This window comes from Ruditapes philippinarum, unplaced genomic scaffold, assembly GCF_026571515.1.
Source record: "Ruditapes philippinarum isolate M1 unplaced genomic scaffold, ASM2657151v2 ctg1352_1_1_1_1, whole genome shotgun sequence".
Classification (NCBI taxonomy): domain Eukaryota; kingdom Metazoa; phylum Mollusca; class Bivalvia; order Venerida; family Veneridae; genus Ruditapes; species Ruditapes philippinarum.
Window position 1 is genome coordinate 3,886 of NW_026865714.1, and position 72,089 is coordinate 75,974.

General features: G+C 33.4%; 6 protein-coding genes across 6 annotated transcripts; all 6 read left to right on the forward strand.

The window, feature by feature from the left end:
* Positions 1-2,911: 2,911 nt before the first annotated feature.
* On the forward strand, positions 2,912-3,934 carry LOC132730062 (zinc finger protein 2-like; the record flags this gene model as incomplete). The annotated part of the gene is given in 1 exon segment (XM_060715913.1): positions 2,912-3,934. A coding segment is annotated over 1 exon segment (602 nt), but the record flags the coding sequence as incomplete, so codon positions are not given.
* A 2,678-nt stretch (positions 3,935-6,612) lies between these two features.
* LOC132730057 (zinc finger protein 675-like) lies at positions 6,613-8,930 on the forward strand. The gene is made up of 3 exons (XM_060715906.1): positions 6,613-6,625; positions 7,330-7,519; positions 8,636-8,930. Exons 1-3 carry the CDS (start codon positions 6,613-6,615, stop codon positions 8,919-8,921), a joined length of 489 nt encoding a protein of 162 aa, XP_060571889.1. The 3' UTR covers positions 8,922-8,930.
* Positions 8,931-12,368: 3,438 nt separating this feature from the next.
* LOC132730058 (zinc finger protein 721-like) lies at positions 12,369-41,517 on the forward strand. Its single transcript, XM_060715907.1, has 8 exons — positions 12,369-12,823; positions 17,547-17,609; positions 18,266-18,437; positions 20,987-21,208; positions 23,843-24,034; positions 30,694-30,825; positions 35,662-35,955; positions 41,279-41,517. The coding sequence occupies exons 1-8, from the start codon at positions 12,521-12,523 to the stop codon at positions 41,515-41,517; spliced, it is 1,617 nt and encodes a 538-aa protein (XP_060571890.1). The 5' UTR covers positions 12,369-12,520.
* Positions 41,518-50,347: 8,830 nt separating this feature from the next.
* Positions 50,348-57,600, forward strand: LOC132730059 (gastrula zinc finger protein XlCGF57.1-like). The gene is made up of 3 exons (XM_060715909.1): positions 50,348-50,366; positions 50,975-51,166; positions 57,308-57,600. Exons 1-3 carry the CDS (start codon positions 50,348-50,350, stop codon positions 57,598-57,600), a joined length of 504 nt encoding a protein of 167 aa, XP_060571892.1.
* A 5,447-nt stretch (positions 57,601-63,047) lies between these two features.
* LOC132730060 (zinc finger protein 12-like) lies at positions 63,048-67,578 on the forward strand. Its single transcript, XM_060715910.1, has 2 exons — positions 63,048-63,180; positions 67,313-67,578. Exons 1-2 carry the CDS (start codon positions 63,048-63,050, stop codon positions 67,576-67,578), a joined length of 399 nt encoding a protein of 132 aa, XP_060571893.1.
* Positions 67,579-68,018: 440 nt separating this feature from the next.
* On the forward strand, positions 68,019-69,891 carry LOC132730063 (uncharacterized). The gene has a single exon (XM_060715914.1). It carries the CDS (start codon positions 68,122-68,124, stop codon positions 69,532-69,534), a length of 1,413 nt encoding a protein of 470 aa, XP_060571897.1. The 5' UTR covers positions 68,019-68,121; the 3' UTR covers positions 69,535-69,891.
* Positions 69,892-72,089: the final 2,198 nt, after the last annotated feature.

Sequence of the window (72,089 nt, forward strand, 5' to 3'; positions counted from 1 at the left end):
TAACTACTTTTTTCGCGATGTGAAAGTATCACGTACAGTCTGACCTGAATTTCTATTTATATCAACGTATCTGGGTCACAGTAATATGAAAAGAGCATGTTGTTCAAGCGGTAAATTTGAAAATGTTGACGACAAAAGTATCGGTGTAGTGGTTAAAAGAACAGTACACTCTAAATGAAACAGCAGTGTAAAGGGGTTGTTATTCCAGGACAACCAGCTGAACAAAGAATTAAAGGGAAATGGTACCTCACAGTTATTGTTGCAAGTAAGTGTAGACCTTCTATGTTTTATTGACTATGACATTCTCAGTAGGTAATTAGTAACTAGGTAGCTTACAGAATGTTGGTGGTTCTACTCAGGAGCCAGTTCGAGCCGAAAATAATGCACGGAGGAGCACCTGTGGTCTTCCTCCACCAGAAAAGCTGGAAAGTCGCAATACAACATTTATATTGCTGGTGCGAGGTGAAAACTCAACCAAAAGAATAAAACAAACAAAATAATTTAAAAGTTAGTTTGTCTTTTGCATTTGCAGCCAAAAATCCAAAACAGAAAAGCACATAGTTAACATGTATTTAATGTATCACAGTATGAGCTCAACAGTGCTGTCATAACACTCATGATTAATTTTTTTAAACAAAAGAATTATGTTTTTTGTGCCCATTCTTACAATAGAAATATTTACCTGTTTTTGTTTTTTTCTCCGACAGGGACAAGAAAATATGAAACGCCATGCAGCAGTAAAGAGATGCCCAACTTAATGAAGAGGAGTGTTGATACATGGTCTGTTATCTGATTGAAAAAAAGAGATATTTGTTAAAACTATCAATTGTCTGATATTTAACTGAACTATGTTGTCATTCAATTAAATGCTGATTTTATTCTGAAATTTAATAATAAATGAGTTATTAAGAAGTTAAAATAAATGAAAATATTTGCAAAATTATACAACAATCAACATGATCAAGACATATTATTTTTGTCATATAATAAGACAAGTACATTTTACACAATCTAACTGAACCGCCTCCATGGTCGAGGGGTTAGAGTAGATGACTTCTAATCCAGTCACCTCTCTGGCGTGGGTCCGATCCCCGGGAGATGCTTTGGTAGTTTAGCGGGCAGGAAGGTAGTCTAGTACTGGTGTAACTCTCCAGGAACGATGGTTAGGAAACTACCCGCCTATATGACTGAAATACTGTTGGAAAAAGGCGTAAAATGAAACAAACGCAAACTGAAATAAATTCCCTATAAACTAATACATTATCATATACAACATAAACATGTTACAAAACCTTATCATAAGTTACACATCAATTAATAATAAATAAACATATTATTCACTTGTTTAATACTTTTATTATTCCCTGTGTATATCCAGTAACACCGGAATGTGAAAAAAAACGCAGGATTCGTGCAAAAAGTAACGCAGAATTGTGCGATAAATGGCGGACAACTTGCAGAATTTACAATGCGTTGAGTAAACTGGTCAATATATTTTTTATTTAACCAAACTGAAAAAGTGGAATAGCCGCATATGGTTGTGAAGGCATTTTACTTTATCCCTCATTAGGATTATTTCCATGAAATTGCTTACTTTCCAAGATAATTTGTGAAAATGATGGCTTTGCCACTGTTTTAAGTGCGATTTTGACTTTTTGTCAACTCAGCTTATAAGTACAACAATGCATATTATACCATAGTAATTTCGGTTTTCGGTAGGCAGTTGACATTTGCTAAACTTCTTGTGACATAAAATATTGAAAAAGCTGATAAAATGTGATTGGGTAACGCCGATGTATGTGAATTCTCGGTAACGACGGAAAATGGGATGTGTTTTCATATATAGTACTGAATTATTACACAGGTTTCACGCCATAAATCGGTGATTATAAGCACTTTTCAATTTTATTTTTGTGGGGAAACTTTAATTCAATTTATACAGAATTTATTTTAGATTGATTGGGTGGAAAATATAGACACTCTCGAACCATAACAGTGAGTAAGAAGCATCATGAATGAAAATTTCTTGCTCAGTGAACAGGGTTTGAACAATTGACTTTAAGTTGATCATTAAAGAACATATGGAGACTTAAATTTGAAGCTTTACTGGTGCATTATTGAGGCATGAATTAATGGGCACCTGAGTAAAACTACAAACATTCTGTAAGCTAGTTAGATAGCTTCCTCAAATGTGCTCACCAATATATTTCTCAGTAAACTTTGAGACTCTATGTACAGAACATGGTTGACCTTTGCTTCATGATTAAATGAATGACAGACTATTCTGCTTCTTACCAGTCCTCAACCGGCTTCTTACCAGTCCCCGACCCCCATCCCACTCTGACAGTTCTCACTGTTGTTCCCTTGTATAAAAATCCCTCGTGGGGATGTAGACATGACTATAGACTAGTCACTTCAGATAAAGCTATGAGATACAAGGGAATCCAGGAACCAGTCCCTAACTCATATTGAATAGACCCCTTGGTTCTTTTACATGCCCAGTATATAGCACTGGTACATGTGAGGTTTACCTGGATTTCTTACCAGTACACATCTACTTAGGTGGGAAACACTGAAAGTGTCTCTGAAATATCCCAAGGGTGATACCCGGGATCGAACCGGGGACCTCAGGAGTGACAGCCAGTGGTCTAACCAACTGAGCTATCGCGCCAACTATCTCAATAGAGGACCAAATATCCCAGAGGTCCTCCTTATTTTTAATTTATTATGATTTTATTTGTAATCTTGAAACAGTACTCATTAGAGAAGTGTTACTTATAAATTCATCTACCTACTTTGTGAACAGAATTTTTGTTATTCTTAAAATATTCATTAATGCAGTTAATATTTTGTTAAACAGATTCTGTAATTATTGTCATTTAACTTACATTCTGTTGTTTTTGTGTTTCAGCTGAAAACCCCTCTAAATACCCATGCAGAGTTTGTGATAAAAAATTCAAAACTGCACCCTCTAGACGACAGCATGAAGTGCGGCATGGTCCCAAAACAGAGTATTGCGTCGAGTGTGGCAAACAATTCTTCAGGAAGAGCGAATTATTGCGCCATAAGCAGTGCCATAGTATTGAAACCAAGTATGTTTGTGACATATGTGGAAATTCCTTCAATCAGAGAGACACCTTACAGAAACATATACATTCCATTCATGATGGTATCACATTTACCTGCAATATTTGCCATAAAGTGTACTCATCTAAATCAAGCTTAAACAAGCATACACTGTCACATATGGAAAACGAAGAGTGTGATTTGTGTCATAAATTGTTCAAAAGGTCTTATATACAAGAACACAAAAAACTGTGCAGCAATCCAGTACGAGAAAAGATACATAGATGTAATTTGTGTAATAAATCTTTCTTTGAGCAGAGATATTTGAAAGAACATATGAACTATACTCATGGATCACAAAGATATTCATGCCCAATGTGTGGGGCTCCTTTTCAACATAGAAAATCTTTGCTTGAACATAAAAGGAAATGTTTAAAGACAGACTGACTGATATGCCAAGCTACAATATGATGGCCACAAACAAAACCACCAGTTCTGTTTCTTGTTAATATTTTTTTGTACATTGTATTTAAAAGAAAGAAAAAAGTGTATTGAAATTTAGTTAAAATGCTTGTAAATGTGACATAAAAATATGTGACATAATCTTCATATAATAACTGGAATTTGATGTTTCAACCTGTTTGGAATACTTTATCTTGATGTTTCAAGTCTCTTCCAGACGACTGATGAATTCTGCTTGTTTACTCATTATTGTAGGATATTTACATTTTTTTTTATTCCATTGGATGCGACAACAAATGGCGTATCTCTTACTAAGGGAGGTAACTTCAATACATAAGTTCTAATCTGGAACAGACTATATTACTTGTTAATAAATGAGTGTAGAGATATTTATAGATCTGCATGTTCAACAAATAAAATAAATGTAAATAAAAAAACTGTGGATATTGAATGTTTTTTTCAGTATATTAATTTTTATGATTAAATTATGATTTTAACAACAAAGAACTGGTACATTTTTAACTTTTATCTATAAGGCCCACAAATAAATTGACTACAATATATGTAGGTCACAAAAATTGCTTGTATTTGCTGGTAAAAGGCGTTAAACCTGTGAAATACTTCAGTACCATATATGAAAAAAAATCTCATTTTCCGGCGTTTAACAGCAGAGCACTTAATTCACGTACATGGGCGATACCTCATAAAAATGCCTGAATGACATTTTATCAGCTTATTTTCAATATTCTCACAAGAAGTTTAGCAAACGTCACTTGCCTACCGAAAACCAAATTATATGGTATAATATTCATTCTTGTACTTATATAAGCTGACAAAAATTCAAAATCACACTAAAAATAGTGGCGAAGCCATCATTTTCGTGAATGATCTTAAAAAGTAAGCAATTTCGTGGAAATAATCCTAATAAGGGATTAAGTATAATGTCTTCTCAGCCGTTTGGGGCTATTCCACTTTTTCAGTTTGGTTGAAGACCAGTTTACTTAATGCGTTGTAAATTCTGCAAGGTGCCTGTTATGTATTGCACAATTCAACATTACTTTTTGCAGAAATCCTGCGTTATTTTCACATTCCGGCGTTACTGGATATGCACGGAAATATAAGAAAAGTAAATGGATATATTTTATATAAGTGATGACAAAAAATTGTCAGAAAAATAATGCAAGGGACATTTATAAACAGGACACAACGTATTTTTATGAACAGAACAAGTATTTTACTTTAATCATATTAACAGGTTTTAAAGTGAATTAAATACAAGAAATATGAAGTAATTATCAATTATCAGTGTTTCACCAATATTTGTGTATTGTGTCAGTATGCTTTGGATTGAATCAATGATAGCTTAATAGTGTTAGGATTGTTTAGTGTGTTCTTTAATTAGAATAGAATTTTAAAAAAATGTTCAAACATAAAGGGACGTAATTGATTTTACTTTTAAATGTATGGCAGTGGGTTCATTCCCTTTAGTTATGTTTAGCCTGATGACCTTAATGGAAATATGTGCCGCATCACAAGAGATTCACGACAAAACCAACATAGTGTCTTTGAGACCAGCCTGGATCCAGACCGGCCTGCGCTCTGCGCAGTCTGTTTAGGATTCATGCTGTTCGCTAATACCAATGTTATTACAAGTAAAGAAACTGATAGCGAACAGCATGGATCCATTCGCCCAGGCTGGTCTGGTTCCATGCTGGTCGCAAACACACTATGTTGGTTTTGTTGTGACGCGGCTCATATGTTAAGTTAATGTTGTGACAGAAAATATAACACATACGGATTAAGATTGGAAGAAAGATAATTCAGTGTTGATTGATGTGAAGTGGTTTATTCTGGTGCTTAATGAAGTAAAACTGTGATAAAAAATATATGTGATAATTATGTCACCAGTTTAGTGCATAAGTGTCGCAGTCAGTATGCTGTCTGACTAGGATTGCACTGAAATCTGTATTTTGATATTGAATTTCCTAAAATGAACAATGGACAAGTCCAAATTCAAAGCTGGACAGTTCCATTCTTCAAATTTATTGGGGGTGTGGGGGTGGATTTAAGTCTTACTAATGCAAATTCAACATGATTATAATCCAACATAATATTACTTCTAATTAAAGAGTTATGTTCCTTTAAGAGAAAAAGGACAAGATTAAATCTTCTTGATGGTATTGATTAGACAGTTTTCTTTGCAAATCAAGTTTTCTGAGATCCAAGTAAAATACTAAATCTCTGATAATTGACAGTTATAGAATATTACATCAAATGAGAGAACAAAATTAGGTACTCACCTAGTTTATATTTATGACATTACTTTTATGATACCCAGAAAAAATTTATTAAGGTATTACAGGTTGCAAAAATTTGAATTGATAAGCTTATTCTAACGGTCCTTTTGAAGAAATATATCCCTAATTAATTGGTAAATATCTACATATTTTGGATAATAAATTGTAATTATGCCAAATCCAATCTCCACTGCTTTTCGTTTTAAGTTTTTCGTAATACCTGTTTTTGGTACATTTGTGACATGTGACTGAGTATTTTTCCACTGTGACGTCTTTTGAGGATTTACCAATATGTATACTCACATATTATATTCTTTAGGGTCAGTAATTTAAATTAATTGAGGGTTAATGATTGTAATTGGTATATTTGTTCTAGGTAGGTATTATTTAATTAAATATATACAATGTTTATCAAAAATTCGTATTCCTTAGTATAATAATGTTGGCAAAAAGCTCACCCTATCACCAGAGGTCATTATATAAGGTCTCATTCCAAAATTACCTCTCCCCCTTGTTTCCCCCCCCCCCCCCCCGCACCCAATTAAAAAAGGAAGTCCATACAGCAATCCTAAAATCAAACTGTTTCAGCTTCAAAGACATGACTCACAGAGTATAGGATAAAAAAGTAGTTTGTTAACTTCAAAAAATTAATTTCTTTAAATGCCAAAGATTTTTTTTCCAATTTATGCATGGCAAGGGCCTTTTTAAAAGGTCCTGGGCCTATACAAATACTATTGGTTTTAGAATAAGAGTGATAATCTACCTTTAAACTAATTTGATGAGAACAATGTTAGAGTTTGGTTTGCTAACTTTGTAAAAAGCGTATACTTTTGATATCAGCAATTCGAATTTCATGTCCTTCGTTGTATATTTTGAGCAGATAATTTGATGTTGTGATTCATATAACTCGATGAAAATTTTCAGGTAATTTGACAGACTTTCTTTATTTTAATTTTTATTACCCTTATAATTTCCTCAATAAATTGGATATATTTAACTAAATACATGTAATCTCATTCTGTAGTATTTTCAAGTACGTCAACATGCAGAGCTGCTTGTACACTTTTAAATAAAGTTATCAGGTTTGTTTATAATTTAGTGCTGAATAGATGTCCAATTTGTAATCGAAGAAGATAGTAATTCTAAAATGTTTAACCTTTAGTCTGCTGGTGGCAGCTTAAATTTACCCATGCGACTGGTGCAGACCAGTGCAGTCTGGTGCAGACCAAGATCAGGTGTACACCCATGCTGTCTGATCATGGTTTGCCATTAGAACATAATTCAGAACATGGTAGTACCAGTGTTGGCCCTGCTTGCTCATATTAGGTTGGTACTCCTACCATTCTTCTTGCTGGTGTCTGAAGTAATACATGTGAATCTACAATCTGTCTTTCACAAGAACAACTGGAATGTTCCTATTTGACTTTCATAAGTTCATAAGTTAACCTTTACCATTTGACCTTTCATACATTAATTTTCAGTGTGACGGATATTTAAAACACAGCAAAACAAAACAACAAATATTGTATTTCAGATACGGACAATAAGAAGGAGTGTGTTTGTGAAAGGTGCGGAAGAACATTCCAGTCCAGGTCCGGTTTACACGACCATATAAGAGGCGTCCACCTTGACACAGCACCATACAAATGCTGCGGAAAGTCATTTTTCAGCAGAACGAATTTGAAACGACACAGGTATTAAAAAAATTAAATAAACCAATAGACAAATAGAGTAATAGAAATGACTTAAATTGAAAAATTGCTAAAATACTATTTCATTCATTATTTGATTAATATGAGGACAAATGTGGTGGTCAGTATTGATCAATGATGTGTGGCCTATAATTCAATAATACCAAAATGACCTTTTTCAAACATGATGAAAAATATGAGTCAAGATAGAAAAACAGCATTGTTATTAGATTATCCCTTATTAAGATTATTCAAACATTACTTGTATAGGATAATAATAGCAAAAATCATCAAATACTAAAATGCTTTACAGCTATTTTCCTTGTAGCATTCCTAGTGGACTTCTGTAAATCATGCTGTTGGGGTCAAAAATGATATATCCCAGACCCCTACCTCCAAGGTTTAAAAGTCATACTTGTAGAACCCATGTCAACATTGTTTGATGGAGGGTATGTTTTTTGTTGGTCCATAACTTTTTTGATCAAGCCATTTTGAAATAACTTGGCACAAAGAAAAGTGTGTCTTGTAAACACAGACCCCTTCCTCCAAGATCAAAGTCACACTTAGAAATTATCTGATGAGAGGGTAGATTTTGTTTCTGGTACATTATAACTTATTCAGCCATAGAGGTATTTTGTTAAAAACTTGGCAACATTTTGATAATATTTGAAAGAAATGTGTTGCACAAACACCCCAACCTCCAAGGTCAAGGTCAAATTTTGAGACCAGATGTCAACTGATGGAGTGTATATTTTGTGTCTGGTCCATTACTTTGCGATCTATCAAGGGATTTCAAAATAATTTGGTATAGATGCTCACCACATTAATGGTGGTCAAAACTATCTCCCTTTATGTACTTAAGTTAAGTGAATAAAGCTGCACAAATCTATTTCTGTTGACACAGTTATTTCATTATATTTCTAAAATGAGTCTATTATTGTGTGTGCAGAACTAGCTTTATCAAGATTTTCCACTGGAAGTCTAGTTTTGAAAAAATACTGCTGTTTGCTTCATGTAAAACTTTCCTGGCGGTGTACGTTGATAACTCTGTTACAAATTCTTGTTGTTTTCTGTATTTTACATTTTTTAGATGCTTTAGACACTTCATTTACATTACAGATGTTCCGTTCACAAAGAGGAAAAATCTGAAAAATGCGAGCTCTGTGATTACACATCTGCAACAAAAGGTGACTTGAAAAAACATCATCGGGTTCACGAGCCACCAAAGTACAAATGCAATGAATGCAAAAGACTATACAAAAGCATTGAAGACCTAAAAGACCATATGGATACTCATCAGGGTGTGAAAACACATCGGTGTGGCTGTGGAAAATTGTTCAGATACAGGTCTGGTTTATCCAGGCACAAGTACAAATGTGAAGAAAAAGTGTTGTGTTTTGTTTGATTAAAATATCTTTTGTAAAATATCTTTTGCCTCATTTTCATAGGTTAAGAATTTGAGAACTAGTCTGGTCTATCCAGACACAAGTACAAATATTAAGAAAATGTGTTGTGTTTTAATTGATTGAATATCTTTTGTCTTATTTTCATAGGTTAAGAACTTGAGAACTAGTCTGGTCTATCCAGGCATCGAACAAATGTGAAGAAAAGTGTTATGTTTTGTTTGATTGAATTATGTTGGTGTCATTTTCATATGTTAGGAATTTTAGAACTAGTCTGCCCTGTAGGCATAGGCCTTACTGGCACAAATGTGTAGAAAATTGTATTGTAATTATTTTAAATTTCTGTGGTATCAATTATTAGTTAGTTTATACTTTATAAATAAAGAACTGGTTAATCCAGATATAAGTGTGTGTATGAGTTTTTATGCCCCCGCCATGTAATGGCCGGGGCATATAGTGTTACCCTGTTCCGTCCTTCCGTCATTCTGTCATTCCGTCATCATCAGTTTCCGTTCATTATCTTAGTAACGGTTGCACACATTCAACTCAAATTTGACATATGGATATGTCATGAGAAAATACAGGTCAAGTTCGAATTTGGTCATGGTCCAATGATTTTTGGCAGAGTTATGCCCCTTTTACTTTGAAAATAATATGAAATTTTCAGTTTCCGCTCATTATCTCCCCAACGGTACAATACATTCAACTCAAACTTGACATATGGATATGTCATGATAAAATACAGGCCAAGTTTGAATTTGGTCATGGTTCGATGATTTTTGGCAGAGTTATGCCCCTTTTACTTTGAAAATAATATGAAATTTTCAGTTTCTGTTCATTATCTCCCCAACGGTACAACACATTCAACTCAAATTTGACATATGGATACGTCATGATAAAATACAGGTCAAGTTAGAATTTGGTCATGGTTCGATGATTTTTGGCAGAGTTATGCCCCTTTTACTTTGAAAATAATATGAAATTTTCAGTTTCTGTTCATTATCTCCCCAACGGTACAACACATTCAACTCAAACTTGACATATGGATACGTCATGATAAAATACAGGTCAAGTTCGAATTTTGTCATGGTTCAATGATTTTTGGCAGAGTTATGTCCCATTCACTTTGAAAATAATATAGATACATCTGAGGAATAAGCAGTTTAAGTTTGAATTTGGTTGTGGTTCAATGATTTTGGACAAACTTATCTTTCTTGAATGTTGGAAAAATTTTGAACTTTCAGTTTCAGCACTCATACTTTTGTGGAAATGTATGTAGCCATTATTTTGGCTATAAATATGAAATATGATATTTTCAAAAGGTTAAGACTGAATAATTTCAGTGCCTTGAACATTGTATGGAAATGGTTTGTGTTAACATTGAAAAGTTTTAAGGGCTTTGAACTTAAAATGAAAAAAATAATTTGTGCAAACAAATTTGGAACTAAATATTATAACATCTGAAATTTTGGCTGCATGCGGGGGCATCCGTGGCATGATGACACATTTCTAGTTATTTTTATAGGTTAAACACTTAGACCTGGACTGTCAGGGCATATTATAAGTACAAAATTAGTGTTAAAGTAACAATTGGCGAGCGTAAAATGTAGAAATCTTAATAAAACTGTCAAATAAGTGGTGATTTTGTTTTACTTCTAGGCCATTTAACAACTTGATGCAATAAGTTCTGCAAAGCTGTTTAAAAAGGATTAATAATTATTAATTTGATTGATGCCTTCATGGCTGTGTGAGAATCATTAAAGCACATAAATTGCCTTTTAAAAAAACTACTATATATTTGAATAACAATCAAATGTGGATTCCTTCAAGAATGAAAGCCATTGATCTAGCTGACTATATATATAAGGAAATCTGCGGATATGTAAAGTCTGTTGTTAAGTAGGGTCTGTTATTAATGGAACGTCTGTTGTTAATGGAAAATCTCTTGTTGAAGGCTTGTTGTTAAGGTCTTTTGTTAGCGAAAGGTCTGTTGTTAACAGAAGGTCTGATGTTATGAAAGTTCTGTTGTTATGGAATGGAAGGTCTGTTTTTAACAAAAGTTCTGTTGTGAACAGAAGGTCTGTTGTTAAAAGGTCTGTTGTTCTTTAATACTCTTAAGCTTCTAGTGCCTGAAATATTGTATGAATAATTGAGCTGGCTTGACATATATAACCCATCATGTAGGAAACAGAAGATTTCAAAAAGTGTAATGCATTTCCCAGAAGTGATTAACTTTCATGATTCTTAAAGCACTGGGGTTGTAAATTATGTTCATCGGCCATTACATTTCTGTTAACTTATAATATAATAAAACTTCAAAGTCTTTTAATTCAAGGGTTAAAGTTATTTGAATGCTTCTTTAGCTTTTTACAAACTTAATGTTACCTTATTTTTTATTCATAATTGTTCAAATTGTTGCATGTCTAGAATAAAAATTTAAAAATTTGAAGAATTTTCTTTTAAGAAAAAGGTACCACTTTAAGTTTAGTTTCCTATTTAGTTTTTGCGAGAAGAAATTTGTTTTTGACTTAAATGCAATTGATAGTTTTTTGTAATTGATTTTTTTTCTGGTTCTATGATGAAGTTGCATTTTAGCCTTTTGTTTTGAAGACTGAATGAAGAAAAGTAGCTGAAAAAAGGTGAGTTTATTGATCACGTAAATACTTGAAAATAATATGGAAAATAATAGAATCAGAAAAATTTGTGTTGTCCCGAGTACTAATTGTCATAACTAGTAAACAATATAGGGGGAAGTATGTCTCCTTGCCTACCTGCTGGACTAGGTTGTAAAAGACATTTGTTATATAATAAGATAAAACTGAAGGTGTTTATGAAATAGATATAAATGGAAAAAGATTAATAAAAAAGATTAAGGATCTCCCTGTTAAAACTATAATAGACACAGTTATTTGTTTGGGGGCTGAAATTCAACCCAACTTTCCAACAAGTTTTTGAAATGATAATGATACTACGCATATTACAGTGTTACATAAACTAGCAAAATTTTCTCTGTTCAATGTAAACTTTTTCCTATTTTCCCGTTGCGAAACGATTTGAGATGTTGCAGACATCAGCAAATTTTTTTTACTTTTTCATGATCTCTTCATGAGCAATTACTTGATAAAAACAAATCCATAGCTTTTGTAAGATGAAGTCATAGTATGTGATTGTTCAGTTTAAAAAACATTTTGAAGGTCTGCAAATATTAATATGTCATTATACTCATTGTCGCTGTTGACGGCACTGAATGAAGTGAGTTCAACGGCGACATTCATCATCATCTTCATTCAATTTTTTTCACTTGTATGGCGAGGGTTATAAACAGTTTGTATACAGATAGGTATGTAATCATATTATTCTAAACATAGTGTTAACTGGATTTGAAGTGCGTATGAACTTATAATACTAACCGTAGTATAAGATAATCCGTATATACGTTAGACGGTAGATAATTTGTAATGGCATTTTTCTTTAAATTTCAGATTATACAATCGGTCAGCACAGGTTAGACGAGGAATTTTCAAACAACAACAACAAGATCATACAACGTACGTTGACACCGATTTTCAAGCGCCCAGCGTCGTCAGATGCTTCTGGCACAATGAAGGACCTCAGACGCGCACCTAAAGCTGACTTTCCTCAATTTGCAGAACTTGCTAAAATATCTAATAGACCAAACTATGATAACACGGACAGTTGGTTGCAACATGGATACAAGACTGACGATTCTTTCCGTCCGTTTGGTTGTAAATATTGTTTGAAAAAGTTTACGTATAAGGGTGATTTAAAGAGGCATGTGCGTATTCATACAGGGGAGAGGCCATTCCAATGTCAGTATTGTGAAAAATCGTTCACACAGAGTACTCATTTAAAGTTACATGTAGTGAGACATATGGACCCTGCTGTATAGATAGTTGATGATATTTTGTCCACATTGTTAGCTTAGTGTATGAAGCTATGTATAGATAATTTAAGATAATTGGTACACCGATAGCTTTGACTTAAAAATATGTAAGTGTTCGTTTAACTTTTAACGTAGTTTAATAAAGAGTATATTTATTAAGGTTTTAAGAAGAAATTCAAGTTTTCTGTGAAGAAAGAATATAATTATTATTATCCGGAACCGGCAAATGTGGGTTTTTCCAAGCTAATCTCCTGGTACAAACAAACAATACAATTTACAGTCATAGCTAGGTTCAGGATGCACAATTCACTAAAGATTAGTCAACATGCTGTGGGGGTTGTAGCTGTAAAAGTAATTTCCCGAATTTGCTAGGGAAAACCCAAGATGTTCTTAATTCTGGAGTTATTAATAAGTCTACTGAGCTGGTTATTATATTACCGGTATTTAGTTAAAATGGTCAAGCTTAGTGAAAATTGATGGATCAAATACCTTGTTACTTATGTCTTTCACCTAAAGTATTCAAATTGAAATTGTCTTTCACGATGTTAATGTATTTGTCTTGTATGCATGTATGTTATAGATGAAAAGAGGATCAAGTGCTTCCAGGTGAAAGTGACTGTATTTTGTTGAAAAATTGTCATTTATATGTTACATTGTTACAATGTTTATATGTTTATACATGACATGGTACAGGTGTTAGAAATCTGTGAGCTTTGTGTATTCAGTTATCTAACTTGTTTATAATCTTTAATCTACAGTGCTGTATCTAAGGAGTCTTCAGCTTGTTTATTTTCCTTAACTTTCAATGCTGTAACTTCAGAGCTGTCAGTGTCTATCTGTATAAATTTTAACCGACTGGCCAACCAACCTTGCACATCAGATTCTATGCTATCTGACCGAAACTCTACACTGTTCACTTGACATCGCTTCTTATCAATTTATTATAACCATTGTGTGTTTTTGTTTCACAATTTTCCCTTGTCCATCTGCCTGTCTGTGTCTGTCTCATCCTGTCTGTCTATTGGCTGTCAAAACAGTGGAATGTTAGGGCATCTGGCCCTATGGATACATTCCCAATTATCATTTACTATACAATGTCATGTAAGTGATGAATTTTAATGAAAACACTGTCAATTTCAACTGGTAATATACCTATGTTCCAATTGATTCAAACTATTATACTGTCGGCATTATTTGTATTATTTGAATTAAATTCATACTTTAATGTCATGGCATATCAATAACCTAGTGTGTAACCCGGTATTCATAGGAAAAGGAATTCTGTCAGTTTTGTTAAGATTTTTACAGAAGGTGTAATTAAAATCACAGGAAAATTACTCGAGTGTGCTTTTTTAGCTCACCTGTCACTTTGTGACAGGGTGAGCTTTTGTGATCACTTTTCGTCCGGCGTCCGTCCGTCCGGCGTCCGTAAACTTTTACTTTAAATGACATCTCCTCATAAACCACCAAGCCAATTTCATCCAAACTTCACAGGAATGTTCCTTTGGTGGTCACCTTTGAAAATTGTTCAAAGAATTTAATTCCATGCAGAACTCTGGTTGCCATGGCAACCAAAAGAAAAACTTTAAATGTCTTCTTCTAAAAAACCCAAAGAGCTAGAGCTAAGATATTTGGCATGAAACATCTTCTAGTGAGTGTCTACCAAGTTTGTTCAAATAAAAGCCCTGGGGTCAAAATTGGCCCCGCCCCAGGGGGTCATTAATTTTCCCTATATGTATGTAGCAAAAACTTAAAAATCTTCATGGAAAAAACCCGAATAGCTAGAGTTTAGATATTTAGCATGAAACATATTCTAGCGAGTGTCAACAAATATTGTTCAAATAAAAGCCCTGGGGTCAAAACTGGCCCTGCCCCAGGGGTGTCATTGTTTTTAGATATATGTGTAAAGAAAAAACTTTAAAAATCTTCTTTTAAAAAACCCAACGAGCTAGACCTTAGATGTTTAGCATGAAACATCTTCTAATAAGTGTCTACCAAGTTTGTTCAAATAAAAGCCCTGGGGTTTAAACTGGCCCTGCTCCGGGGGGGCCAATATACAGGTGAGCGACTTCAGGGCCATCATGGCCCTCTTGTTGTGATAAATTGTTTTGTTCTTGTTGATTGTTTAGTGTTTTTATTCCATACATTTGATATATTTATAAATAATGTGTGAAATTTAACACATTGCTTCAATTTAATTCAAATACTGCAGTCATAAACAGCATTAACAGTTTAACTGTCATAACGGCAGCAGTGACTTTGTTGTCCTCTGTACATACATGATTTAGTATTACTTCCTATTTGAAGAGTATTCAGTTCCTTTTATTGTCTCCCTTGTTGGAGGCAAACACACAGTTCACTCCCTTACATTAAGTTGACATAAAGAATGTTTTCATAATATTGTTGTTAAACTTAAAATTTCTTGCTGAAAGCAAATTGTTGTTGCATATTTATGCAAGTATTTTAAAAAATAAAAAAATGATTATCTTGAGTCAGAGTAAAGGTTTTGGCATAAAATACATTGAAAACTCCATGCTAAATATAAGATTTATGATATGAATATTGCTATTTTCTGTTTTGATGCTATATGATTAGTATTCGTTTTTGGTGTTTATGTTTACTTGTGGCTATTATTTAAAATAATAAAAATATTTTTTAACAAAATATATGAATAACGCACTGGGTGTCGCCGATGTTTGTGTGCAAACTTTGTGACTTTCATGCCCTTGTCTGGTGCTAAGTGAAAATGTTAATTAACATGGCATTACAAAAGACTCTTAAGTGCCCGTTGCATACTTTCAATTTTACTAAATATGTTTTGCATTATTTTTGAAGATCATTGTTTTTCCTTGTGTTTCCTTGTGGGTAAATTTTTTTTTTGTAGTCATGTTTTGGTATTAGATTGACCTTGTAAAACTGTGTAAATTTGTATGTTACTGATTGTTGGTGACTTAACCCATGTAGAACCACTGCTATAATGTTAAAACCTTACAAATTACCATTTGTCCATCATGACTGTACTTGAAATGGCCTTTTTTTCATGAGAAAAGGCTATACCATGTGAGTTAAAGAAATTGTTTCACTCATGGCTGAAATAATTCTGAGAGGAAGTTCTGACGTTTTCTCCACCAGTAAAGCTTGAAAGTAACCCGTAAGACCTTAACTGTACCTGTTGGTATTGCGGCTGAGTTGCTTAGTCAGGTTAATACATCACACTAGATTGTTGGCTGTGTGGGTTTAATCCCTGTATGGGACAAGCCGTTGAACTTGTTTCCTTTAGGGAAAAAAAATTATATTCACAAAGTTTTTATTTCCGCGTTCACGTCACATTCTGTTTAGCGTATAGTTAAACGGACATTGCATCATTTGTTATTTTAAACATCAATTTCTTTTTAAGAAGACTTAACGTCGAAATCAAACTGGAAAAAAATCTGTATAAACTAGCAGTGTTTGTTTGACATATTATTATCAAAGTATTTTTTACCTGTGGTGCATTTTGATTTAGATGTTCATATTTTAGCAAGATTAAAGTGCTAAATTTTTTGAAACTTGTATACTGCTGAATATGTAACATTGTTAAACTGCTTAATTTGTGTACAAATTCTTGCCTGCTTTGAATTTGGAACAGTCCATTCAAAGTTTATGGGATTTCAAGACTTGAGCTGCCAACAGTATAGAGTCTCAGGTCAGACTTTGGGGGTTTGTAAGCTGGCCTGGCTCTATACTGGTGGTCAAGGCTGATAACATTTCAGCAATTTCTAGCAGGTTAAGGATTGAATTATTGTTCAGTATTGTTGACAGTCATTCACACAATGGCTAAATTAACTATATAAAAAGTCAAATGTGATATATATAATGTTAAATTTTTGGTGAAAATAAAATTATACATGGAACAAGTAAGGTTTTGTTTTTCACTCATGTTAGTCATTAAAAACATTAAAGATTGTTTAATTTGTTTTTGCTATCTGGGGTTGTCTACATGTTGTCTTTAACTGCCAACCTGCTAAAAAATTCCAATAGAATTTCCCTGCTTAGTTTTTGGAACATTCTATTCAATGTTTTAAGGAATTTCGTTGACAATATCAAAAAGCTACTTTGCATTTGGAACAGTCTATGCAAAGTTTCAGGGATTTCAACGTCAAAATTAAAAAAATAAGCCATTGACAGTATTACGAAAGCGGGGTCTGCCTGCACAGAATCGGATGTACAGGCTGACTTGGCTCTACTCTGGTGGCAAAGGCTATGGGGCAATCACCTTCAATTCCAGAAGGTTATGCAATATCTCTTGTTTTCTTACATAAAATTCCTATTTCAATTTTAAAATAAAGATGATTTATATACGCTCACATTAACCGAAATGTGATGTTAGAGATATTAACTTTGGTAAAGTTCATGAAAAGTAATCTGGAAAAAAAAATAAGGAAATTCGAGCTGTCATGACATTTAAAAAATGAATATAGCGAAATTTTCTCCTAAAATGTACTATGACATCATCATCATTATCATAATGGAATTTCTGTGATAAATATTCTTAGGAGAGGAGATGCTTTAAGATGTCGGAAATTTCATGTGATTAGAGATTAAAACATATTAACAAGACATGTTTTTCTAACAGATTAATTATTGTCATTAAAGTTAACCTTCTGAAAAATAATATATTTGATATAACACAGAATATCCATCTCATACTGATTTATAATATCCATATAATATATATATATAGGATAACTTAAGCATAGACCAGTTAAGAGAGCCAAACACACCTGCTTGGAGTGTTGTAAACAGGGTAATTTAAGCCTTCCATTATAAGGCACAACAGCCTTTGCAAACAACTTTATTCCAGTTCTAAAAGCTAAGTAACGACAAAAATTGACAGTCTGCCCCCAATTATCTATTTTAATTGGGAAGATCGAGTTAAAATTAGGAAGAATACATCTTTTTTTGCAGCCGACACATTCCATCATTTTAGAAATAAATAGTAGGACATGGCAGGAAGATTTTCCAAATACAGAGAGACTTTTTGCAATATACAGATTGTAAACACAGAGTTTTAAGGATCTTGTTTTGATAATTAACGGTATGAGATTATCATATCTGATTTTAAAATTGTATCTTGATCTTTGAATTTGATTTTAAAGTAATCAACACTTCATTAGGTGATGTTCTCTCAATAATCAATCGGAAACACAGTAATATAACCGGAAACATTAGATCTCTTTAGTTTTAAGTTATCTATACTGATCACCTGCATTTTCTTTGAGGGTCTAACTTTTGATAATTTTGTGTGTTTCAGAAGGAAACGGAGCAGAGAATCGTTACGCTGATGGCAATAAAAAAGGCAGTGTACTCATTTCGCACTGGACACATGTATCTTCCAATTTGACTGGTTTTCATACAGAAAAATTGACTGGTCTTCCATCTTTTGGTCATTTAAACCCACAGACTAGTTCTTCAACAGGATTTTGGGCTGGTTCCACAGCATCAAATTTATCAATTAAATCTGAGAAATCGCATAGTACCAGTCTAGGATATGACTTAGGTGCTCTGAGACATTTTGTTGAGACAAATAGTGGGAAAAAAGTGCCTCCTGGTGAATATACTTGTGAGATATGTGGTAAAGTGTATTCAATACGCCAACATTTGAGCCGGCATTACTCGGTTCATACAGGAGAAAGAATGTTCTTCTGTACGTTGTGCCGGAAAGATTTTAGATTGAAGCATCATTTAAAAGAACATCTAATTCTTGTACACAAAAAGACACCGCAAGATACTGAACCGTTTATACAAAAGAAACATCGAGAGTGATATATACAATGTAGTTATTTTTAGAAATTTTATTAAAGGAACTCCACTGAGGTCTAAAAGCCTAAAATCGTAAAATTTGGATTTCATACATAGAGTGAGAGACAAACTAGCGGCATGAGGCACTTAAAACAGAATGATATGCAATAATAATAATAATAATAAAGACTTTATTTAAAGAGGCAACATAGTTTAGCCTTTAGGCAAGCCCAGTCTTCCCTATGAGCCTCTATAATAGAAATTTAAGAAAATTAAAATACTCTGAATGAATCGAAAACCATATTTTTCGTGAAATTTTGCACACAAGTTATTGGTTAGATATATTTAAACATGTTCAAACGGAACATTAATCTTGAAATATTGTTTTCAGTCCCATTATGTTTAAGAATGTCAGTGGAGTCCCTTTAAATGTATACCTGTTATTCCAAAAGCAGGATAAAGAAAATGACCAGGAAGCGTCTTTAAAATATTATGAGATTATCATAGATTATCAATATACATGTATATAGTATATATATTTTATTCTAGTCAGTTATAAATATTACATATAATTAGATCATAGATCAAAATTTTATATATAAAAACTTCTATGAATTGTTTATTCTTGATATATGAATTTAATTCACTGATTTAAAAAATTGTCTCACAAAAATTCTTTTATTTTTTTTATTATTTTTTGCCTCAGAATTATAAATTTAATTTAGTATAATGGTATATGTAGAGTGCAATACTTTGATTTTGCAATGATATATGTACTTATTTACCTTATTTTAGCAAATTTAATTATACATGAATCTTCCATATAACCTAGTTTTAACCTACCAAGTTTGCTTGTATGCTGTATTGAGGTAAAATAAATTTATCATGTTGCACAATCTCCTTAACGGCAGAAAACCTTATAACAACCAGAATCTTACACCACAAAAAGTAGTTCTTTCACTCGTTTCACTCCTAATCAGCACTCGAATGTGTATAATATATTTAAATATTTTCTGATTAATTGTGGATTTTAACCCACTTAGAATACCCAAAGTATTAAGTAGCCTTTGCCACTAGTATAGGGCCAGGCCAGTCTGTACTTCCATGAAGCCGCACTAGGCTCTTACGACGTGAAGGGACATAATTGTATGAAATAGAAGTTAACAACTTGAAGAGACATAAGTATATGGAATTTGTCGTTGTCAATAATGGTTTATGACTTGAAGAGACATAAATGTATGGTATAATATTGACAATAGAAGTTTATGACTTAAAGAGACATAAATGTATGGTATACCGTATAAGTACTTTTTTCTGGGGGAACTTTATTTCTGCTATTTCTGCAGTTCATTATAAACGACACCGCAGATTTAAAAACAACAGAAAATTAAGCCTTTCCCTATATCTATGTCGGAATATGTCAACTACCAGTATTTTATAATTACATTACTATGTACAGTTATCGGTTAATTTTGTAAGAATATCTAAATTAAAAAGCAGAAATAAAAAACATCAATGCAAGAATGATGACACTGCAGAAATAAGATACGCAGAAATTTAAAAACCCCTATTTTAACAAAAATCGCAGAATATTAAGCCCGCAGAAATAATATACGGTATTATGTTGCCAATAGAGGTTACATTGAAAAGACATAAATGAAAGGCTGATTATAGTTTCAACACTCATGAGGGATTGCCACTTGAGGTGGCATATATATAATATATTATGTTGTTCATGAGGGTTTTCTGCCTGAAAAGACATAAATGAAATGGTCCTCCTGTTGCTCTTGAGAATTAACAACTTGAGTAGACATAAATAGAGTGACTTGACAATGTTTCCAGTTTATTTTGAGTTTACAACTTGAAAAGACATTAAAAGAGTAACAGTATGTTTTCAGTTGATAAGGAATAAACTGAAAGCACTCCTAAACTATGAATCTGTTTATGTCTCTTCAAGTTGTAAATTATTAACAAAATATTCAAAAAGTTGTTGAGTTTCTTTTCTTAGTTTATCAGATTGACAGTGACTTAAAGAAACATCCTGTTCTTTTTCCGTCTATATGTAACTTGAATAGACATAACTGTATAATTGTTTACTTTGTTTTGATGCCCTTCCCTTCTCTATGATGTTAACTCAAATAGACATTAAGTGGTGAAAGATTCCTCATTTAGAAGCTTGAGGGTCCTCTCCGATATTATGTTTATGCATTTGAATATTATTTGAAATATATTGACTATTTTCCTAATTAGTGTAAATCTGAATGGTGCATTATAATGTTTGTGTGACAAGGAAAATAATTGTGATCTAATTTATGTTTTTCTAGGATACTAATATTATAGTCTCTTGGTCAGAAGGACTAATTCTTTTCTTTTAAATTACAGATCCTGCTCTTGATAGACTTCTGATAGACCAGAATGCAACACAAACAATGATGTCGGGTGGCACGCATGCAGCCAGTCCTCGGTTAAATCCAACCTCGGCCCAAGAACTTGCCAGTCTCAGAAACAGTGCCCATCCTTGCCCATTCTGCACCAAGATATTTGGAGCAAAAGCCGATCTTGGCCGACATTTGTTAATTCACACTGGAGATAAACCACATAAATGTAACATTTGCGGGAAGAACTTCCGTCTGCCACACCACCTGAAGAAACATAAATTTATCGTGCACAAAACTGTAGATTAAGATTATTGATTGCATGACCAAGACATTGTGGAAATTTGATTTTTTCTTTCTTACCATAATAGTTTATTTTGCTTATAATGTAGTCTCAACATTTCAACTGCAAGACCGACTGATTTTACAACTGATTTCAATTAGTAAATAAGTTTAAATAGATATTTGTAGAGATTTTGATTGCCGGCCCATGCATAGAAGATAAACTTTCCTCATAGTTTATATCATTAGTGAGTTTTGTGTGAGAGGGCCACTGTCAATTATCGTAGATGTTGGTAGCGCAGTTTTTGTATTTCAAATTTGAAAGGGACAGTGTGTTAAAGGAGGGCTAATAAATGGTGAGCAGACTATTTCAGCACCTGCTCTACTAGTCTAGAGTAATATTTATGTTTATTTAAGCGGTTGGGTTAGCTCAATAGGAAGAACATTTAATTATGAATCTGGTGACCCAGGTTTGATTCCCAAACAGTGCGAGATACTTTTGTTGATATTGATCATGACAGACTGTTACCTCTGCTTTGGCATGTACAGGAGTTGTCAGTGAAAACTACCAACACTACACCATATTCATCAATTCCGGGTTAGTGAATTTTGAACCGAGGTTATCACTATTGTTGTGCATATTTTGAATGTAATGTTTTAGCAAAGTCTGTTCAGCTTACGTTGTTTAAAAGGAATATTAAAGACTGCTACAAGAGCAGCAAAATTCCATGGCAAATTAATATAAAAGAAATAGTAATAAAAACTTGTAAAGAATCGCTGACAGAATTTCCCGCTTTATTATGGATAAAAATGTGGTGTTTTCTTTTTTCTTCTTATACATGTATTGTTTGTTGATTACTTCCCATGGCTTTTTGATTCACAATACCAAATATCACTTAACAGATTCTGTAGCTGAATGGTTTAGGTTGTTGACTTAATTTTTTTATAACAATGGCTTACCACTCATCACTGTGGTTTGAATCTCAACACACTTTCCATGTGATGAAGCTTACTGAAGCTAGCTGGTTCTACTCCGATGCCTGCATGTGCCCCAAGGATCACCTGATCCCTTCTTCCAGTTTTGAGCTGAAAGTTTGCCATAAGACAATATTAGTGTGAGTCTTAGCATTTGATTAAAACCCATAAAAAGAGGTAAATAAAATGATTAAAATTGAAGCAAAAAGTACCTTTAATGTCAGGAGTAAAGTTCGTGTGAAAATGAAATTAAAGAAAAAAAAATTTAAACAATATTGAAAAAAAAAGAAAAAAAGTTGCTTATGAATGCTCTATGTGGTAATTAATTGCTTTGACATGAGTCTTGTTGAAATGTTATAACAGATTAAGAAAATACACCAGGTGTTATTTAGAAATGCAATTATTGTGAATTTGTCTGTAGATCCATAAAATTTAATGTGTTAGATAATTGGTTGACCTAAACTGTTGATAACCTTGAGTTTTTGTTGTTGTGTTTTTAGTTGTTTGGTTTATCGATGTTAATTTCCTTGATATACATAATATTTTATTTGAAGAAAATAATTTTATTTCCTTAGAGCTGCCAAATGGCAAGAGAGTATTTTGTTTATCAGAATTTATATACTTTAAGGAAATGGCATTTTAGTTTATACATGATTTATTTTAGTTCAATTGCGTAGGAAGCAACAGTCTCTCAAATATATTCCTGGAACCCGGCCAGTACTAAAAGGAATAAATGTTTTGACCTGTTAGTTTAAATAATTGAGAAGTTATATGATCATAATTTATATATTACTCATAAATCAAACTTTAAAGTTAAGTTATATAGTATTTTACTTTTTGAAATTTCTCATGTGCAAAGTTCCTGAAATAGAGAGGCATTTTTTTTCCACAAAATAGCTGGAAAAAGCCATTAGAATGTGCAATAAAATGATGTTTGCTAGAATGATTTCACCCAATTGTAAATGACATAGAGAGGACAGTTTCACCTTCCTAAATCACGCTGTGAATCAATTTGTATGGCTTTAAGTCTAAATCATTTAATGGCATGAATTGTTTGACATATTTTTTAGACTGACTTAAATTTCTAGACTGACTTAAATTTTTACTTTTGACAAACTTAAACTTGGGAAAAAAACAAATTCTTGTCAAACGTTTTTTCTTGTCAAATGTCTCTTTGTTTTTATTCAGATCAGTAAATTGTTCTTTTAATTATCTGTATTGTTTTAATTTTGATATTTGGACTCAATTATATTTCTGATTTTTTATGTTTTGTATGTATGCTATCTATAGAAGAAGTTGAAATCAAGTTTTCTGGAAGGTATATTACTTTTCCACAGAAAGTTGTCCCAACTGAAAGAATTTTACTGACAGAAGTCCCAAAAGAAAGTAGTCCCAGTTGGAAAGATACCCTGCTGAAAATAGTTCTAACTAAAAGTAACCCCAACAATTATGTTGTTGTTTTTTTTTTTTTTAATTGATTCTCTGATTAAATGAAACAAATTGACAGTCATGTTAATGATTTACTAATCCAATAATTGATATCTTTCAGATGTTTGTGATTTTACTTAATGAATAATACTGATTCAATATCTCATATGATTTTCAGATATTGTACACGGTATGTGCATGGACGCAACATCACGAGGTACGGTTTCTGTACATCGTAGAGCTCGGGTTCCGATGACCTGTCAGATTTGTGGGAGCCAGCTGAAATCCAAGCAGAATCTTCAGATACACATGTTGCAACATACGGGAGAAAAACCGTGGTCTTGCCCGTACTGCGACAAGAAGTTCCGTCGTAAACACCATCTGGACGGCCATATATTCTGTCAGCATGCTCATCTTGCCAAGGAAACGAAGCGAGCCAAGAGATAATTGATAATGGTTGATAATCTGGGAAATGAGCGAATCAACCAATAATAATGATAATTAATTGTTGATAATTGCTCGCGTAGTTTTTTAGTGGAAGTGTTTAAACTCATGTTGAATTCGGAACAGAACATTCAAAGTTAAATGGATTAAAATATCAAAATAAAAGAATTGAGCAAATCAGTGTAGAGCCGCCTGGGAAGACTGCAGAGATGTCTTGATTGGACAGACTGGGTCTGTACTAGTAGCAATGGCTAATCATTTTGGATTTCAGTCGGGAAAGGGTTAAACTTGATAAGACATTGCTTATTTAAGATCCTCTTTCAACGGGGAGGAAATAATTGGGGAAAAGGGGTTTTTGTGCCTGAATAATGCGCGGAAGGGCACCTTGAAGTCTTTGATGCAAAGTTGCCACATATCATGTAACAATGTGACTCTGAACTCAATGAAATTTGCTTGGTTTCTGAGTGTTACAACATGTGTTATTATTAAGAGCCAATTTCATTAATGAACTTTTCAACTCACTAAAAATTTTGTACTATTAAATATATTATGCTTCTTGAATGAAAATTTATATCTTGTTTTAATTATAGCAATTGCTAAGGTTACAAAATGATGTTGTTTACAAATTTCAAGGTTAAATAGAGAGCATACAGGACTACGAGGGTTGTCCCAATATTCTGTGACAGGATTGATTAAAAGCTAAATAAAACAGGTACGAATTTGATATTTCAATATGTTATAAACCCATATAATTTAAACATTTTCACAAATTTCATAGATAAATATCAACAAACAACAAAATTATGCCATAAACACCATGGCATCTAACTGAATCGCGGCGCACGTCCAACGTCAAAGACGGCGTTAAATCTATATAAGGCGCCTTTCTCAAATACTCTCAATTGCTTTCAACGCAATAATGGTACCCATAAATCGTCAATTTTTGACTTAAATCATGTGATTGTTAATGTCTGTTGAATGTTTGGATGGCATACATTAATTTTTTCTATACGCGAACTTCCGGTCTCGTTACTCCTTTTTGAGGTCGGTCTTCCTATCCGTGTTTTACTTTATTTTCGCTTTTTGTAGCGCAAAACTCTGGTTCCGTTCATGCCGTTTGTACACAAATGCTCAGAACATGCTGCTAAACTGTTATATTTGGTATATTTGTTGAAAATCGTTACATGTGTCATCTCGAAATAGTCATGAAACCTGAGTGACATATTCACTACGCCGCAAATTCTTCGAACGTCGCCATTTTAACTTTCCTATTTTATATGAGATATTTTCATTTATTCGTATCTTTTTCGTTTTTTAAGTTATTTAACTAAAATTTTCACAGATGATTTAAACATAGCAGCAGAGGAAGTCAACGTGACATTGTGCAGACACACATCAGATATTTGAAATATACGTAATTAATTTCAACCTATTCATAACAACATGTAAATTATTTGACGTGCGCCGGCAACTCAAACCAATGTCGTTAATACTGAAAATTTCTAAGTAACTAGGGTAATTTTTTTGTAAATGATTTGTTGTAATGTTAAATAATAAACTTTACGGTTATATGTGTGAATTATTTTCTATTGGCGTTAAAAATGAACCGGCTATAAAATTTGTCACGGACTTTTGGGACAACCCTCGTATTTACATGGTGTGACTATTTCTAATTTCAAGTCTAAATGGGGAATATATAAAAACACCTGCTATTATAATATGTTTATAACTTTAAAGCTTAAAGCAGCACACCCACAGATTAAGGGTATTTTTTTATGAAAATTTGAGTGTTCATAATAGAAAACTGTACCAATAAAGCAATTTGGGTGACACTAAAGTACAGCATTGTCTATTTCAAGACATAATATAGCCTGTAATATGTGGCAATCTGCATGTAATATCCCTTTATCCATTAGTTTTTGCCTGGGAACTATTCCCAGCTTATAGGGGGGTGTAATTTTGGTGACAAAAGTAGTAAACAAAAAATGTTTTATTTTAAATAGCACAAGCAATTTCTCAGTCGGAGGCTGTCTGATATTTGGTTCACTTCCTGTGATAAACACAGGGATGAACTGAATAAAAGAAAAGCATTTCATTGGTCATCTTAATCCTTTTCTTGCCAGGTAGTGATCTAGAATGATTGTGATAAAAGTTTTACATTTAATAAGATGCAAGAAATTATTTTTTTTACTTTGAATGAAAATGTAATAGCAATTGAATTTGTAAATTAAAAGCCTGTTTAAACAATTTCTTACATTATGTCCAAAAATCCAACAATTCTGAAGGGCTTTCAAACAAACCCTCGCATAATGGTTGTCATCTAATTGTATTGACAGAATTCTGTGATTTTATTAATTTGAAAAAAGTAAATTACCCAATTTGTTGTTAATTTTTTTTTTCTGTATAAAATTGTGTTTTGTGACGATCACATGTTACTTCTTTTCTTCTTTGTTTGAATTTGTACATGAATGAGTTGCTTAATTGTAATTTGCTTCTTATTTTGTACATTTCTGTTTCTTTTAAATCTGAGTTTGAGACTTTACAGGGACATTAAAGTGGATTGGTCTACCATGGGCACATTTTCTTAAAGTATTTCAAATATTGATAAAAACAGTAGAAATATATCATTTGAATATTCACATAAAATATTTCTTGAAAAAATAAAGTTTGATAAAGTTCTATTTGATTTAATATTAACATTTATACGATGAATAATAATGATATTTTTTTCTAGAACAATTTATTTTGTGCAATATAATATGTAATATTGGATCATGTATCAGCTACTTACCAACAAATATATCCATATATAATTATTCTGTGTTTTTTTTTGTCATGTATGGTAATAAATACTATCAATATAATTATTATTACAGACCTCCCATTATTGACCAATTCACTTTAATAAATGATAACGAGTATATTCTAAGGTGGTTAGGTTTAGTCTGACAAATGTGAGGCTTTGTGCAATATTATACTGTAGGCCAAGTAGCATAATTAGTATAATATCAGCTTGATAATGGTTAAATATAAAAATCATGCTTTTTGATGGTTTGACCTCTTTGATAGGTGTAGCTTTTTTTATAAAAGCTTTTGTTTCAATTAAAGAGAATAAAAAGTGTTGTATGAAAAGCATTTTGTTTTAAATTCTCACCCCTTTCCCTTTTTTAAAGACTGTATGATAGTGTACTGGCTTTGATATTTTTAAGGTTTCACCAGAAAGTAATGTTTTTTTCTGATCATATTACATGATGTATTTATAGAGGCAGAAAAATGTTTGACAAGAAATTTAAACAAAATTATTGTTTGTTTAAAGGGACTCCACTGAGGTTTGTTTTTTGACATGACGAAACTGGAAATAATTTTTCTAGATTTATGTTCCATTTGTTGTATGTTAAGACCAATAACTTGTGATCAAAATTTCAGATCATTCTCTAACTCAGTTATTTTACAAGAATAATTATTCTAAATTGTGAAAATGACCCAAAATTGAAAGCGTTATACCAATAATGCTTTTCACCCAAATCTGTCTAAGAATAGCAAAAAATATGATTTATTACTGAATTAATTATATTTCTTAATCATATTTTGCATAACTTTCTGTATGAAATACCTTCGTTCACTGTTGATCTATGTACTTATTTTTTGTAGGTTTTGGACCTCAGTGGAGTTCCTTTAATTTAAGCATTTTGAAAAGATATTTAAGCTCTCTAAGCTGACAAAGTATGAAGTTCTAAATTCTAAGCAGTTGGCATTTAGTCCAAGTCCATTCACACAAATTCAGGGGTGTATAGGTTAACCCATACCACCCTAAATATCTTAAATGGACTTTCAGTCTTGACTTAATTTTTTTATCATTTTGAAGGAGAATTTCAAGAATACAAGGGTTTCCCAATATTCTGTGACAATGTTGTTTAAAAGCTAAATAAACTTGTTACGAATTAGATATTTTGATGTCATAAACACCCATATTATGGAAACATTTTCACAAATTTACATAGAAAAATATCAACAAACAACCAAAATAGGTTATATGTGTGAATTAATATCTATTGGCATTAAAAATTAACCGTCTGTAAGATTTGTCACGGACTTTTGGGACAACCCTCGTATCTGTACGATGTACTGACTGAATATGGAACAGGGCAGACCATATGATCACAAACTTGGACTGCAATGTTAACATGGGTAAAATCTATTGCCCAGTGCAGGCTCAAGTTGAGATTGCAGTAATTGCACTATATTGCCAGTATGCACTAACATGTAATAAATGCAAATAAACTAATGATTTATAATATTAATTCATATATCTTTTTGCAATATATCAGGGAGCCCTTGATTATCAGACTTATTGACATAAGATATAAATAGTTTTACACATTTTGAAGAAAAAAAATTAAAAAATGTACAGACTGAATAGTGAACAGGGTATAGACTGTGATCAGCCAGCATATTATACAGATGTTCTGGCTGATCTTGGTCTGTTTTTTTCCTATTTGTGCTCGAATTAGTAACCACCAGCAGACCATTAGGGTTATAGTTATGTATTGACTCTGCATTGCTAGCATGCACAATAGCATTTAAAAATTCAATGACTTGTTTATTAATTAATTAATGTTTTTGCTATATTTCAGTAAGCCCTTATCAGAAGTACCGACAGTTAAAGATGATAAATTGCGAAGAATGTGGAAAGACGTTCGGAAATAAGAACGATTTCCGTCGGCATAGCATGATTCATCTTGGCATCAAACCGTTCAACTGCAGATTCTGCGAGAAATCCTTCCGCCGAAAGCATCATCTTCAAAGCCATATACTGTCGAAACATTCCGACCAAATGCATCTAGAATTACCGTCTAATTTAGAACTTGTACAAGATTGAATTTGACCTTGAAGGTCAAATTATTGAATTTTGCTATAATTGGCTATAACTATTATTTTTTATGAATGGATTGCCTTCGTACATTGCCACAACATTATTGTATGGACAAGACCTTCAAGAAGCCCAATTTGATTGTGACCTTCACTCATCAATGACCTTGACCATTAAGGTCAAATTATTGAATTTTACTTGATTTTTGCTACAATTGGCTATAATTTCATCATTAATAAATGGGTTTTTCTTACTTTAGCACAACTTCCTTAATGTCATTAATGTTTTGAAAAAAGGTCAAACTCAGTTTGACCTTGACTTATAGGTGGCCATGACCTTGAATGTCAAATTCTTGAAATTTTGCAGTTTTTGCTGTAATTTGCTATAGCATGGTAAGTTATGATGGATTTTTTTCATTCTGTGGCACAACAATTATACTTAAGACAAGATTTATTTCTTAAAAGTTATACTTTGCTCAAATTTGATATTTGAAAATATTGATAATTGCTGCACATGCAGTCACTTTGTAAATACATTGCGAGTACATTCTTTTATTCAGATATTATTCAGTAAGAATTTCATAGATTTCAATAAAAGTATTATTGTCATTAAGAGCTTTATATAATAATTAGTATATAGATTTCTCTCAAGGGGCTAAGGATTGGCAAAAAAAAAAATATTCAATTTAATTTTGAGTACCGAGTACATGTATATTTTGTCACCATCCATTGCAGATTTTTCCATTTTGGGTATTTTATTTGACTTAATTATGTAAGAATTTCAGATTATATATTTTTGGCCATTTTGACCTCAGCCTAGTTCCTTACATAAACTTTGTGCTACAAGTCCATTTGTTTCATACAATATTTATTTAATATACAATTGTATTATAATTATGATAGTTTAGTCTGTACGCATGGTTTACTTACTTTACATTCTGCTTGTATTATTATCATTTGGCTTAATGTACTACTAAAATTTCTACAAATATAAATTATCTTGTTAAAATTTATATTGTCAGCATTGTATAATATATTGAAAGCTTGTATTCTTTTAAATGTTATATCTATGTAAATGTAAATTTTGTAAATTGAGTTACTTAGAATATTATTGTTTGATTTATTTTTGCTGACTTATACTTGGGTCTCAGTCAGGTGGCATGGATTAGGTTGCATAATTCAAAACATTGTGGCTACATTGTGACTTGATCTATGTTGTTAATTTGATTTGCAATGAGGTTTTTATAGATTAATGACCTACTAATAATGTCCGTCTGTCTGCTGTCATGCTGTACGTCCATTGACTGATAAAACCGTTAAATTTGGCGGCATGTTAGGAAACAATGTCTAGGTTTCTATGATCAGCTAGTCTGGAAATTCCTGAACGTTATTTGACACAGCATTGCTTAATTAATAGATTTGCCACTTATTCAGAATTGTTTTCCAATACAGTATGTGCGACTCAGTAAATGTTATTTGTTGTTGAAATAAAGATTTGAAAATATGACATGTTATTGTTGTAATTTGCTTGCCATGCTATTTAAGATGGTCATGTGACATATTTATATCTTTGATGAAGATCCTACATAGATGCTTCTCCTTTCAATATTTTATGCACAAGTTGGCATCTGACTAGAACCATTGACGTACCCTTCAGTAAGTTCCACTATATAACAAACCAGTGTACAAATTTCATCTTTAAATTATAATTTTCAGGTTCACAGAACTTTGGAGAAGATGTTTCTATGAACATTCCAGCAGATTTTCACCAAATTTACAGTCAGATGCCTGCAGGTCACCAAGCAGGCTCCGCTGGTCAGCAAGCAGGATCTCCCGGCAGGTTTATTTGTAAAATCTGTGGAAGACATTTCTCATTAAAGGGAAATTTAAGGCGGCATGAAGATATTGTGCATAAAGGAAAAGGAAGTTCAAACTGTAGTGAATGTGGAAAATATTTTAGTCGGCCGGATTCGTTGAAGCGCCATCTCTTTGCTGTGCATAGTATAATTTGAGAGAGATTTAAAACCCTTGTTTGCTTGGGGTTATGAAAGTCTCTCATAACAGTAAATGATATGATAACAACTAGTGGATACAATTTTCATACTTAAATTTATATCAAAAGCCCCCATTTTGACCAAGACTTTTAAGGTCTGTAAATTTTTCTAGTGCAAACACTACATTAAATGTTCACGGTGCAAACTTTAACTATCATGTGCCACTGTAAATGTTCCTATTGAAATTGTAAATGTTCCAAATGCAAATACTATATACTATTTTAAATGTTCCCAGTGCAAACACCTGTACACAACAGTGGAAACATCTGTACACCACAGTGCAAACACCTGTACACCACAGTGCAAACATCTGTACACCACAGTGCAAACATTTGTACACCATGGCGCAAACATCTGTACACCACAGTGCAAACACCTGTACACCACAGTGCAAACACCTGTACACCACAGTGCAAACACATGTACACCACAGTGCAAACACCTGTACACCACAGTGCAAACATCTGTACACCACAGTGCAAACACCTGTACACCACAGTGCAAACACCTGTACACCACAGTGCAAACACCTGTACACCACAGTGCAAACACATGTACACCACAGTGCAAACACCTGTACACCACAGTGCAAACATCTGTACACCTGTACATCACAGTGCAAAACACCTGTACACCACAGTGCAAACACCTGTACACCACAGTGCAAACACCTGTACACCACAGTGCAAACACCTGTACACCACAGTGCAAACACCTGTACACCACAGTGCAAACACCTGTACACCACAGTGCAAAACACCTGTACACCACAGTGCAAACACCTGTACACCACAGTGCAAACACCTGTACATCACAGTGAAAACACCTGTACACCACAGTGCAAACACCTGTACACCACAGTGCAAACACCTGTACATCACAGTGCAAAACACCTGTACATCACAGTGCAAACACCTGTACACCACAGTGCAAACACCTGTACACCACAGTGCAAACACCTGTACACCACAGTGCAAACACCTGTACATCACAGTGCAAAACACCTGTACACCACAGTGCAAACACCTGTACATCACAGTGCAAACACCTGAACACCACAGTGCAAACACCTGAACACCACAGTGCAAACACCTGTACACCACAGTGCAAACACTTGTACCCCACAGTGCAAACACCTGTACACCACAGTGCAAACACCTGTACACCACAGTGCAAACACTATATGCCAAGTGTTCCTTTAAGTGCAACACTATAATTTTATGTCACTGTAAATGTTCCTGTGCATATTCTACATGTATATGTTACTGTAAAATTTATGTTCCTGTGCAAACACTATATACCTGACTTTAAACGTTCCCAGTGCAAACACCATATCCCAGTGTTATAATTGTAATTAAGAAAGGAAAAGTTCTGAATTTAAAGTAGATTTTTACAACATTGGTTATTGTACAAGTTACTTTCAGTGAAGGTTTAGGTCAGATTTGAATCTGAATATTGTGTACTGCATGGTAATCTGAACCAAGCAATTTTTGCGGATGCTCAGTTCTGGAGTTAGATTTTGAAGAAAAAAACTGTTTGATTTAACATTTAGTATTGACACATTTTTGTGTACATTAGATAATGATAATTAAACATTTGATGTGCTAATAAAGAACTATTAAGCAACATTTTTTATGTTATAGTTACAAGTGTCTGTTCATCATTTTGAAAAGCACCAAGTATGGTTTTTACTAGTAATTTGGTGTATTCTTAATAACTTAGAGTGGCACAGTTTCTGATTAGCAAAAAAAAAAAACTTAACAAAATATTAATTTATTTCTTTTCCATTTGAACATATCATTTTAATCTGATGAAACTTTGACTGTACATGTATTATGCAAATTATATTCTCATTATCAAGATTCCACATAGTTACAGCTGGAGTGAGATTAAAATTTCTTTACACATCGTATTTTGAAGTGTCATGTGTTACTAAATTTCAGTGGATATAAAGCACTTAGGGCTAGGTTAAGTCTTTAAATTCTCCTTGTGGCTGAGGAGTTGCATTAAAGGAGTGAAATATCAGAATTGCAGTCTGATGGTTTTTCCCTGCTTGATTATATTTTAGAGGCAACTATTTAATTTAGGTGTGAATTACTGTGGTCTATGGATATCTTAGCTCCAGCAGGTGAGGTGGTTTTGACCCCTGGTGTTGCTTTAAGTTTATAACACCCGAGGTTAACCATAATCATCTTTTCTGTTTTGGTGCCATATATGACCCTGGATTGTGCTGGTGCGCCGTAAAAACAAATAAAACAAACAACTAAGTTTTTAATAAAGTATGATAGACAGCTTTACTCATTTAAATATCAATTTAAAAGTTTTCTTGAATATAAAACAAATTCTTCATGAATGTTCCAAATTGTCAGAGTCTGAAGATGTACATGATTTTCTATGGAATCGATTTTTAGCTCGACTTTTCTATGAAAAGGGGAGCTATCCTACTCGCCCCGGCGTCGGCGTCGGCGTTGGCGTCACACCTTGGTTAAGTTTTTCGTACCACCCCACTTTATTTCAGAAGTATTACAAGTATGGCTTTGAAACTTACCATACTTGTTCACCATCATAACCTCCATCTACAGACAAGAGTACATAACTCTGTCAAGGTTTTTGACAGAATTATGGCCCTTTTTTGACTTAGAAAGTGTATTGAGCTTGGTTAAGTTTTTTGTACCACCTCACTTTATTTCAAAACCATTGGAGGTATTGCTTTGAAACTGACCATACTTGTTTACCATCACGACCTTCATCAACAGACAAGAGGACATAACTCTGTCAAGGTTTTTGACAGAATTATGCCCCTTTTTGACTTAGAAAATACATTGAATATGGGTAAAATCCACTTATTGCCTTAACCTTTGAGATATTGCTTTGAAACTTTTAATGCTATTTCACATCATTACCCCCATCTGTACGCAAGAGAAGGTAACTCTGTCAAGGATTTGTTTTAAAAATTAAGGCCTTTTATCGACTTAGAATCTTGGTTAAGTTTTTAGTACCAGTCCACTTTTTGACTGAACTGTTTGAGATATTAATTTGAAAGTTGGAATACTTGTTTACAATCATGATTCCCAAACATGTCCAGGAGAAAGTAATTCTGTCAAAGATTTTATTTGAATTATGGCCCTTAACTGTCAATGTTTTGTATTATAGGCAAGCACTAAAAAACTTAAAAAATCTAAAAAAATTCATTCCTATCCACTTGTTCACTTTACCATAAATTATGTCATATAAACATTGCTGTAATATTCAAGGGTATCAAACAACTAGTTTTTTTTTCTTTCTTACCAGCCCTCTTTTGACTTAAACATTTCAAACTTTGCTGCAGTGTTCAAGGGTATCACACAATTCAGTAAAATAATTCTTCACTAAATATCTTAATGCTCATGGCCATTGTTCACTTTAAAAATACAGAGATTCTTGTATTGCCTTTTACTGCAAAAACTTTTTTTATTGGCAAGCAATAAAAAAGTCGAGCGCGCTGTCTTACGGACAGCTCTTGTTGACTTAGAAAATACATTGAATATGGGTAAAATCCACTTATTGCCTTAACCCTTTGAGATATTGCTTTGAAACTTTTAATGCTATTTCACATCATTACCCCCATCTGTACGCAAGAGAAGGTAACTCTGTCAAGGATTTGTTTTAAAAATTAAGGCCTTTTATCGACTTAGAATCTTGGTTAAGTTTTTAGTACCAGTCCACTTTTTGACTGAACTGTTTGAGATATTAATTTGAAAGTTGGAATACTTGTTTACAATCATGATTCCCAAACATGTCCAGGAGAAGGTAATTCTGTCAAAGATTTTATTTGAATTATGGCCCTTAACTGTCAATGTTTTGTATTATAGGCAAGCACTAAAAAACTTAAAAAATCTAAAAAAATTCATTCCTATCCACTTGTTCACTTTACCATAAATTATGTCATAATAAAATAATTCTTCACTAAATATCTTAATGCTCATGGCCATTGTTCACTTTAAAAATACAGAGATTCTTGTATTGCCTTTTACTGCAAAAACTTTTTTTATTGGCAAGCAATAAAAAAGTCGAGCGCGCTGTCTTACGGACAGCTCTTGTTTATTCTACATCTTGCATTTATAATCTAAAGCTATTTGAACAGATTTCTTCTGCTTTCCACATTTCTTCTGTTGTCTTTTTAGAGGCTGATTTAATCAAATTTATGTAAATTATAATGGGAAGTTTCCTTTTAACTTAATTTATCCGTATGACAGTATAATTATGATGCATTCATCAGGCAGGGACCTTGCAGAAAAAAAAATCACTGCAATTATTAGCTTGTCTATTTCCAATAGAATGTTGTGCTTCTATGATTGCTGCAGCATCATTGTTGTTGTTGTCATGCAAAAACTTAAATGTAGGCCATTACTCAGATATCAATATGGAACTTGGAATACTTGTTTATCATGCCTAGAGGCAGTTATAAGACAAAGGACATAATTTTGAAGCTATAGTTGAGTTTTTCCCCTTTCTAATGTAGAATTTTTGTCAAAATTGGTTATTTTAAGAGACAAGCGTTAACGTGAAATGCCGTGCTCTTGTTACAAAATTATTTGTTGAAAATGCACTTTAAAGCAGCAGAAAACATTAATATGGTTCTCAAAAAAAGTTTTCTGTTTTCTTTCAGATTTAACATTACCATCCTGGCAGCATACTAGTATTTTATCCGACGAGATGTTAAAGTCAACACCCACGTCAGGATTTGACTGCGATATTTGTGGTCGGAGATTTTCACAGAAGGGTAACATGAAGAAGCATTACCTTATACACACTGGAGAGAAGCCGTACAAATGCGACCATTGTCCAATGAGATTTAGACGGACGGACCACCTGCAGAGTCACATGACCACACGGCATATGGAAAAGCTTGAAGAAAAATTCAGGCAGCGTTCAAAAAATGTATGTCAGTTTTGTTCTTAGACAAACATTAATGTTTAATTTCATTTCTTTCATTTTTTTTAACCCTTTTAGATATTGGTTTAAGATTCCTTAACTTCTTAAAATTTAGCTAAAATTTATGAGAAAGTACGCAAGATTGTCATAATAATCCCCATTCTTTGACTTTCGAGTTTTAATGAATAGTTCTCGGAATTCCACCAGAAAGAGGAGTGTTGTGCAATTTCTTTCAAATGGAGGAATTAAAGGATGCGCTCATTCTGTCAAAAAGCTACATGTTACCTTAGTGCAATAACTGATTAACTCCTATAAAATTTAAAGAGACTTAACCCATTACTGCACTAGGATGACATACATATCCATATCAATCCTCGTAACCATTTAATCCGAGCTTTTTCAGCTCTTTTATGGGGTCTCTCGTGTAGTAAGCGTCCAACAGGTGATCACAGCTGTTGTGACAGAGTCGGTGCTTTGAAGAGAAAAGAGGCATGCCTCTAAAATTCATTTGACAGACTCGAATTAAAAAGAAGGTAGGCAACAATATCTTATAGCCGCTCAATGAAAATTATATCCAGAATATTGTCATAATACGTACTTCCGTCTGCAATCTTTCTCGTAAATAGCGAACCATTGCAGACCATGATCGAATGGCATCGATGTATCTTCTGACCTTAGTCCGCTCTGATTGCACAAGTAGATTCATTGTCACTAGCAGCATATGAGAAGAGTTTTCTAGTGGCACATCCTCTGTACAGCAATTACCTCTTTACTACAGCCGGGTATTTCCAAATTAAGACTTCACTAAAGCTTTTCCTCTATAGAACAAATACCTCTTGGCAACAACCAACCAGAGTTTTGCACTGCTGAGGTTAAATTTGCATGGGTATATCCTTTTGCTGTAAGCAAACTTAGGGTAAATGGATTTAAATGTTAACATTTGCTCTTTTTCAGAGATTTTTTTTTATATTTTCAGCTATAATCAAGGACCTGAATTTGTTATGACAACATCTATAAGGGCGATCATTAGAGACCGGGAAATGATCTTAAAATTGAGACACCTAGCTTGCCAGTGATAATGAAGTTCAAGATTAAAACAGCCAAACACTTATGAAAAATGTGAAATACATATTGAATGGACAATGCAAAGGAAATTTTAAAAAATGAATTCAGCCTCAGAAATGAATAACTATTTACTTCCTGTAGAAAGGGGAACACATGTTTTATAATGTTTTTAATCAAACCAAGCCTGAAACTTTCATATAACATTGTTGTTGTCATTGCATCCAAGGGATCAGCCCTTTTCCAGATTTTTATAATGTTGTAATAATGGATTATAACAGAATATAACCAGGCATCGTAAAATATTTTCAGAGACACTCCTGCAGGATGAGTAGCCTCTACATCCAATGTGCAGGCAACATTTTTGTACTGGTCCTGCATTGAGTTCTCTTAAATTTTACTGAGCAGACAAGTGGAATTTGCGATCTCTGATAATTGTGTTATTTACCTCTAGTAAAAAAAGAGTTCTGAATTAGTTCAAATGTAAAAGAAGCAAAATGTATACACAGTGGCCTTTTTTACTTTTATACAAGATACTTAATCACTATAACAGTACTAAATTGCTAAAATAACCTGATAAAGGGGTATAATATCTTATAACCAAACTGATATTTTAGATAAACATATAAACCTACCTGGTGTTTTGAAAGAAAAAGATTCTATCCCAAGCAAATAATAACGTGACAATTCTCTGTCATAGATGTTGTGTGAGTATAAATGACACTCCTGGTGACAGCTCCAGTTATTTCTGTTTTCTGTTTTAAGATTCTAAAAATCATAAAACTTTCAAACATGTAACTATTTGGTACACTGTACCATATAATTGAAGCGTCGTTAAAATTAATGTTTTGCAAAGTCCAAAAGCTGTGTATTATAATTATATTATTAGGATAATAATAGATAATATTGTACTTTGTTACTGTATTGTCATACATAAACATATAATTTTGCCTATACTAAAATATGTATTTGAGCATGATAATTATAATTACTAGTAGTTTAACAGTCATTTTCCAGGTGATATTATGTAGTTGCAGCTATATTAAAGTCTTAAGGTATATTATTATACAATTATACATTTATATTTTGTACATTAAAACTGCATTACATGCAGGAATCAAAGTCATTACATATAATTAAATATCTATTTTGTATGTCTATTTTCTGTAAACATATGTTTTGTACCATATTACATGCTTTTGAGTATATTAGTGAGACACCATGGCAAATTATATTGTGATAATTTCACATTGAATATGAAATTATCGTGATATGATGTATCTGTAAACAATTTTTTTTTTTAATGTAAGAGACAAGCATAATAGGAAAATTATCTGCAGATATATTTTCTCCTTTATTAGATTATTTTTCTGGAATAGTCACTCCTTTATAAATATTTTCATAGAAATAGTCACTCCTTTTCTAGAAGTACCTTCACAGAAATTCACTCTTTTTATAAGTATTTCCAAAGAAATAATCTATAATTTATTATGTACTTTCACAGAAACACACTCCTTAGCCATATAAGTAGTTCTACAGAAATACATTCCATATATGGGCAAACCTCAAATTATAGGGTATGAAAATCTTGAATAATAGGGTATTAAGGGTTTGAAGCAAAATTCACTTGGCTAAAACAACATTAAACTTTTGGCTAATAGAACAGAAACTCTTGATTTTAAACTTTTGGTCAAAACAATAGAAACACTCTTGATTTTAAATTTTGGCCAAAACAACAGAAATACTTGATAGCTAAAAACAACAGAAAATATAATGTACTTGATTTTAATCTTTTGGCCAAATCTACAGAAACACTCCAGATTTTAATATTTGGCTTAAAGCACAGAAAGACTTGATTTTAAACTTTTGGCAAAAACAACACAAACACTTGATTTTAAACTTTTGGCTAAAACAACACATACAGTTGATTTTAAACTTTTGGCTAAAACAACAGAAAGACATAATTTTAAACTTTTGACTAAAACAACACAGACACTTGATTTTAAACTTTAGGCTAAAATAACATTAAATTTTTGGCTAAAACAACACAAACACTTGATTTTAAACTTTTGGCTAAAACAACAGAAACGCTTGACTTAAAACTTTTGGCTAAAACAACAGAAACACTTGATTTAAAACTTTTGGCTTAAACAACATAAAGACTTAATTTTAAACTTTTGGCTAAAACAACACAGAAATCAAGTGTCACTTGATTTTAAACTTTTGGCTAAAATAACATTAAATTTTTAGCTTAAACAACACAAACACTTTAAATGATTTTAAACTTTTGGCTTAAACAACAGAAACAGGACTTAAAACTTTTGGCTAAAACAACAGAAACACTTGATTTTAAACTTTTGGCTAAAACAACAGAAAGACCTGATTTTAAACTTTTGGCTTAAACAACAGAAAGACTTGAGTTAAAACTTTTGGCAAAAACAACACAGAAATCAAGTGTCACTTGATTTTAAACTTTTGGCTAAAACAACAGAAATACCTGATTTTAAATTATTGGCTAAAATAACAGAAACACTTGATTTTAAACTTTTGTCTAAAACAACAAAAACACATGATTTTAAACTTCATACATGTTTTTTTTTGGTTTTTTCAAAGACATCTAAATATTATCAATAATGGCATCTTCTTAAAATAGCTTACAGAAGACTCAGCCTAGCACTGTTCAGACTTTGTTTACATTTCAATTGTAGATGTTTCTATATCTGTTCCTGCAAAACATGATATGTAATTCTTAAAACATAAACAGTTACTTAAATTTTATCATTTAATAGTTTTCTTGCATGACAGTCTTGAAATTTTGTCCTTTATTTATAGTTTTCTTGCGTGGTTACAACTCTTGATTGATTATTAAATTTTTAAAGATTTCAATAAGGTGTCAATAATATTATAGTAATTGCTGCTATTCAGGACACAATACTGAGAGTCAGTATTGTATACACAGAGTTTAATTTTGATGTGTATTTTATAATTTTTAATGCGTAAATATGAAAATATGTGTCTTATCTTAAACTCTGCTACAACATTCATAAGAATTTGATATTAATGCATTTGTGCATATTTTTTTGGTATTGAATTCGATTATGTACATTCATTTGATATACATTTATAAGTACATGAATTTGATATTGATGAATTAGTTCATGTTTGCTTAGTATAAATGAGCCGGGTCATGACAAAACCAACATAATGGGTTTGCGACCAGCATGGATCCAGACTGGCCTGCGCCTCCGCGCAGTCTGATCAGGATCCATGCTGTTTGCTTACAAACTCTATTACAAGTAGTGAAACTGATAGCGAACAGCATGGATCCTGACCAGACTGCACAAATGCGCAGGCCGGTCTGGATCCATGCTGGTCACAAACCCAGTATGTTGGTTTTGTCATGACGCGGCTCAAATGTTGTACACTATACAATAACTTTGTACCCTAATTGGTGTGCATTGCCTCGAAGTACTTTTTTTTTTTAAATACATTAATTTGTTTACACTGAATTTGTGTACACTGTCTTTGAGTACATTTATTTATGTACATTGACTTTGTTTGTCATTTATTTAAATAAAGTGTCTAAAAGGATAGTAAAATGTGACTGTGTATTTGACTTGAGATAGTTAAAGTATCATTTTCACCTACATAAGATACAAACATGGAAAAGAATAATTGAGCCGCGTCGCAACAAAACCAACATAGTGGGTTTGCGACCAGCATGGATCCAGACCAACCTGCGCATCCGCGAAGTCTGATCAGGAGCCATGCTGTTCGCTTACAAACCCTCTAGCAAGTAGAGAATCATGCTGGTCACAAACCCATTATGTTGGTTTTGTCATGACGCGGCTCAATTATGTTTTCATGATATTTTATTTTCAATCATCTCAATATATTGCTATGTAATGTAACCAATAATGTTGTTTTTTCCAATTTTCACATCCCTGTATTGCCAATAATTATATATCATTTTCCATATTGCCAATTTATCCGTTTCTTTATTGCGAATTTATCCATCACCATATTCATTATTGCCAAATTGTGTGCATTTCCATATTGCCAATTTATTCTGATTTCAAAAACTACAAATTATTTTCATTTTTTTCAATAAGTTTCAGATGCAACAAAAAATGAAAAAGTATTTCAATTCTTAATTGGTTTACTTTTTTCTATTTCATCATTTGATTTTGTTTCTTTCTATTGAATTTAATCAGTTATCATGTAACTTGTATTGCAAATGTTTGTAAAAGTCCTTTTCTCTTTTATTTCAGACAACAGTTCACAAGGCTACGAGCAAGCCCGACATATGATTCCTCCGCAGAATTACTCATCAAGGACAATGCCGTCATGCCATATCTGTGGGAAGGGGTTTTCATTCAAGCAGAATCTAAAAACACACATGAAAATACACAGTGGAGAGAAGAAGTTTAAGTGTGAGGTGTGCAATAAGGCTTTCAGACTTAAACACCATCTTCAAGGTCATATGATGACCCATATGAATTCAGAGTAGTGTCCCTTTGCTATGTTTATGGATTTATAATGAATTCAGAGTAATGTCCCTTTACAATTTGTATGTACTTTTAATAAATGCAGAGTAGTGACCCTTGCTATGTTGACGGATTTATATGAATTCAGAATAGTGTCCTTTTGCTATGTTTATGGAATTGTATGAATTCAGAGTAATGTCCCTTAACCATTTGTATGTACTTTAATGAATTCAGAGTAGTGGCCCTTGCTATGTTTATCGATTTATATGAATTCAGAGTGGATTTATATGAATTCTATATATGAATTCAAAATAATGTACATGTACTTTAATGAATTCAGAGTAGTGTCCCTTGCTATGTTTATGGATTTATATGAATTCAGAGTAATATACCTTTACAATTTGTATGTACTTTCATAAATGCAGAGTAGTGTCCCTTACTATGTTTATGGATTTATACGAATTCAGAGTAATGTCCCTTTACAATTTGTATGTTCTTGAATAAATTTAGAGTAATGTCCCTTTGCTATTTATATGGACATGTGTAAATAAAATTCAACGTAGTGGCCCTTGCTATCTGTATGGACTTATATGAACTCAAATGTGGTGCCATTTGCTTTGAGTTACAAACAAATGAGAATTCAGTGTATTGTTATTTGATATTTGTATGAACACTTGAACTCTGAGGGGTGTCCCGTCTTTTTTGTATGAACACATGAATTCAGAATATTGTTGCTGTATGGATTTGTAGTTTTGTATGAATTCAGATATTTGTATGGACAGATCATGAATAATAATGTGCATTCCATTGCCATTTCACTTTGTATGAACATTTTAATTATTTTTACAAAATAGTTTCCCTTACTATTTGTATAGTCTTGTATGAAGTCAATTTATGCCCCTTGCTGTTTGTAATAAACAAGATGGAGTCATAAATTCAAACCTGTACTGACTGTTTGATTTAATTTGTATGATCACATTAATTAAGGGCATTAAAAATCCTTTGCTATAATTAGCTTGTATGGACAAATAAATTCAAAATAGTGAATTTCCTTATGAATTAAACAGTAAACTTGGAGTTTTCTATTGTTCAGATTACACACAATGTGAAAGGAACAATTAGTTTGTATAAGATTTGTTTTTTGTTGTTGTTGTTGTGTTTTTTTGTTTTGTTTTTTAAATCACTAACATTGAAATAATCAATAATCCAGTATATTTTCATATATTTCTTTGAATAAATATTAAATGGTGCACATGAAGATTATTATATGTCCTTACTTACTAGATGTTTATTGAAATTCCATTCTTCTTTACATATTAAATGAGCATTTTATTTGTATATATTCATTTTGAATATTGATTATTATTCACAGAGTTGTGATCATTTGCATGAAAAAGGAACATTGTAAAAATTTGTTTTACAGGTTAATATGATGTTTAAAAGTTTATATTTGGGTTTCTATAGATTTCAAGAGCATTTGACAACTATTTTAGCTCACCTGTCACAAAATGACAAGGAGAGCTTTTGTGATCACAATTTGTCCAGCATCTGTCCGTAAACTTTTACTTGAAAGACATCTCCTCATAAATCCCTAAGCCAATTTCATCCAAACTTCAAAAGAATGTTCCTTTGGTGGTCACCTTTAAACATTGTTCAAAGAATTTAATTCCATGCAGAACTCTGGTTGCCATGGAAAGTAAAAACTTTTAAAAAATCTTCTTTTAAAATACCCAAAAAGCTAGAGCTTAGTTATTAAACATGAAACATCTTCCAAACGGTATCTACCAAGTTTGTTCTAATAAAAGCCCTGGGATCAAAATTGGCCATGCCAGGGGGGGGGGGTCATAGATTTTCCTTATAATTCAGTAAAAACTTAAAAAGTCTTTTCTTTTTTGTTTTAAAACCCAAGAAGCAAGTGCTTGGATGTTTAACATGAAACATCTTCTGTTGAGTGTCTACCAAGTTTGTTAAAAAAAAAGAACTGAGGTCAAAATTGGCACTGGCATGGGGGACCATTGATTTTCCTAATATGTACACATCTTTTTGACTGTTGTTTACCCATAGCAATTATAGCAACCACACATGCACTTTTTCAGACACAAATATGAAATTTGTGATATAGGTTAAAAGTGCCATGCCGGGGGGGGGGGGGGGGGGGGGGGGGGGGGGTCATAGATTTTCCTTATAATTCAGTAAAAACTTAAAAAAGCTTTTTTTTTTTTTTTTTTTTAAAAACCCAAGAAGCAAGTGCTTGGATATTTAACATGAAACAATAAAAATTATCTTCTGTTGAGTGTCTACCAAGTTTGTTAAAAAAAAAGAACTGAGGTCAAAATTGGCACTGGCATGGGGGACCATTGATTTTCCTAATATGTACACATCTTTTTGACTGTTGTTTACCAATAGCAATTATAGCAACCAGTAATGTTTTAACACATGCACTTTTTCAGACACAAATATGAACTTTGTGATATAGGTTAAAAGTTTAGATTTTATATCACATAATCTGCTTTTGTTTAAAGTTTATATGTTATTTCTTGTTCCTTGTCATGGAGAGTTTCTATATTCAGGTGAGCGATTTCAGGGCCATCATTGCCGTCTTGTTAATATGAAATTACAGTAAAGCAGTGCCAATAAAGCCAGGCCTCTTAACTTGGCTGTATATACTAAGGTTCTCGAGTTACCTCAAAAAATAAAGCCTGAAGCCATCCTCACTGAGCAGTTTTAAAGACAAGTTTACTGTTGCCTTTTTTAATAAACTAGGTCATACAGTTATAATGGCTTAATTCTCATATTGCCATAAATATAGCCAGGCTATCCTTGCATAACAGTTACAATAACCTATTGGCTCTTATAATTAATTCAGGCCATTGTAACAACTGACATTAAGTTCATTTTTTCGTTGTCAAGGTGAGGTGAATTTACTATATATATCATTTGATTGACTGTTATAATCATATTGATAAGATATAAATCTGCTGCAGGGCTCTTTTTATATACATAACAAGTAAATTCCAATGGGTATTTTAATTTACATTTTCTTTGGACCAGTTGTTAATGGAAGTATGTCATAAAACTTAAAGAAATTATGGCAAAATATAAAATTATTTGGACTTCCATCTGCTCTCTCACTATATACCTTTAGATGGGTATAACTGAGCACTTATATAATGCCTTCCTGATGACAGTAACAATAAAGTTCGGCAATTCTAGCAGCGATGATGGCTTAATTTTTTCCACCTACATGTATACTGTAACTTCTATTTTAAGAAGTCTGGTCCACTCTGCTTTATTGAATGCTATTTTGAGCCTCGTTTTCTTTGGATATTTTAAATTGAGTTCACAGTTCACCATTGTCATTACATGATTCAGAACAGCAGAGACATAGGTAACATATCTATGTCTCTGAGAACAGCTATAATAAAATAGTTGTTGCAATACGTTTGGCCTTTGGATTAATATTGCTTTATAATACTGTTTGCACACACCATATGTCATGTATTTGAAATTTTGCATTTATTCCTATGGACCTAATCTCATATGTTTAAGTATTGATTTGAGATAATAAAGTACTGTTATGTTCTGTCCTGAAAGAAATTTTTAAGTTATTTATTTGTTACTGTTAGTAACAAGGTATGTCACTTAAGTTGTTTTGCTGTGTGCATGGTTATTGCTCATTTAACTAAGTATCAAATATTATCTTGTCTGTTGTCACAATACAAAATCTTTTGTCGGCAGGTTTGTACCAACAATTATTGTTCAATTAAGTTGTGTTCAGTTTTCATTCTGTAAATCAGCTTAATAAAAGTTGTAGAACAACAAACACCATTGAAATTTGTTTTGTATATTATTTGATATTTCCCAGTTTTGTTAGCTATTCGTAGAATATGAGGAGCTATTGTACTCACACAGGCATGGGGCGTGGGCGTCACACTTCAGTTAAGTTTTCATGTGCAAGTTTTTGTTGTTTTTGTTTTTTCAAAAAATTACTGAATTGATTAAAACTGCACCTACCTGTTTAAGAGCACTGCCCATGACCAATAACTCTAACATGGCCTTTGACAGAATCATGGTCCTTTTTAGCTCACCAGAGCCGAAGGCTCAGGGTGAGCTATTAGTATCAAAGGGGGATGCTCCGGCGTCCATCGTCCGTCGTCATGCGTCAACAATCGTCTTCTTCTCTGAAACTACTGGGCAGATTTACTTCAAATTTGGTCTGTAGCATCCTTGTGACAGTCACACTTGAATTTGCTCATGTCATTCCAATTGGCCCCTTTTAGGGGTCAGCAGAGCTAAAAATAGAAAAACCTTTAAACATCTTCTTCTACAGAACTAATGGATGGATGATCACCAAACTTTGTCTGTAGCATTCTTGGGTAGTGTCTTATCAAGTTTGCTCATATTAATTTGATTGGCCCCTTTTAGGGGTCAGCAGAGCTAAAAATAGAAAAACCTTTAAACATCTTCTTCTACAGAACTAATGGATGGATGATCACCAAACTTTGTCTGTAGCATTCTCGGGTAGTGTTTTATCAAGTTTGCTCATATAAATTTGATTGGCCCCTTTTAGGGGACGCAAAAGCAAAAAATAGAAATACCTTTAAATGCCTATTTCTAGAGAACTAATTGATGGATGATCACCAAACTTTGTCTGTATCATTCTTAGGTAGTCTTTTATCAAGTTTTATAATATTATTTTGATTGGCCCCTTTTAGGGGTCTCTAGGACATAAAATAGAAAAACCTTTAAACATCTTCTCCTACAGAACTAATTGATGGATGATCACCAAATTTTGTTTGTAGCATTCTTGGGTAGTCTTTTATCAAGTTTGCTCATATTAATTTGATTGGCCCCTTTTAGGGGCCGCTAAAGCTAAAAATAGAAATACCATAAATTGTCTATTTCTAGATAACTAATTGATGGATGATCACCAAACTTTGTCTGTAGCATTCTTGGGTAGTCTTTTATCAATTTTGCTAATATTATTTTGATTGGCCCCTTTAAGGGGTCTCTAGGGCTAAAAATAGAAAAACCTTTGAACATCTTCTTCTATAGAACTAATTGATGGATGATCACCAAACTTTGTCTGTAGCATTCTTGGGTAGTCTTTTATCAAGTTTGCTCATATTAAATTGATTAGCCCCTTTTAGGGGCCGCTTAAGCTAAAAATAGAAATACCTTTAAATGTCTATTTCTACAGAACTAATGGATGGATGATCACCAAACTTTGTCTGAAGCATTGTTGGGTAGGCTTTTATCAAGTTTGCTCATATTATTTTGATTGGCCCCTTTTAGGGGCTGCTTAAGCTAAAAATAGAAAAACCTTTAAACATCTTCTACTTCAGAACCAATTGATTGATGATCACCAAACTTTGTCTGTAGCATTCTTGGGTACTCTTTTTATCAAGTTTGCTTATATTTATTTGATTAGCCCCTTCTAGGGGCCACTAAAGCTGAAAATATAAAAACCTTCGAATATCATTTCCTACTGAAATAATTGAAAGATGGTCACCAAACTTTGTAGCATTCTTGGGTAGTCTTTTATCAAGTTTGCTCATATTAATTTGATTAGCTTGGTTTAAGCTAAAGCTTAAATACCCTAGGTCATTGCATTTTTTCAAATCATTGTTTAAACATATTCTATGCTCAAATTTAATATTAGAATATATTGACATTCTAACAATGAAAAGCAGTTGTTTCTGGTGAGCGACTCAGGGCCATCATGGCCCTCTTGTTTAACGTGTTGTCCAGATTTTTGTTTTACTATCGAGCACTGAGAATAGTCAAGCGCGTTGTCCTACTTAAAGGGACTCCACTGAGATTTAAAAGCCTAAAACATAACATTTGAATTTCATACAAAAATGAGCTGGGCACTTTAAACAAAAATATATGCAGAGATAGTTAAAAAATATACTTTGAAATAAATTGTAAATCGTATTTTTATGCTTTTATTAGCCCGATTTGAGTGAAAAGTGTTTAAACGCTTTTCATATTGGGTCATTTTTTTACAATTTGAATAGTTATTCTGGAAAAACGAAGTGCGCGAATGATCTTAAATTATGCACAAAGATAAGTGGTCTAAACCTACATCAAATGATACATTTATCTGGAAAAAAATATTTTCAGTCCAATCATGTCAAAAAAACCTCAGTGGAGTCCCTTTAAAACTGCTATATTTAACTGCATTATGATTATACTTAGAATGACAATATGCACGATTGAGTGGCTTAGTTCATACAATCTGCTCGTCCTTCAGCAATTGCAACTAGTATAATGTGTGTAAGTAAGTAAATGTTTTATTATAGTGATATGTGCAAGACAAATAACGAAAATAAATCATTAAACATAACACCTGGCCCAATGAACCTATAAGTCACCTTAAACATAATATACATTGATAATAGTTCATTTGAAATTATACTACATGTATATATATCATCAATATGATAGTATAAATGGCCATGTATGGTACAAAATAATGTACATATCTATATTAACTGGGATTTACATTAAAATTTGAATCTTAAGATGTTCGGAATAAGATATTTCTTGTTGATAATAATGCATGTAACTCTTATTCTTTTCAAAACTAACTGATAGCGCCAGTAGTAATAAAAAACTGACACTCTTTGATTCTGCTAGACATGAAAAAAATATGGAAACATTTTAACTATAGCACGGGTTTTAATCATGTAATATAAATCCTTGACTATAGTCCTCATCTAATTAAGTTACTTAATGTGTATTTGCATTCTTCCTGATTTGAATAACGTATTTGTTTCGTCGTAAATAAGTTGTTTAATTAAAGTATTTTTTTTTTTCATTAAATTCCTAATCATGGTCATATTCCATCGTTAATAAGTTTCTTTAAGGATATTATTATTCTCGTAAAGATGTATAGGAACATTTTCAGCCTAACAAAGGCACTTATAATATTTTCATTTGTACAATATTTTCATCCTTATAAGCGACAACTTAGCAGTCATAGTGTTGGATTTAATAAACGTAGATGACTCAAATGCAATATATGTAGCGAATTTCCAACACATTTTAACTACACCGAAATTATACTAATATTTTAAATCCATTTCTTCACTTTTAATTTTTCCTTTAGTACAAAAGTCCTACCTTCAAAACTTTCAACACAATTTAAGTAACTCCTCTTAACATCCACTTTTGCAATGACTTTTAACAACTCTTTTTAACAACAACTGACAAGAACACAATAACATCAATACATATTGTAGATAAAAAAATTACAAGAAAAGCATGTTTGTGAACATGTGAATATTTCCCGCCAAAATAAATAAGGAGCAAGACGGAATTTAAGTGTCATAAATAATATTACAGAAACAGAAATACTCAAGAAAAAACACGTGAAATATGAGAACTTAAAGTAAAAGTTATATGAAATAAACATGCTAGATTCGCGCTAAAGTAAGGAAGGACATAAACCGAATTAAACAATAGAAAATCGCTAGAAATTTGAGACAATATACCGGTATTTGGGAATGGGAGAAAAAACTTTAAGCTTTTATGAATATGCATAACGCCTTTGATAGACATAGAATACTGGAAAAAAATATACATGTAATTAAAAGCTACTATTACTTCCATGGCGACCATATTTTTGCTGGTGGCTAGAATAAAAGACCCATGTTAGTATATAATGCCAAGGACAGGATCTGTAGTTCAGAGTTCGATTCCCGGACGATGCAGGTCACTTTCACTGTGATTAATGGAATCTTATCTACGGTTATTGGCACTGAACCTCTGCTCTGGCATGTAAAGTAGTTATCAATTCCTTGCGATAGTAAAGGAAACTAGTACTGGTAAACTGATTTACAGCCTGCCAAAGAACGATGCGGTGGTTGAACTGTGCTCTGGTAAATTCAAATTGGCTTACTGCCGTGAGTCGGTGTGAAAACTACCAACACCACCTGCTCGTTCAAGCCGTCTAACGAGACAGTATTGTTGGCTCATTAAAACTACATACTCATGTTCCTGAAACAATGGGCCATTCCGAAAGCAATGACTATTAAGGCCATTATATAAATTTGGCGTGACGTAAGTAAACCTCGCGTGAAAACTTGTCAGATTTTATAATCATTGTGTAAGAAATGGACACCACGACTCTTCAAACTGGTCAAAAGCAACAATATTTATTTGGTTATGGAGGCTAGGATTTGAATTATTTCTGAAATAATCAGGCAATAGCCTAGAACCATTGAACTTCAATATCATAGCTGGACAATGTCCTTATATTTTTAGACAACATGAATCCAAACTGGACTTTGTATTTTATCAAGCTCATAAATTACAAAATTGAACAGCGCCTACACTGTTCTTATAATTACCAAAGCAAAACAAAAGTCGATAAATCGTAAAAAGGCGAATAATAAAAACATGTCATATCATTTATTATTTCAACATGGTGTATATACATTTAAATATAAATATTATGCAATTGAATGTTCTTGCGATGCCAAGCAAAAGGTGCCGAAAACAATCTGGAATCAACCTACTATTTGCAATTTTTATTTTTAAGATTTAACTGCAATTTTTATTTTTAAGATTTAACTTGTTTTTAAATAGGATTTTGTTTAAATGTCACGGCTGTAACGTCAGGTTCATAAGGGGGTATAAAAATTGCTCTCCGATGGAGATTTCTAGTCAAACATACAGATACAACTCCCCAACTATTTAACAGAACAGATAGATTTATTACCGTATATGTGGAAATGTCTCTTACTGTACGTATAATGGATAGAGTTCTTTTACCATATGTATGGACCGTATGTATGGATAGGGATTTCTTACCGTATATATGGATAAAGATTTCTTATTGAATATATGGATAAATCTCTCTATGGTATGTGGATAGAGTTATTCTGTCGTATGTATGGATAGAGATCTCTGACCACCGTAAACATGGACAGTGTTCTTCTGGCGTATATACATGGATAAAGCTCTTTAATCGGAGGTAGTAAGACGGGAGTTGTGTCCTTCGTAACAAAGCTGACAAGTACGTCACTACTTTGATCAAAGGGGTGGTGACTTACGAACACAATATTTTTGTTAATATAAATAATTAGGTTGTAGAATAGAATAGACACGGATTTATATAACAAACTAATATAAATCCGTGGAATAGATTAGAATAAAATAGAGTGATTAATTTCCAAACAAATGCCATATGTGAACAATTAAATCAAATAAAGATGTTACTAAAAATAAAGCAGCAACAACAATATACTGAGTTATTCTCTGATAAACTAAATATTGCCATATCCAGATTTATCTATGAAACATCACGGCAATATAATTATAAGAAGACAAAGACTCTATTGTTCACCTTAAAATGAGTTTGTTTTTCTTATAAAATACAAAAATATATATATTCCCATGTAATATAAAAGATAAGTTTTGTTTGTGTACAGTAATTGATAAATAAGAAAACTTTCTTTGGTTATATTCCAGACGCTCCCGTGCACCGGATGTTGATGGAACCTGAGAGATACGCGACATCTTACACGTCACATCCGCAACAAATAGAGACGCCCGGAGGTTTCCAATGTGAATTATGTAACAAAATGTTCAAGTCGAAAGGAAACTGGAAGCTGCACATGAAGACGATTCATTCAGAATCTGGGATGTTCACGTGTAGCAAATGTCAGAAACGGTTCAGGAGAAAGCACCATTTGCAAGGCCACATGCTGACGCACTTTCAATTTTAATGAAGAGGCAATGCTTTGCCAATAAATAATTTTAAGGTGAAAAACATTCGTAACTGACTATCTTGTCGACTGGCCTGTAAACTTTTACAATTTTACTATTGTTAAAGGCGGTACCTGTACACAAGAAAATGCGGGATCATTCTGTTCTTTCCGCTGTACAAAGAACATGAAGAAAGGACAATGTCCATATGTTGCTTTTATATTTTCTTTATGCATTTATGTAATTGTAATTATCCAAAAGAAGGGGAATTCTGTTTGCTTACAAGCTTAATCATACGCTTTATATAAAGAATTTTATCATGTCATTGACTGAAAATGTTTTTTTTTTATATCAAAACGTTTAGTTTTTGATTTATTCATTTTATTGGTTTAAGCAGATTTATTTTACAAGTAAAATTTTGTAGAAAGCTCATAAGTTACAGTCACACTCTCGAATCTGTTCCTGGAATCAACCAGGATTAAGCAATGAGTGTTAGATTTCTTGCTCATAGTCCAACGCGTTAATTAGGTAATAGAAAGAGCACCGAAACACGAGGCTATCTGATTTGTACGAGGGGGCGTAGCCCCCGAGTATTAATCAGATTGCCGAGTGTTTTGGTGTTCTTTCTCTTTTGTATCATAGTCAAACATAAAAGCACGTTCCCTGTTGTCACAATATGAAACCCCGGCAAAAATGAACCAATGAACGAACATCTGAATATGACATTTCTGTCGCTTTCTCTTTCTCTGCCGTCACAATATGTAAACCCCAGCAAAAATGAGCCAATCAATGGGCATGCTCTGGAGTGCGGGTAGCTAATACCCGCACTCCAGTAACGCACTGTGCATGTATATGTATACGATTTAACCCTGACACATTTTCAACAGAAAGGTCTCCAAACTATGATACAATCAATTATACCGTCACTTTGGTTAATTGGAACAATTTATTTTGGTTCTGATTTAGCTCGGGGAATGAGGTTGGCTTAATTCTAACCCTTAAAACGCTAAATATCTCAAATGGACGTGTCCATCTTTCAATCTTGACAAAACCATTCATCATTGTAGGGAATCTTTTTAAAGTATTTACTGACTAAATACTGATCAGTGTAGACCATGACCAGACAGTACGGTCTTGGTTTTCAGTGGTCGCATATGAAGAAACTGCTGCCTCGAGCAGACTAAGGATCAAAACAGTGTAGATACCCAATATTAGATTTTGTTACATACACAATATCAGGTTTGATTTAAATTATGGAGGGCGTTTGTTGCCAAAATTCCAGACATGGAAAGTGTACATTAGTCTTGCCTAAGGTACAAATAGACATCTTTAAGCTTATGTATACGCAATGGAAATACGAACTTGTAAATTTGTTTGGTTTTTTCTTTCACGTTAAGTCAGCTGTTTAGATCTTTATGTAAACTTGTTTTTTTTTAGCCGGAACCTTCAATTAAAGTTTGGATTAAGAGGCATATTATTTCCTGTACACGTAAATTGCTGGACATACACGTTTGCATTTTCGAAAGTAGTTGTCAAACGGAAAAATTTACATGTCTGAAAATTTGGCAACTAAAGTCCTCCATATTAAATAAATCAAGTGTCTTTAATAAAATACTGAACATGTTCAAAGTGCGGTTAAAAGTCAGTAGGATAAAATTGTAAATGTTGTGAGGTTACTAGTATTACGTAATACATTGTTGAGTACAATACTGAATTATATTGGACGAGTACACAGCCTTTAAATCTATATTGGACAGTAAAATTTGACTTTCAATAGCAATATTTTTTTGTTTAAAGGCACACTATGTTTCAGAAAGAAATAATTATTTTCCTCTTTAGAAAAGTCAAACATGAGTTTTTATTATGTTAAAATAATGGTTTTAGACAGTGTTAGATGCTTATCACCTGGAGAATGTGGTGCTGAATATGAAATTGTCATAAAATTAGAAAAATGTAAACAAAGTAATGCTTTCAAATAGATGGACAGTAAGTAACTTTTTGAAAACTATAACAGAAGACCAAAAACAAAATGCTTTTGGTGAATTAGAATTAAAGTACATTGTATTTTGGGACATACAATGTAATGGGCCTTTAAGTTATATAAATTTCAAAGTATAAAAACTATACCAAAAGTATAGAGTTTGGTCAGGCCTCATGGATGGCGGTGGAAAAGGCTAATGACTATTTGGTTCCTGCATGTTGTGCAGTTAATTTTCATTGAGTTCTATAAATAAAGTTGTTCTTTATTTGTAGCTATAACTTGTCCTAACGATATAAATGTAATTTGTCCTTTGATTTGTAACTATGACATGTCTTTGATTATATATATGAATAACAACTGGTCTCTGAGTGGTTCATGATAACACATACAATATAACCTGTGCAGAGCAGTGCCCTTTGGGAGACAAATATTTTGGTCTTAACAGAGAGGTATTGCTTTAGAGAGGTTGAATTTATTGACTTAGTTTGGGAACAAGTGAAACTGTTGTTTAAAAAAGGTACATTTGCTCTACAGAAGACTGCTCATCAGAGATTAAACTGGACAATTGTAACTTGCCATTGGGTAATATGTATATTTTATTTGTTTATCAGGAGCTATAAATATTTCTTATTTCATACTAGTATTTACTGTATACTACTTACGATTTTCCTAATTACCAATAAAGGAGTATGTAGACTAACATGACTTTAAATTGAAAATAAAATTAGGAAGAGTATTTGTGTTCAATAGTTTGTACCATTTCCAAAGTAAATTCTGATAGAAAAGGACTGTTTGTTAATATGGTCATCGGCATGGTATGATCGAAATATGAAATCCTTATCCTGCATTGACTTTCTGTTGTATTGGAACATTCCGTGACAATGCCATGTTTGGAGCATAGTCGTGTATTTCGGTATCAGACCATTAATTTTAAGCTTTGACAGCAAGCTTGTCGTCTTGCGTTTTATTTGTACCAGATGTCTTTTTATGAAGTTTCGACACCAGTATTTCAGAGATTATTCCAAAGAGGATTTCATAAAATTATAATGCAGTTTCCAAGCCTAGACTTTGTATGAAACACTCTTGTTATTTTTAGAGGGTTCAGTGTTTGAAATATATTTTATAATAATTAAGTAACCAGCAGTATATAGCCTATCTAACTTTACAGGAGAAATTGTGCTATAATTATCGGAACTACTTCTTAGAGAAAACTAAAATACGACAGAATTCTTTATAGCCATACAAAGGTATCTTTAATGCAGCTGTTTCATCTTTTAAATCTAACATTAATTTTATCACTTCCAGAAAATGAGCTCTTTATATTAGTGCAGTTACAATCGTCACGTGCCGATAAAGCAATTTCTTCCTTGCTTGGCATTTACAATTAATTCAGTTATGATTGAAATTTGATATTACTTCCGGCAATAATAAAGGAAACATTTATAAAAAAAAAAAAGACTATATATTAACAAGCGTATCGAAATTAACTGGATTTTTACAATTATGACTGCGCGTTGCAAGTTTCCAATATAATGCGTGTTAGAGTACATGTACCTTTAATGTCTTAAAGGGAATCGACCTGAAGGTACTAAAGATAATTTTTCGATCTTAAAGTTCTTCTTGATGTAGGTCTAGACCAATAACGTGTATGCAAAATCATTCGCTCACTTCGTTTGTTCCGAAATACCTATTCTAATTGTGAAAAAAATGACACAAAGTTGAAAAGGTTGCAAGCTTTCTATCAAATCGTGCTAAGAATAGCTAAACATACGATTTTCCATTTTTTCCCTAGTATATGTCTTAACCCATTACTTCATATACACGCCTTTTAATGCCTTTTTCAACCCCCCCCCCCTTTTTGTTGTCTCAAATGATGAAAAAATGCCTTATTTAGGCCCCAAACACTTGTTTTTGTTTGAGAAATGTTGTTAAAAAAGTGACCTCTTTTTCGGCGCGGCCCCGCAACCAAAAGATACATCAGGGGGTTGCCAGAAAGGGGATGTGCCCCCTTCTGTTTGGGGGGTTTGAAGGGGGGCGGAGTCCCCCTCATCGCCAAGAAAATTTTGGACTTGTGAGAGGCTGTAAATGACCCCAGATTGATCATAAGGTAACGTGTAACCAACGCTGAAAAGCATTTGACTCTATCTCAAGCCATTGAGAAGTTGCAGCACTTTGAAATCAATTTTGATGGAAAAAATCAACGCAAAATAGTGATTTTTGGCAATTTTGAGATGTCCCCTCGTTGCCATGGTAACAGAAAATTTAAGCCTGAGCATGTTGTTGCAAGGGCAATGGTCCAGTCAACATTTGTGCCAAGTTTGATTAGTGTTGAAGCAGTTTTTATAGTATTATAGCAATTTGAACTTGTAACGGGAGACTTTTCAATGAAAACAGCCATTTTTCACAAAAAGCTCATGAAGTAATGGGTTAATCAAACGTGCCTATCTTTCTGTCTTAATTGCCCGAAATTATCTTTGTAAGAAATTTAAATTTTATGATTTTACACTTTTTGACCTTAGCGAAGTTCCTTTAACAGTTTGGTAATAAATTCTAAAGTTCTTGAACTAAAAGTGTTGATATTTTGTATGAAAATAATTATCAACCTGGTAACTTTCAATTTACAATCTACCAAACCCCAACCCTGCTCCCAGTTAACTAAGAAGATAGCTATTTCTGAATGACAACTTTGCCTTACAGTTACTAATAATGAAGATTTAATGACATAAAAAATAACATATTTATATTATCACTTGATTTGTTTTCAAACTAGTGGAAAACATGTCTCAACCTTTAAAATACTTGTCACTGACCGAAGGGTTTGTAGTGGCTTAAACCAAGAGTTGTCATTATTTAATACAAATATGTCAGAAATAGTCTTACACAAAAACTTTTAGTGGGCTAAACTCTTTGACGTTTAATAATTATAATTATTCCCGGGGGGGGGGGGCAACTTGTACTGATTAATTTGATGGACACATTGGTATGAAACGAATATAAGTTACTTGTGGTAAACCGCTATTCTTCAGAAAAGGTTACAATAGCAATGTCATCACATTTTATTTTTAAGTAGGGTGTCTTAAAATATGGCTCGGAACCTTTCTCCGTTTATTCCTAGTTTTTATTAAAGTGAATTTAAATAAGAAAGGGAAAGTTACGATAACAACAATGTATTCACTTTTACCATTCCACCGTACCTTTATTTTTTAGTTGTTTCCCGCCGGTTGAACCACTCAAAAGGAATGTGCGTTGGCTCTAAAAAGTTATACCGTACTTCATCTAAGTGTCATTCTATTTAAAAAAGTTAAGTGATATGATTGGATACTGCTTAAGCCGGTGCTAGGGGGGGGGGCGTTAGAGATATTGAACCTTCATTGTGCCATGAACAGACCTAATCAAAGTCTCAGACTCTCTGGCATGTGTACAAATTTTCAGACATTTGCCATAAGTTAATGTGTTTACACTCCTATATATAAAACTAATTAAAATAATGCTGGAATAAGAGTTTTCTGGTTTTTCTGACATTTTGCACGTGCACCTATCAAACTGAAGTTTGCATCTTGATTTAATTACTCCCTTTTCCATGTTTGTATATTGTTTATATTTGTATATATGATGTGGATATTTTGCATAATGGACAAAGAAATATCACATGTACTTTGAAAGTAATTCAATATATTAAACTTGAATCTTTTATTTGGAAAACAGTTAGAGCTGCATGCCTCGAGATGAGCCAAAATATTTTAAGAAAGTCAAACTTGAGAAAAATGTACTAAGATGTTAAGAAAAGAAAACAATATTCAAGATTCAAGTAATACTTTACATGTTATGTGCGAATTGTCACTGATTTTGCAGTATTTATCATCATATTTCTATTGCGGGACTAGCGCAATAAGGGCCAGATTTGCATATTTTGACATCTTTATGGTACTTTACATGGATTGGTAGTACCGTTTGCAATGTGTAAATTATTTCTTTTGTTCACCTCACAATATTTTACTTTTAAAATACATTTTTATGAAAATTAGCATAAACTTGGAGATACAATGTATGTTGCTTTAAAGATTTCTTTGTTATTGTTTTTCTTCATATAACAGCTATTGTTTGTTATTTTTTAGGTCTACAAGGCGTCTGCCCAGACATTCCGAAGCGATCCGAGTATTTCAAAATATCCGTTGGCGTTCCGACGTTAACGTACGTATTACCGGCTCACGACAGATTGAATACAGCCAACAAACCGGAATTCACTTGCCCGGAGTGCGGGAAAATGTTCGGATACAAAAACAGCCTGAAAGTTCATATGGACAGCATTCACGTGCAAGAAAAAAGATTTGTATGTCCCACGTGCAATAAAGGGTTTAGAAGGAAACATCATTTACAGGGTCATATGATAACCCACATGAAGCCGTAGTGATAATTTGATCAATATGTTGATGGTTAAGTTATTAGCTAATGCGATTGGTCAATTGTCTTTGGTCCGTTGTCCAATCAAGTTTTAACACCTTTAAGGTCATGTGTAAATATATAGCAATTCTAGAGTCTTAAACTAGGCCATACTCTGTCAAATCAGATGGAAACTTTATACTCTAGATATCATAGTTTTTAACTGGATGTTCATCATACAATGTATTATGCAAAAAGAAATGTTTGCCTTGATGCTATCTTGAACACTGTACGACATGGTTCATCTAGGGTACACAACTAGGTCTGTTTGCATGTCAAATAAAACAAAAATCTTGTCAACATACTGGACACTGCGTTTTGACATCGCGACAACAGGCCGCACGACAACGCGCCGTTTGGCGTGAATCATTAGCGACAGAACGACAAGACGACAGTGCGACGTTTGGCGCTTTGTCGTACTGTCGCTAGCGACAACAAGACGATCAAAAGCGTTCCAATCCAGCCTCCATAGTGGACACATCCACATTAAAGACGTCAAAGTATTTGTCAGATCTTCACCAAACTCTGTCAAAATCTTTTGTTTCAATGTTATCGTAGACAAGTTTGAGTATGGGTAATCAGGGGTAAAAAACTAGGTCACAAAGGCTAATCACGGTAACACATTGTTTATATTCTATATACAAGACTTTATATTGCAATTAATACTTGAAAACTTCAATGTCAAGTTTGAATATGGGTCACCTGCAGTCAAAAACTAGGTCCACCAGTTAAATTACAGGACAACCGTGTTCTAGGTGCCACCTATTCATCATGGTCAAAATGGCTTTCAAGATTTTGTCATGGTTCGAATGTCAAATCCAAATATATCATATTCAAACCGTAAAAAATTTTTTTTTGCTTAAGTCCTTATAAAATTTGAAAGTTTGGGAAAATATGTAAAATTTGAAAGTTTGGGAAAATATGTGTATTGAAGATTTCAATGTCAATGTCGAATATGTTTTATCTGAGATTGAAATTAGGTCAGTAGGGCATATCTTAGGAAAGCTTGATTCATTTGAATTGTTTACTACTTAAAACTTAACATAAATATTCTTTATACGTATACATGTACGATAAAATAATATTCTCGAGAATCTTTAGGAATATAAATCTTTATATCTGCTGTATATAATTAACAACATTATTGGGCTTTCTTACAAAATTATTGTTTCAATTTTGAAAAAAAAACTGCCTCAAAATATGTATGAAAGAAGTGTGTTTGAAAACCACGTTCAAAATATCATTGTGTTAAATAACAGATAATAGATGCATTCTATGTTACCAGTCTTTCAAAAATTGACCGTTTGAAAAAAAAAAAAAAAAAAAAAAAATATGTTCATTTCATGTAAGGGTCAAATTACAAATTACAAAATGTCTTATCTTACTTTTCTATTTGAATCAAACTTAGATGACCTAGATCTGACAAAAAAAGAAGAAAAGAAATAACAAATTAACAAAAAAAATCCATAAAAAACAATTCACTAAAACCAGATCAGACTAGCTTTAATTTGTTACATGATTGTGTCACACGTAAATATTATATTTCATGTCATGTAACAGTAGATGTAAGTTTGCGTTAGAAATAAAAAATGTATATATTGCTGTATTCGTGCTTACGTTCATAAAAAAATGATTAGATACAATTAAAGTTAAATGTCTCCAGATGAGACAAACTATTTTTTTAATCAACCTTGAGAAAAATGTACTAAGATTTTAAGAAGAGTAAAAAATCACAATTGAAGAAATAATTTACACTTTTAATGCAGTTAGTGACTGATTTTGAAGTAGTTATCAACATACGAGGTATGTTCAAAAGGTTCGTGGATTTTTGCTGTAATTTTTTACTTGGTTCATAAAAACACCCTTAGTGAATATGAATCGAAAGAGTGTCTTTATTTTCAAAAGTAATATTTACTTTTATTTCCTTTACGAGTTATGTGCACTTTAATAACCATGGCAACGCAACATCGGCGCACGCCGAAATTTTCATATAATGTTTAGATATAAACAAATGTTGAAACAAATTAAATAATTGTTTTATGAAGTTAAATACAAGTAATCATCTATTAATATTTAAATGACATAAATCTGACTTTTGGCGTCGTTTGGACGTTGAATAGCTGAACAAACAAGTTTTGAGCAGCAGTAGACAGACGGGTAAGTTGGGAAGTAAAAACCCCGTTTAAAAACTAGAAATTCGCTCTTTCGGAAATTTTTACCAATATATGTGGTATACTCCTTTATATTTTTATAAGGTGATTAAATAAACGAAAAACAATGAGTTGTCGAGCAAGTCTCTTGGTTTCAGGTCGCGCAAGCGATTCAAATACGGCAAATACATGCTCACAGACAGAAAGGGCGACGAATAATTTTAGCGGCAAATTGTTGGGACGTTTGTAACGTCAATTGCAAAAGATCTACAGAAGTTCAGGCATTATGACAATTGAATTAACTTAATAACACTGTCCGTTTAGTGTCTAAATTACTCAAAAATCCCGATAAAGAGCGGAAAGTATGCGGCACTTGGACCTTTATACGGAGAATGGAGCGAATTGATGACCACTTTATATCTCGGGTCATCATCACAAACAGAAAAATGGTTTTGGTAAATGATCCGCAGATATTGAACACTAAAAAGACTACTTTCAGAAACAATGACGCTGGTAAAATGTTTCATTTATACTGCAACGTCACGAACGTCATTTTGTTTCATCATCAGCGTGCGCCGGATTGTGCACCCCTTGTGATTTGTAACTGTCACAGAATTTTTATTTGTAAACATATTGTATTGATTTTTTCACTGTTTATCAAGGACATATTTTCATATATGTCTCTTGTAAAATCATATACGCAAATTAAAAGATGTGAACAGTAGAGCCGCAGTCCACGAACTTTTTGAACAGCCCTCGTATGTCTATTTGGTGACTAACGCAGTAAGGTAGTCAGGCATCAAGGGCTATTTATGCATATTCTGACTTACTGTTGGTAATTTGCGTAACTTAGTGCCGTTAGCAATGTGTATATTACTTTCAGTGTTCATTTGTAAATATTTTACTCAAAATATTTCGTGAAAATTAGCACGAATCTGGAGGCATGCTGCTTTAGATGAATGTAATTTTGTATTTTCTATTATATCTGTTATTTTGCGTGTTGTGAAATAAATTGTAACACATTTACTCTAGTTTTCTGTATTCTAGCTCCAATTCTTGGATAAAATATAGTTTTCTGTATCCTTAAATATTTACATTTTGCTACCTTCGTGACACATTACTTTACATGCAGCACTACTTTTCTCAGATATAAAACATCTTACATGGTCTAAATCCATTCAACTCATGAACATTTCTTGATAATTTAAGAAAAATGGATTTCTAAGGCATAGTGTGCCTTTAAATATGGAGCGTGCTGTCCGTAAACGAGCACATTATGCCTCAGAAATTCTGTTTATTTGTATTTCTCAATTTTAATTTTGGTGTCCTTTTATAGTACATTTGTATCAAAAAAGTAACTCATTGGTCAATTACCTGAAGCACCTTTGTCATCTGTTGCTTTCTGACAAATAAGTAATGATTTTTAGGTTAATAAACTGTCAAATGATACGAGTATTCCGATTAAAAAATGGTAGGAAAATAAGCGTACAGTTACCTCGTGAAATGTAATATTTAATGTGTTATGAGAATAAAAACCATAAGAAATCCGATCAATTTGCCATCCTCAAAGGGTATTCAATATGTTTTATTCGTGACTACCTAATTCTAGTGCAACATTCTAAGATGCAAAAATTTTAAAGGCCTATTAAGTCTTAAAAAAATGTTGATGTTGTTAGTTTTAAAAGGTGACTCATATTGGTCATCATAGCTGAGCCTTCTTTTGTGTACATGTATTGGGAGTTGGTACACTTAAAGTGATTTGGTATTTTGTATGAAAATTAAAATAACATTTTGTTAACATTTTTCTACCTTTAGTACAAATTATTTCGCATTGATCTCTAGTTTTCTTCGGATGATAAGCATGTTTCATGTTCTAAATCCATTGTTATAACAGTTTAAAGCAATATAATTGCCACTTTTACGGAAAGAAAAACATATTCAATTCCTCGGGCTTAATGTGCCTTTAAACAAGCAAAAAAAAAAAAAAAAAAAAAAAAAAACAACACACAAACAAGATCAAAAAATAAGCAGAAAGATGACTGTTAATGTGTTCTAATGGTACCAGACAATAAGGGTTCATTCGCCCTTTACGGCACACATAAAAAATTGCTATCGAATTCGAACCAGTCATGCCCTAAAATGTTTCATTTTGAAGCACAAAGTGGTGATAATTTATCTCCGTGCAATTTTATCAGAGTATGAGCCAAATATATGAAAATTTAAACCAAAAGTGAGTCCAAGTATAGCGGTCGATGTGCATCTAAACGTATAGTAATCTGGGCACGCTCCGGATCATCCAGGCAGAGCCCAGGTGAAGCTACGGATCATGCCGGTGCTTCCCTGGTCGTTCCCGGATGACGCCGGAAGAGCCCCGGTTGACCCAGGCAGAGCCCCGGTCGATCCAGGCAGAGCCCCGGCAGAGCCCAGGACGATCCAGACAGAGCCCCGGTTGAACCCCGGTGGATTGACAACGCCCGAAAATGATAACATTGATACATAATTTTTATTTAATATAATATCTATTGATCCAGAATAGTAATTCATGATGATTTTCTGAAAAATCTTTATGCCATACTGGATAGAAGGGAAATGGGAAGGCTATTAATAAAAACAAGTGCAATCATCGCAAGTTGTCATTATTTTTTTAAATGATCCGGGCTTTGCCGGGGCTCTACCGGGATCAACCGTAGCATTACCTTTATCCTCCGGGGCTCTGCCTGAAGTTACCCGGGCTCTGCCGGCATATGCCGGGGCTCTACCGTAGCTCTACCAGTTATATCATACCCCGGATCATCCCCGGTTTTTGCCGGCAGAGCTACGGTGCTTTCCCGGTACAACCCCGGTCGTTCCCGGCAGAGCTAAGGATGAAGCCGGCAAAGCGATACCTTCCCGGATCATCCCGGACCACCCCGGTGATATTAAGTATTTTATTCCATCCGGGGTCGAATGCCGAATGTTCCCGGATCATCACGGATTATCCAGGACGTTGCCGGCAGAGTTACGGATGTACCCGGGTTGTTCCCGGTCGTACCCCGATCGTTCCCTGATCACCCCGGACGTCTACCGGGGCTCTGCCGGGATGTTAGTGAGACTGTAGCTTAAGCTCGGCAAAAGTTAATGTAATAAATAGAATATATGTATACATGTATTAAAGGTTCATAAAATCTCGCTTTATCATGTCCAGAAAATGCATAACAAATAGTCTCTTTTTGGGAAATTTATAATCGTCGACATTTCGAGGGAAATTGTTTTTAAAGTCTCGGCGATGTTTAATGAACAAATTGCCGGCGACTGTCCAATTAAGAATGTCAGCCAGCATGGCAACACTATTCCATTGGGTGGCATACGCAACCAAGGATTTCTGGTTGCGTGTTTTCAGATCCCGTCAGGGGTTAGGTGTAACTATACACTCATTGCTTATTAATCCCCTTCCGGTTTAACCGGACTTAAGGTTTACCCTCCGTCTGTCTGTCCGTCTGTCTGTCATCCGTCAGTCCGTCCGTCCACAAAACTGGATCCCGCAATAACGCAAAAAGTGCTGAAAATATTTTTTATGAAACTTGAAATATGGATCGATGGCAGTATGGAGATTATGCGCGTCTTTTTTTCTTCTTATGTTGAAAATTCTGGTTGCTATGGCAACAAATAGTCTGAAAATATGGCAAATTTAATACTTAAACTGGATCCAGTGATAACTCAAAAAGAACTGTAAATATTTTTTTGAAATTTGGAATTTTCAAGATTTCTGATTAAATTTTTTCAGCTGTTTAACTTAAGTTCTTTATTTCTTAAGGTGTTTACTTCAAACTTTAAATATAAGTTTCTGGTCATCAACAGCATCATTTGTGACAAGGTTTACAACTCTAGCACAAACATTATCAGCATTACCTCCCTTGAACTTAGAATTTTTATGAAAAAAAGTTGTCTTTTTTAAATAACTTCTTTATTTCCTAATGTATCTACTTCAAACTTCATATATATGTTTCTCATTATCACTCAACATTTTTGAGAAGGTTAAATACTCTAGCAAGACTATTTCCAGAATTATGTCCCCCTTGAACTTAGATTTTTTTTCCCAGAAATTTGTTTTTTTTTATTCCAACTTCTTCATTCCTTATAGGATTTACTTTAAAATCTCACAACGTAACAATATGACATGGTTGTATAAACATAATTTCCTTACAAGGCAGGGACACTAAACACATTACTGTGATATAGACAAACTAAGAACTCAAAAGATTTAAGTTCATTCATGTCATTCATTCACTTGTAAATGGCCAATGGCCCATCAGAATGTTGCTGTGGTTCTAACCGGTAGGGGACTTATGGATTGCTTGCAATACTATGATTGTTACTGGTTGGTTCCAGGAAAGAATTTGAGAGTGTGGCCATCAGCTTTTAGATTTCTACACAAAAGAACTTAAAAGATTCTGTATAAAAATTCACTGCTTCCTTTTTAATGGGCAATAAATACACGTGGTATACTTAAATTGTTATAATGTTTAACACGTGCACCTTATTGAGGACCTAAGATGTGTTTTTTTTTATTTTATACAAAAACAATGTACAAAGTAATTGGTTAAACAACAGGCAGGAGTGGGAAAACAGTTTGTTTTACTTTGTAAATGCGTACTTTCAGGTGTTAAACAAAACAACTTTTATTTTAAATGTTTAAATTACTTTATTTTTTAAATGGCGTGATGGTGAAGGTTCATTGTCAGTTTTAAATAATATCTAATTGCTTTTTTCAATTTTATAAGCTCTTAACAAATGGGTTTTCCTTTTTAAAACTGCAGTAATGACGCGTTTTGTAACAGCTAGCGTTGAGGGGAATAATAGATTTTAAAAGTACTTGTTGCCGATAAGAAATTCCAACTTCCTCTGCTTTGTTTTATTCTTAATGTAAATTTTAAGATATATACGCATGGTAAAACTTGAAGACACTTTAGATGAAAACAATAAACATAAAACGCATTAGAGCTAAGGAAAGTTTATAGAAAATGGGTTAACCTAGTAATTGTTTAAGAGTGTCAGTGGTCTTGGTTTCATTAATGTCAGGTATTTAATTGCTGTTAAACCTTTTTTAATCTCAGACCGTCTCATTTTTTATTATTATTATATCATAAAACGCATTAGAGTTAGTGCAAGAAATAAGAATTAGGTTAACACAGTTTTGGTTAAGAGTGCGTCAGTGGTCTTAGTTTCATTAATGTCAGATAAATAATTTTTATTTGTATCATAGTTTGGGGACCTTTCTGTTGAAAATGTGTCAGAGTTAAATCGTATACATATACATGCACAGTGCGGTAACTGGAGTGCAGGTATCAGTTACCCGCACTCCAGATAATGCCAGTTGATTGGTTCATTTTTGCTGGGTTTTACATATTGTGACGGCAGAGAAAGGGAAAGGGGCAGAAATGTCATATTCAAATGCTCGTTCATTGGTTCATTTTTTCTGGGGTTTCGTATTATGACAACAGGGAACGTGCTGTCATGTTTGACTATGATACAAAAGAGAAAGAACACCAAAACACTCGGCAATCTGATTTATACTCGGGGGCTACGCCCCCTCGTACAAATCAGATAGCCTCGTGTTTCGGTGCTCTTTCTATTACAAACATTTCTTTTTAATTTTCAGATAGTTTAATTTAATTTATTTATTTATTTATTTATTTATTTATTTATTTATTTATTTATTTATTTATTTGCATTATATATTTTATCATCTGTACCAAACTGGTGAATGCATTGTGTGACGAATTCTTAGAAATATTTTCTGTGTGTTGTGTTTGCAGTTGTCTATACAGTTTGAGACTGTACGATTGTAACGTCCGTCACTTTTCATTGGATCATCGTGACGTTTATATAACCTATATTCACGGCTGCTGAAAGTATTATTTATGAAGTAATGTTATTTTACCCTCTAAAATGGAAGTTTAATATGAATTATAAATTCATCTAAATATTATTGACAGGTTCTATGGCCGTATATAAATGGTTATTTGCAATATAACTGTTAAAAAATCTCTACAACTAATATAATATTGGGTATTATAGAGTAAAGCAACTAATGACATCGCAAGCGTATGGTTATTTCTAACTTATGGTACCTGCGAACTCTATAGCAGTAGTATTATGAATTTATATTCCATCCATTATTATAACGTAATAATTACAATTAATTAAATTTTATAAAATTAGCGTTACGTAACTCCAGCCAGCAGCCACAAAGGGAGATAAATATGAAATGTAATTAGTCAAGATAGATATCAATCTCCACGCAGTGATCTCCCCTTAATTCTTCGTAGAGTACTTAAAAAGGGAAGTAACCGCTGCGAGGAGTTTGAACGCTATTGCTGACAAAGGGAGATAATTATAAAAATCATTGCTTTGTTGCAATCTGCGAATTTCTTGCATTGCTCTGGAGGGATAAAGTCTCATTTTTAGGATATTTAATGCAACATATTTTGTAAACTTATGCTAGTCTTGTGCGATCATATAACTTCGTATTTTAACGCCATATAACTGATCACATGAACTTTTCATATAATATTAAAACCATATACAAATTCTTCATGCAACATGATATTTTTTACACGCCATCATTATAATGCTGCATTTTGTAACATCGATTTTTATTAATAGACTTTTCAAACAACTCACTTACAGATTGACTAATTGTAATATCAGGTAAATTTGCAAGGTAGCCACAATTCTTACATTGATCTTATAATATGATCGATTATAATTTTCATAAGATATATGCTGATTCAAATAGAACAGTAAGATGCACGTTTATTCCTTATAGGAGTTTGTGTATTGTATCAACCAAAAACACTCTTTAGCTTCTTTTCTATTCTTTAGCTTCTTTTCTATTCTTTTAGTTAACCTTATCACAAGAAATTACACTATGGGAAGTTGTAACCATACTTGTTCACTAAAGTTTGTATGTACATGTATATCAAAGTCTTGCCACCAACAGTGCCGCCAGTGCTTTGATATTACATATATCCAGATCTAGTTATGTTTTGTGTTATTTTGTTTTTAAAGCGGTCTTCAGCTTTTATTTTCCCTTCGGAAAAACAATTCTGTGTTGTTTCAAACTAAGTATTTCTATAATTTTATCAACATTAAGCCTTCTTCAGAGCTAAGTATATCGCATCAATGACATTGTATCTAAAAAAAGAAGATCGGGAAACAGATCGTCTGCTTTACTAATGTGTAACATCCGGTAGATAAGCGATATCGAGGGATTTTCTTTTTGTTTATGTATTTTATCGACGGCAAATTACATTTCCACTTTAATTCTTTATATTTGACAATTAAATGAAAACGATTTATCTAAAAATAACACATTTTAAGTGTCGAAAGCTGAAGGCCGCTTTAATATCAATTTCTGAAATGTTTTATCGTGTTTTTTTTTTCTCTCTTATTTTCAATATGATACCTATTATAGTTAAGCACATATTTCAGTTGTTTTGAAATTTATTTAATTTTATTATTCACCGTGTATTTTGTTATCAATTTCAGGGTTAAAGAAATTTTTAGACGATTGTGACATAAGTTCTATACCAGCACAGCAGAGTCGTCAAACAGAAAACCATTCCGGACAACAACTGACGGAATATAAACTTTACTCATGCCCGTATTGTGGCCGGTCTTTTAGTCAGAAGACAAACATGCGGCGCCACGTTAAGATTCATACTGGAGAGAAAGACTGTAAGTGCAAGGTGTGTGGTAAGGAGTTCCGGTTAAAACAACATTTAAAGGGACACATGTTGACTCATATGAAATAATGTATTCATGTGATTGATTATTGTGTTTATTCGTAAGATTTCAAGAATTCAAGATTTTATTACAATACATGTAAATATGAGGTAGTGGCAGTAGATAACGCACAGATAAAAAAAAGACATAAACATTTATAAGAACAGATATTTCATTTTCTTATGATGGAAACTATTTCGAATGATGGTCCATTGTGTAATAAAATTGAGTAGATGAGTCGATTTGAGAAAATAACGAAAGTTGTTTTTCTTTCTTTTTTCCTTTTTATTATTATTATTATTATTTTGGACATTACAGAAGGTGTTTTCTGTTTCTATGTTTTTTATTCAAGCATATACAAACGTCATATACAATCTCCAATATTTCATATTCTCGTTGAGAGATTCTATTAAGTATTGGAATTTAGTCACAGCGCTTCACTTACGTAGCTGTGTGCGGGAAGCATGGATCGGAATTCAACGAGCTTTTTTAATAACAGTGATTTTAATGAAGAACAGAATTTACGTCAGTTGGGGATTCCTGATTGGGCACGAATTTTACAATTCGTTTTTATGATTTTATTATTTAATTTTGGATTGCTAGGTAACGGGATAGTTGCTATTATTCAAATACGACTTAGTGATAAATCGAGCACAGACTATCTCGTGCTGACAATGGCGCTGTTGGATTTCTTCTGCAGCACGTGCGTCACGCCGTTTTACATGGCGCAAAATATCGAGTCGGTTTGGAAAGCTGTGGTTTCAAGTACTCTCTGTAAAATGAAATATTTTGTGGTGTACGGAACTAACATTTCTTCAACAATGTTGTTTTCTGCCTTAGCTTTCGACAGGTATATGAGAACGTGTCATCCGTTCAGTTCTTTATACACGTGCCTAAAGTCCAAAATATTGTGCGTGTCAATTATTCTAGTAAGTTTTGGCATAGCACTCTCGGCATTCTATGTTTTCGACCAGAACGAGGCTTTCAATGACTGCGTTAAAGTCGAGGGTTCTAGGGTAATGGAGACCATAATGAATTCCTGTTTGACTGGAGCCTTTGTTCTGCTATTCGGCATGGTTGTATTTTGTTATACGAAAGTTGCTTTAAAGATACGGAAGCGGCGAAACGACCGAAATAAGCGGAAATGTCAATCATTGGAACAGCGTAGCTCGAAAAGTAAGAATTCCGGTCTTTTAAAGTCGAATAAAGTCGTGCCTTTATCATCATCATCAAGGGATGGTTCCCGTTCGTCTGAAAACGACAGAGTAAAAAATGCTAGTTCGACGACCCCGGCTTTTGGCTCTGCTCGGGCTTGTTGCTCGGATTTTACAATCGACACCCTTAAAACCGGAAATGACAAAGTGGACTTTGCAGAGCGGGAAAATCGAGGGAAGGACCTAAACCATATGAATTATTTGGCATTGACACCGTCGGCGTTGAAGAATCTAACGTCAAAACGAAATGACCAGCCTTTCGCCATGCAAAATCGATGCATAATTACAAAACAAGAACTTTTAAAAGACAATGGTGCCTGTTGTCAATTGAAATGCAAAAATGAAACTGTCCAGTACTTAACTAAAAGTTGTCAACAACCGTCTAACTTTCATCACCAGTACCATAAAAAGCACCAAACGTTGCTGCAATCAAACAACAACGAAAATATAAAACAACAGACTCAACAACAGCACTTGCAACAGTCGGAAGACAGCACTTGTGTGTTGTCCGAACGCGAGAAAAAGGAAATACGTAAAGTTAATTACGTCACATTTATGATGTTTACAATTACCGCAACTTACGTTCTCACGTGGGTTACCACCTGGGTTATGTACGCCATATTCGACCAGACGACAGTGACTGGGCGCGTGATTCTCTACCTCACGAAAACCTCGTTTGTTGTAAATTACATCGCAAATCCTATATTCTTCACTTTTATGAGCGCACGATTTCGTGAGAGGGCCAAGAATCTCATCTTCTGTCGAAAATAAAAATTAAAAAAAGAAAACGTAAATTTGAAAAGATATATATATATAAATAGATTCGTTAGCTTGTAGTGATGTTTGTCATGCATTGCAGCAAGTCATGAAATTAAAGATATACTATGCTCATCCTTTAGTAAAATATTATATTAGTCTATACAATTCTTACTGAATATGTCTTATTTGAATAAAAGAATGAATAAACTATGTATGGGAAGCTGCGTTCCCTATTACAGGCCAAGTTAATTTCGCCCTTTCTTTAAAAAAACTGCCAGCTTATTTAATGACTCTATATATTCATACTGTGACCACCTATAGTGTGTAGTTTTTTTAAAGGCCCTGTCACACTAGACTATGCTTGCAATGCGTTTCCACGGCATTGTTAAATTTAACAATGCGCCGCGTGATTGCAAGATAAACTTTGATATTTTTGATGACATGGATACTTCGCGGCATCGTCACGGCGATGATGGCGTTGATATTACAGAGTTGGCATGGTGTTGTAATGCGTTTAAAAACCTGTCACACAAAAGCGGCTTTCTCACGGCGTCCAAAAGAAATTCAGAACGCCAAGGTGAAGGCAGTAAGATCGCAAGCATCGCCCCAGCATCGCATAGACACCGACCGACGGCGCATTTTGAGCATGCTCAAAACTAATGCCGTCACTCGGCGTTCTGATAAGAGCGCAGTGGGATCGCAGTAAGAACGCCGTAGCAAGTTAGCAACGCAGTAGCATCTCCTACAACGCAACAGGAGCGCCGTGAAAGCGCGGAAGGATCGCCGAATTAACGCCGTGGTTAGCTACGGAAATTGTACAGCGTCTCTACCTGTGCTGTGTACGGCGCTCTTACGAAGCTTTACGATTTTGGTGCATTGTAAGCACAGTGTAGGCGCCGCTTGAGCGCCGTAAACGCGCAGTGGAAGCGCAAAGAACGACGCAATTCAAGCGCAGTCCGGACACAGATAATAACCAATTAAAACGCCTCGAGAACGCATAACAAAGCCATGGAAGCTCCGTAGCAACGTCAAGATCGCCGTGAAGACGCCTTGAAGTATCCATGTCATCAAAACAATCAGATTTTTTTTGCGATCTCGCGGCGCTTTGTTAAATTTAGCAACGCTGTGCAAACCCAGTAAAAGCGCAGTCTAGTGTGATAAGGCCTTTACGACGTTTTAATTGACGATTGTCTGCGTTCGGACTGCGCCTCTACTGCTTTCTTTGCGCTTCCACTGCGCTTTCACAGTACTCACACTCCTCTGAAATCTTAAAGCTACGTAAAAGCGACGTCCACACGCAGTAAAAGCGCGGTACAGACGCCGCATAATCTCCGTTCAAGAGCCGTTGCTAACCACGGTGTTCATTCGGCGATCCTTCTGTGCTTCACGGCGCTCCCGTTGCGTTGTAGAAGGTGCTACTGAGTTGCTACGGCGCAACTGCGGTCTTTTAGAACGGCGAGTGACGGCGTTTGTTTTGAGCATGCTCAAAATGCGGGCCGTCGGTCTGCCACTACGATGCGTCGGCGATGCTGCGGCGTTGTCGCGGCGATGCTTGCGATATTACTGCGCTCACCTCGGCGTTCTGAATTATCTTTAGACGCCTTGAGAACGCCTCCCTAGAGTGACAGGGGTTTAACATAACATAACTACTCTGTGTGAAGTCAAATCATGTTTATTTCATATTTACAAAGAGACTGTAGCAATTATTTATATTTTCTAATATGAGAAGTGAGCATAGTATATCTTCCCTTCAGTTATAAAGCTGATCTAAGGAAATTATAATTTCTAATTCCTCGGGCTTCACTTCTTCATCATCATCATCTGATTTTACCATGACGACTTTTGTTATTAAACGTTTATGATAAGACAGAGTTTATAAATCAGTGCAAAGTTAGCTGAAAGAGAGATGCGATTGAAATCTTTAAGTGTATTGGTATGCACATTTTTCAAAAGTATTTCAAATATTGAAAAATGAAAAAAAAAAACACAAAGGAAGCGAAATAATTCCGGAAAACGAAATATTAATAAAGTGATTTAGTGTGAACATATATATGATAAATTAAAATATTTTGTTCTAGAAATCTTAGATATATGCTATATATTGATGTATTATATCGGATCATGTATCTTATACTTACCGACAGCATCCATTTATAATTATTCCGTGATTCGTTTTCACGTATTAATTTATTAACATGATATTTATGGTATTACACAATTCACTTTAAGGAAAATCATGGTAGTCCTAGGAGAAATAGAATTCTTGCTCAAAGACGGGTTTTATTTTTTTTATTGTTATTGTCAAAGACGGCAAAATACATATATTTCTTATCTGGTTTATTCCTAGCGTATAATTCTCCAGATGACGCCTAATATATCTCCATACTTCTCCCTAAAGTCTCGAATATAACCGAATTATGTAGAGACTGTCCACAGTGACTCCCTGTCTATAATGACCTTTTTCTTTTCTCCCATCGAAGGTCACTGTAAACAGTTTTTACTGTATGCAAAAATAGCCCTTACTGCGCAGTAAAGTTATGGTAATAATTACTACAAAATCAGTCATT

Coding starts and splice junctions, on each gene's coding strand:
- LOC132730057 (XM_060715906.1), top strand. Junction 7,520..8,635: donor ACGAATTTGAAACGACACAG/GTATTAAAAAAA, acceptor TTTACATTACAG/ATGTTCCGTTCACAAAGAGG.
- LOC132730058 (XM_060715907.1), top strand. CDS start 12,521: ATGAAGGACCTCAGACGCGCACCTAAAGCTGACTTTCCTCAATTTGCA. Junction 24,035..30,693: donor CTGCGACAAGAAGTTCCGTC/GTAAACACCATC, acceptor TATAATTTTCAG/GTTCACAGAACTTTGGAGAA. Junction 35,956..41,278: donor GCAGCGTTCAAAAAATGTAT/GTCAGTTTTGTT, acceptor CTTTTATTTCAG/ACAACAGTTCACAAGGCTAC.
- LOC132730059 (XM_060715909.1), top strand. Junction 51,167..57,307: donor GATGTTCACGTGTAGCAAAT/GTCAGAAACGGT, acceptor GTTATTTTTTAG/GTCTACAAGGCGTCTGCCCA.
- LOC132730060 (XM_060715910.1), top strand. CDS start 63,048: ATGTTTAATGAACAAATTGCCGGCGACTGTCCAATTAAGAATGTCAGC. Junction 63,181..67,312: donor GATCCCGTCAGGGGTTAGGT/GTAACTATACAC, acceptor TATCAATTTCAG/GGTTAAAGAAATTTTTAGAC.
- LOC132730063 (XM_060715914.1), top strand. CDS start 68,122: ATGATTTTATTATTTAATTTTGGATTGCTAGGTAACGGGATAGTTGCT.